The sequence below is a fragment of the Coptis chinensis genome, chromosome 1 (assembly GCF_015680905.1).
Source record: "Coptis chinensis isolate HL-2020 chromosome 1, ASM1568090v1, whole genome shotgun sequence".
Taxonomy (NCBI): domain Eukaryota; kingdom Viridiplantae; phylum Streptophyta; class Magnoliopsida; order Ranunculales; family Ranunculaceae; genus Coptis; species Coptis chinensis.
Window position 1 is genome coordinate 6,347,803 of NC_141456.1, and position 65,570 is coordinate 6,413,372.

At 36.2% G+C, this 65,570-nt stretch overlaps 7 protein-coding genes across 15 annotated transcripts; 3 read left to right on the plus strand and 4 right to left on the minus strand.

Annotated features, from left to right (window-relative positions):
- The first annotated feature begins 6,630 nt into the window (after positions 1-6,630).
- On the plus strand, positions 6,631-10,289 carry LOC147521695 (protein CLAVATA3 INSENSITIVE RECEPTOR KINASE 6-like). 4 transcript variants are annotated; one of them, XM_086581448.1, is made up of 11 exons: positions 6,631-6,982; positions 7,071-7,203; positions 7,345-7,416; positions 7,504-7,647; positions 7,790-7,861; positions 7,997-8,056; positions 8,160-8,257; positions 8,372-8,506; positions 8,596-8,936; positions 9,022-9,401; positions 9,644-10,289. In XM_086581448.1, the coding sequence occupies exons 1-9, from the start codon at positions 6,880-6,882 to the stop codon at positions 8,817-8,819; spliced, it is 1,041 nt and encodes a 346-aa protein (XP_086437574.1). In that variant the 5' UTR covers positions 6,631-6,879; the 3' UTR covers positions 8,820-8,936; positions 9,022-9,401; positions 9,644-10,289. The 4 variants fall into 4 exon arrangements, with proteins under 4 accessions (XP_086437574.1, XP_086437644.1, XP_086437475.1 ...); XM_086581518.1 differs by having other exon boundaries at positions 6,738-6,982; positions 7,938-8,056; XM_086581349.1 differs by having other exon boundaries at positions 6,738-6,982.
- A 253-nt stretch (positions 10,290-10,542) lies between these two features.
- LOC147521696 (F-box/FBD/LRR-repeat protein At1g13570-like) lies at positions 10,543-12,710 on the minus strand. Of its 2 annotated transcripts, XM_086581611.1 has the most exons (4): positions 12,601-12,710; positions 11,354-12,218; positions 11,115-11,273; positions 10,543-11,014 (listed from the first exon to the last, which is right to left on the minus strand). In XM_086581611.1, the coding sequence occupies exons 2-4, from the start codon at positions 12,173-12,175 to the stop codon at positions 10,709-10,711; spliced, it is 1,287 nt and encodes a 428-aa protein (XP_086437737.1). In that variant the 5' UTR covers positions 12,176-12,218; positions 12,601-12,710; the 3' UTR covers positions 10,543-10,708. The 2 variants fall into 2 exon arrangements, with proteins under 2 accessions (XP_086437737.1, XP_086437759.1); XM_086581633.1 differs by lacking the exon at positions 12,601-12,710 and having other exon boundaries at positions 11,354-12,317.
- A 3,245-nt stretch (positions 12,711-15,955) lies between these two features.
- LOC147521697 (inorganic pyrophosphatase TTM2-like) lies at positions 15,956-25,225 on the minus strand. 4 transcript variants are annotated; one of them, XM_086581813.1, is made up of 12 exons: positions 25,086-25,225; positions 23,909-24,252; positions 23,639-23,753; positions 22,715-22,910; positions 22,491-22,604; positions 22,230-22,403; positions 21,452-21,646; positions 20,648-20,770; positions 20,447-20,568; positions 16,918-17,038; positions 16,564-16,821; positions 15,956-16,386 (listed from the first exon to the last, which is right to left on the minus strand). In XM_086581813.1, exons 2-12 carry the CDS (start codon positions 24,243-24,245, stop codon positions 16,168-16,170), a joined length of 1,974 nt encoding a protein of 657 aa, XP_086437939.1. In that variant the 5' UTR covers positions 24,246-24,252; positions 25,086-25,225; the 3' UTR covers positions 15,956-16,167. The 4 variants fall into 4 exon arrangements, with proteins under 4 accessions (XP_086437939.1, XP_086437773.1, XP_086437830.1 ...); XM_086581647.1 differs by having other exon boundaries at positions 22,230-22,604; XM_086581704.1 differs by lacking the exon at positions 25,086-25,225 and adding an exon at positions 24,838-24,975 and having other exon boundaries at positions 22,230-22,604.
- A 5,042-nt stretch (positions 25,226-30,267) lies between these two features.
- Positions 30,268-32,791, minus strand: LOC147521698 (Peroxidase superfamily protein). Its single transcript, XM_086581905.1, has 4 exons — positions 32,475-32,791; positions 31,337-31,528; positions 31,048-31,213; positions 30,268-30,843 (listed from the first exon to the last, which is right to left on the minus strand). The coding sequence occupies exons 1-4, from the start codon at positions 32,715-32,717 to the stop codon at positions 30,419-30,421; spliced, it is 1,026 nt and encodes a 341-aa protein (XP_086438031.1). The 5' UTR covers positions 32,718-32,791; the 3' UTR covers positions 30,268-30,418.
- A 10,153-nt stretch (positions 32,792-42,944) lies between these two features.
- Positions 42,945-47,362, plus strand: LOC147521699 (uncharacterized). Its single transcript, XM_086582012.1, has 6 exons — positions 42,945-43,401; positions 43,900-44,042; positions 44,385-44,528; positions 44,905-45,090; positions 46,405-46,529; positions 46,862-47,362. The coding sequence occupies exons 1-6, from the start codon at positions 43,182-43,184 to the stop codon at positions 47,085-47,087; spliced, it is 1,044 nt and encodes a 347-aa protein (XP_086438138.1). The 5' UTR covers positions 42,945-43,181; the 3' UTR covers positions 47,088-47,362.
- Positions 47,363-53,380: 6,018 nt separating this feature from the next.
- On the plus strand, positions 53,381-55,616 carry LOC147521700 (zinc finger protein CONSTANS-LIKE 2-like). Its single transcript, XM_086582098.1, has 2 exons — positions 53,381-54,078; positions 54,984-55,616. Exons 1-2 carry the CDS (start codon positions 53,443-53,445, stop codon positions 55,341-55,343), a joined length of 996 nt encoding a protein of 331 aa, XP_086438224.1. The 5' UTR covers positions 53,381-53,442; the 3' UTR covers positions 55,344-55,616.
- A 3,290-nt stretch (positions 55,617-58,906) lies between these two features.
- Positions 58,907-64,759, minus strand: LOC147521701 (ceramide synthase 1 LOH3-like). 2 transcript variants are annotated; one of them, XM_086582598.1, is made up of 7 exons: positions 64,477-64,759; positions 63,169-63,392; positions 62,861-63,016; positions 62,162-62,347; positions 60,200-60,384; positions 59,471-59,544; positions 58,907-59,348 (listed from the first exon to the last, which is right to left on the minus strand). In XM_086582598.1, exons 1-6 carry the CDS (start codon positions 64,624-64,626, stop codon positions 59,513-59,515), a joined length of 933 nt encoding a protein of 310 aa, XP_086438724.1. In that variant the 5' UTR covers positions 64,627-64,759; the 3' UTR covers positions 58,907-59,348; positions 59,471-59,512. The 2 variants fall into 2 exon arrangements, with proteins under 2 accessions (XP_086438724.1, XP_086438800.1); XM_086582674.1 differs by having other exon boundaries at positions 59,476-59,544; positions 64,477-64,754.
- Positions 64,760-65,570: the final 811 nt, after the last annotated feature.

Below are 65,570 nucleotides of genomic sequence, written 5' to 3' on the forward strand. Positions count from 1 at the left end.
TAAAATTTATGTTCATCAGTCTGGAGTTGAAATTCTGCGTTCCCCTTGTCTTGTAAAGATGCTCTGATATTATTTTCCAAATTTTTGTAAACAGATGTCTGTTGGTTCAAGGAAAATGCCAAAAATAGCAAGAAACTGAAGGATGTAAACGTCTGGAATGAGTATCCCGTTAGATTATTACATTACATTTATTAAAGCAAGCAAAACACAGAATCATGTGTTTGGTACTATGCAAAGCCCATCGCCCCACTAAGCCACGTCGACGGATGTGGCAATATTGCTGCGTCCAGCACATGCTAGGCAGTCGTTGTACGCTCTCCATGGCCTCTTGCATCTGTTGCTGCCCACCCTGATAACCTCCCATATTTTGTAGAGCTTTTCTGACTGCATCACACCTTCATTTAGGATTAGCTTCTTCCAACTCTTCACAGCACTCTTGTGGTGTTCCTGTGTTTCCTACAAACAATTGCATAAATTGTTGTAAGTAGCTCCTGCATGCCTGCTGAGCTGCATACGGCACGTCTGGGATTCATCAGAATTTGGTTCACCAGCTTCAATACATTGAAGTCTGCTATAGATAATAAAAACATTAGAAGTGCCCTCATGATTGCAATACGAATCATCCTTCAATTAATATAGGGCTGTATGTGACGAAGGAAGTGAAATACTGTATTTTTAATTAGTAGAGAAAGGTGGTAAACGAAAGAGGGATTGTAGAAGTTCTCGACTCTTGAGAGTTGCATGGGGAGTACGAGGTGCGAGAAAGGTAGCACGTTGTAGTCGTAGTTGAGACAGCCAGGTTTGGTTAAAAAAGTGGATAATAGATGCAGGTGGTAGTTGCTGTCTTTGTCTGCATGATGAATCGTTACTACCACTTTAATTGAGAGAGAGGGAGTAGTTTTCACTTCATACTGTATGGCAGATGCCACTGCACCTTATTTGCAATTCTTCATTTACTGATTTACAGAAAGCCTTATTCCATGGCGAGTGTATATATGGACCCAGACTGAACTCGTCTGTTTTCATCTTAATTAGTTTTTGTATCTTTCTTTTGGTGGATTTATCATGAGCGCCTGCGCTGGTCCAAGTGCCCATGAGTGTATCTCTTTCCTGCACAAGATTGCCAGATTGGTATTGGATATTGTCATCAAAACACCGGCAATAGGCCGCTAGTCAATGGAAATGAATAGGACCTGTCAGTGGGGATGAAGACAGGCGTGACTTTGATAGTTCATAACAGTTCAATTTGCAAATCGAATATCTCCAGGGAAGATGAATTCTTTTCACATCATGACATCTCTAATGAGCGTTAAGTATCAGTGATTACAGTTCTGTTTGTAGGCACTAAAAATAGAGAATTGTGACGCACTATCATCACCTTATGTTTCTTATCTTCGCAACGATTAGTTAGGCCATCTTCTAAGAATATAGTGGTACGGGGGGACCAAGTATGTCATAAGGCCAAATAAGCACAGCTTAGACCCTCATGGATTCTTCTACCATGATCACCCCACACAAGTTCTGAAATGAACTATTATTGTTCTACTGTCTCTTTCTAGTATCCGCATTGGTCACAAATGTGCTCGACCATGATTTCCGCCTGTCTGGATAGTTCAGTTTAAGCGAATGCGTTCCAAGATTCCAATGCATTCCACTGTAATTTGCACCGTTGTCATTCTTCAGGTAGCCTAGAAAAAATATGTACTAATTTGCAAAGTGCTTACCGTACTGCCTTTAATTAGGTTTAACATTTTAGAAGCTAGCTTTAATGCGTGATAATCCTTATCAAATATTGAAGTACATATAATTTGGTGTTATAATGTATGCGTGTTGATGCCGTTATAGTCACATACATGTTGGTTAAACTTAAATAATGTCGACTATATATGATTGTTAATCAGTGTTTTGAAGAAATGCATATTAGTTAATTTGATGAACTTTGAAAGCGCAGAGAAGAAAAATAATTGGAAAGATCAAAGTTGATTTTATACGTAGTGCTCTTCTCAAGCAAAATGACAAATGAATAGAGAAACTGGGTATAGACATATATATGAACTGCAAAAAAGTAGTCACCGACCTAAAGGACCAAATTATTGAAATGTAGAGAGTGACTTGGTAGAATTCTGGGGGTCTGTTTTCAATTCATCTATGTGACAATGGAAAATGGCGCTTTCTGTTCCCTCAGATTGCCTTCTTTTATATCCACTAGCTAGTACAAATGATATGCATGATGTTTGTCTACATTTGGATCACGGAATCACCTTTAGCTTTGTGTTAAATCAATTTCTAGCTGTTGAGATATTTTCATATCACTTCAGTGACTCACTGATTCCACATCATTATAACTTATTTACGCCAATATGGTATGGGAGTTCGTCTACCCCGAGGATATCCTCATAGGGATGAGATTCAAGACCATTGAATGTGTGATCCAACCGTCCGAAAATAAAAAAACGTTGTTTTTTGTTTTTGATTTTCGGACCGTTGGACCACACATTCAACTGTCTCGGAACCCTCATCCATATGAGGATATTCTCGTGGTAGCCCAGGCCTATGGTATTACCAAAAATCCATATAAAATGGTCAGTGTAGTAGACCTTTTACAAGGCAATATGTCAGTGTGAACAAATCTATGACATAATTTATTTATATATAACAGCTGATATATTGGATTTAATGACAATCATTTAATTTGTTCCCAGTGAGGTTAAAATGCGAGAAATCTATGTGGATATCTTAGTTTAATCATTGTGGGATCAGATCCACTTAGTAATGATCTAATATTGCGAGATGGAGGTACAAAGGGGTCGAAGAGCCAATGCAATTTGTGTAGCCATGATGTTCATTATACATTAGGTGCAATGTCACAACATATGATGCAAATTTTAGTAATCCCCGAACAGAATAATCATCACAAACTCCTAAAAGAACGATAATTTCATTTAGTCCAAGTCATTTCATGATTTTCATCCCAGTTACCTCGACTCATTTCTTCTTTTGGCTCCTAGGCACTCAATTAACAGATAATCGTTCGTGTGCTATACTATATATATATACTGGAGATTCATGCAAACTGATTCTCCTTTGGGAGTTTTTATTATGTCATGTCAAAGGATGTTTCAAGATTTGTGTGATATGAGGGAACTTTCCGTATGGTTCTCTACACCACCAGACTGTATAAATGGTTCACTTTTTAGAGATGTAACTGCTACCTGTACTTATCGGCACTGTATAATAATAAAATTTCCAAATTACCGAAAAAAAACAAGTATGGACTTTTCAAACCTCCTCAAAAAATAACGAGCATAAATCTTACGTTGGAAAATGACATTTTTCAGTTTCAAGATCACAAAGTATTTTTCAACATGTGAAATTTGAAATATCATAGATCAAGTTACCAAACATATCAGAACATGTATAAAGACTTCAGCACTATAAAAAGCAGCATCCTATGGTACATTACTCAATTGCTTTGCTTTCTGACTTTCAGTTTCACAAAGCTTTTATTTGACTGAGAGTGAAAAGACAGGTTTCTGGTGGATGAAAAATCCCGTATCAAGATAAGTTCATTCTGGTCATTGTTTTATGAGAATGCTTGTACTCCTTGTAGTCATAGAACCAGTGCATGGTGATTCTCTTCATAATTGAGAAAGAGCCAGGGGAACCTTTGGCAGCTTTTGCATAGTCTTACTTTTGCTTTAATTTGTTTATTTGAAGGACTGTCTGCTGAGTGCTGACTGTGCAGGCCATGCAAGTGTCTGTATAATGGTGGCTGTGGAATAAAGATTAACAAACCAAACCCATGCTTAATCAATAACACAGCAACAAATATGAGGAGAGTTTGCGTACGATCATCCTCATGCTACATATCAATAATAGCCATAATAATATATATATATATATATATATATATATATATATATATATAGTTAAACTCAAAAGGGCCTTAAATAAGTCTAAAAAGTCTAAAACAGCCACAACTTACCTTTACTGAAATGATTTTAACCCTAATCTTTTTAAGATATGATCTACTAACTATAAAAACATCTCTAAAAAAATTCAACTCGTTTGATATCCTCTAACTTAGATAAAATTGTTTTCCACTTTTGAATATATATATAAAGGTCAGAAATGTGTTAGTTTTCAGATTCATCTTTTTTGGAGGTGTTAAAATTGTCAAACGAGTTGAATTTTTGTAGATGTTCTTTATAGTTAGCAGATCATATCTTACAAAAGATTAGGGTTTAAATCAAAAGTTAAGTTAATGGTGTTTTAGACTTGTGACTTATTTAAGGTCCTTTTGAGGTCGGGTCATATATATATATATATATATATATTACCTCTTTAATGACGTGTCTCCGTTAACAACAATTCGACTTTATTTTTTTTTTCATTAATTTCTAGACATGAAACTACCATTTTACCCCGCGAAAAGACAAAATAAAAAATAAACAAAAATGGCATGATTTTGTAATATTAGGTGTTTGGAAAAGGGCAAAATTGGAAAAAAAATTAATGGTGTGATGAATTCACTGTTGAAGCCCCTCGTTTTCTTTAAAGAAGTTAGATATATATATATATTTCGGCAAAAAGGACCTTAAATAAGTATTAAATCTAAAAACACGGCAATTTATTTTACAAAATGATTTAAATCTTAATCTTTTTGTAGATATGATCTACTAACTATAAAGAACATCTCTACAAAAATTCAACTCGTTTGATATTCTCTAACTTAGATAAAATTGTTTTCCACTTTTGAATATATATATAAAAGGTCGTAAATGTCTAGTTTTTGCATTCATCTTTTGCCAAATGTTAAAAATTGTCAAACGAGTTGAATTTTCGTAGAGATGTTCTTTTATAGTTAGCAGATCATATATGTACAAAAAGATAGGGTTTAAAATTTTTGTAGGAAAGTAATGGTGTGTTTTAGATTTGGTACTTATTAAAAGTCCTTTTTAAAAGCATTTGTATATATATATATATAATATGATTCAATTACTCAAGGTAAACGTTTATTTTTATCCCAGAGGATTAACAGAATATTACGCCAAGTGTTTATGACTTAGTTCTAATTTAGATAAAGAAAGAGTATGGTTTTGGTTGATGAGAATGGTTGCCCTTTATGAGTAAGAAAATGTCTAGGTATCTAGTACTTTGGGGTGAAACTGAAATCAAGTGTGCTGGAATCATAGTTCGAGATTTTGAAATTATCGAAATTCCGACAAATCTAAAAACTGAAATTCATAATATTTCGACCAATGTTATATTCGGAATTTCAACTAATTTTGGAATTATCAATATTTCGACTCTATACTGTTTTTTTCCGGTTTTTTGAAAAACCAAAATATTGAGCGGAATTTCGATATTCCATTCGGAATAATAAACATTGGCTGGAATCAAATCAACGTAGCTCTGGGGGTGACTTTTTTAGGGGTTGTGAGTAAGTAATTGGTGAGACAGATGTGGTGGTATGGACAGGTGTGCTACTTGGATGAGCGATACGTCCTCACAAGTTGCACGTGTGTGGTAGCTTAAGGTATTATGTTGTTTGAGCTGTCATAGAAAGAGTATGGTTAAAGATGTAATGATGATGATGAGAGTGTGGTTAAAGACTTGATGATGGTAATGCCTTGAGTGTTGTAGTGAATAAAGACTTGACGCTAATGATGGCAATGATGAGGGTGGCAGGCAATGACGTCACGAAATGAAGTCAAGTGGCGAGTCATTGATGTTGGACCGATCTTGACGAGTGAGCGAGTGCTTGTATTCTTAGATTCAACTCGAGGTGGCGGATTCGTTGTGTGTGGACTATTTTCACATTACGTGCCAAATGGGATGTCCCTTACACTCTACATACACAAATCTGGTCCCATATGGCTCAATCTATCATCTATGTAAAACTGGCATCTACCAACTAACTTTGAGCACGGAGTGTGTTTTGAAGGTCTTGGCTTTGGTCCTTCTAACTTATAAGAAAGTTCAAACTTCAAAATACTCTAGACCATCACGTACTATATCAGAGACTTAAGGGTTTTGATAAAAACAAACTTAAATGATAAATGATTATCTTGCAGTGGCTCAAGATATTTTTATTAATATTTGTTTTTGGCTGCAACCTGTGACTGTCCGGACAATGTCTGTGCCTCTGTGGTCAGGACTCAGGAGAGATAATGGAGGCACTCATGCTCAATAAACTACTTTAATAAATGGAACTTGGGGTTTTCAGGGAATTCCATTATGTTCTAGATTCTCACAACAATGCAAAGCAAAGCAGTTCCATTATATTCTCATCCTGCCTGCCAATTCTCTTCTAAAAGATCCAATAAATTCTTCTCAGAACAGCAATATATCTACAAATGGTTGACTTATATTCGACTAATTGCCTACCAAATGCCAACTGATACATACCCACTAAAGAAGAATTTTACTTTTTGATTTTTCAAATCTTTGTTTTTGTTGATCACTATCTCACTCTGCTTATAAACAAAAGAAAGAAGTGACTCACAAAAGAAATTTGACACTAAAACTTTATTTTTAAAAAATGATTGGGCCACTAAGGTTCCTTTGTTGTCTTGTGAATTAATAAATTCGATATCCTTTACATTTGTATAAGTTTGTACAGACAGTATATATTGTTTTCTTGAGCCAGTTAAACAAATGGCGGACATGTTAGTTCTACCTTTTGCTACCAAACTTCTGATTTTGGTCTGACATTTCATGTTAAGCATGAGGAGTTATACATACTGAAATTCTTTTCCACTTGACAAGTTGGTGAACTGAGTCTATACAAATCACTCCTTGTAGTCCCCCATATCACTAGAAAATATTTTTGACACCTGGGTATATCTGGTTTTTGAACTGAAACTGTCTGTAACCATGGAAGCAATGAGAGTTAAAGATGTTATCTGTTCATTGGTATTCTTTTGGTTTTGGACTTCTATAGAAGGTTTGCTTTCTCCCAAAGGTGTCAACTTCGAAGGTACTTCGAGAATTCTCTTTGTTGCAACATGATTTTTTTTTCTTGTGCTGAAGATAGATGGAAAATGAAGTCTTGCATTTTTTTTCAGTGCAAGCTTTAATGGGTGTGAAAGCTTCCTTAAAAGATCCTCATGGTGTTCTTGACAATTGGGATGGAGATTCTGTTGATCCATGTAGCTGGACTATGATCACTTGTTCTTCTGAGAGTCTAGTAATTGGCCTGTAAGTTAGAACTTTAAAAGAGAGATTCTGAATTTCTGCGTTATAATACTTAATTAAGAGTGACAGATGGTTTGCTTTTCAATATATCTGTTACTTACGAAAACTAAAACTGAAATGGTTTTGCTTATGGTGTTTTTGCAGAGGGTCACCAAGCCAGAGCTTATCTGGAACTCTTTCTCCAAGTATAGGCAGCTTAACATGTCTCCAAATTGTGTAAGAAGCCATAGGAAAATCTACTTTGTTTTTTTTTCCACAAAACAAGATTATGTTCATTGGTTTATTGATTTGGAGATTCTCCAGACTCTTGCAGAACAATAACATATCAGGAGCAATTCCACTAGAGATTGGAAATCTCTCAAAGCTTCAAACTCTTGATCTTTCTGATAACAAATTTACTGGTATAGTTCCTAGTACTCTAGGCAACCTCAAAAGCCTCCAATACCTGTGAGTACTGTTCTTAGTTAATTTGCACACACAGATTTTTTCCATATTGTTCATCATAACCCAAAGAGTTAAATATACACAATATTCTGAATTATATTCTTGCTTTAAACTTGATAATGTGTTCCTTCGGTATTTTGATCAGGCGGCTTAACAATAACAGTCTCTCTGGACCATTCCCTCTGTCTTTGGCTAATATGTCCCAGATTACATTGCTGTAAGCTCCTGTTTCCTACATTCTCATTTTCTGTAAACTCCTGCATGCGTATTTTCTTATTCATTACTCCATCAAGATTTCTTCCAATTCGCGATGTATCTCCAAACAAGATTGATGTCGGAATTCACACCCCAGGGACTTGTCATACAATAATTTGAGTGGTCCTGTACCGAAGTTTCCTGCAAAGACTTTCAGGTTAGTTTCTCATAAAAATTCTCTCCCTCTGCCTGACAATTCATTGAGTAGTCCTGTAGCGAGATAGCTGATTTTCATATTCTTCTCTTTGTACATAATTCAGCATCATAGGAAACCCTCTTATCTGCGCAACAGGGACGGAGGAGGGTTGCTATGGAACTGTCCCAATGCCAAACCCTTCCACCACGAATAACTCACAAGGTACAACAACTTAATAAATTTTCAGTTTTATTGCATTGAAAACTAAATTGAATAACACTTGATACATAAAGCAAATGATCTCTACTTATAATTGTTAATGCGGTCAATCTTCAGGAAGAGAAAAAAGTCACAAGTTGGCCCTCGTCTTAGGCTCAGTACTTGGGTGTACCTGTCTACTCATTCTTGGGTTTGGGATCCTTCTTTGGTGGAAGCACAAAAGAATGAAGCAGATATTCTTTGACGTCAGTAGTGAGTAATTTGGCCTATACTTTACATAAGCATGACAATTAGGATCATAAAACCAAATCATAATGTATGCTTTCACATTGGATTTCCAGACCATCATCAGGAGGAGGTATGTCTTGGCAACTTGAGGAAGTTCCACTTCAGGGAGCTCCAGATTGCAACAGACAACTTTAGCGGCAAGAACATGATTGGGAAGGGAGGTTTTGGGAACGTGTATAAGGGTTATCTCCAAGATGGTACTGTTGTGGCGGTGAAGAGGCTCAATGATTGCAATGCCATTGAGGGGAGAAACAATTTCAGACTGAAGTTGAGATGATCAGCCTTGCAGTGCACCGCAACCTCCTCAGGCTTTGGGGGTTTTGTACTACAGATGCCGAGAGACTTCTGGTTTACCCTTTCATGTCCAATGGAAGTGTTGCTTCCCGTCTTAAGGGTAATAATCCTTATCCCCATCTTGTTCATCAATTATTATGGGTACGCTGAAGATAACCATATATCATTATTTTTTTCTCTCTCAGGAGAGCCAGCATTGGAATGGAGTACTAGGAAGAGAATCGCCTTTGGGAGCTGGGAGGGATTGTTGTACCTCCATGAGCAATGCGACCCAAAGATTATTCACAGGGACGTCAAGGCAGCCAATATATTGCTCGATGACTACTGTGAAGCTGTTGTAGGAGACTTTGGTTTAGCAAGGCTCCTGGATCATCAGGACTCACACGTGACGACAGCAGTGTGGGGCACGGTGGGGCATATAGCACCTGAGTATCTCTCTACTGGCCAGTCATCAGAGAAGACTGATGTTTTTGGATTCGGGATCCTTCTCCTTGAATTGATCACAGGCCAGAAAGCCATAGAATTCGGAAAGGCAGCAAACCAGAAAGGAGCCATGCTTGATTGGGTAAGACAACTTTTTATATACTAGACTTCGTCTGAAGAGTTTTATGCATAAATAGTCTGTACAACTAAGTTCTTGAGAAGATCTTGGTCATGTCATGAGAAACTCAAACGTTGTCCATGACTTGTGCATCATAATGTGATGACTCACTGGCTAATCGCGAGTAAAGTCATTCTCATAAACTGATTCGACTGGAAAAAAGTTGCTCAGCTTAATTCTTTATCTGATGTAAGTCCCTGTCACAGGTGAAGAGAATTCAACAAGATAAAAACCTTGATACACTCGTTGATAAGGATCTCAAAAACAATTATGACAAGATTGAGCTTGAGGAAATGGTTCAAGTGGCACTGTTGTGCACCCAATATCTTCCAGGAAGACGACCAAAGATGTCCGAAGTTGTTAGGATGCTTGAAGGAGATGGCCTAGTTGAAAGGTGGGAAGCTTCTAAGAGAGATGAACCAACCAAGAGCACAGCTGCTCATGAATTCTCCTCGTCAGAGCGATTCTCAGATCTCACAGACGACTCTTCATTATTAGTCCAAGCAATGGAACTCTCTGGTCCAAGATGACATACTTCCACAAAAACAAAAGGAGTTGAAAATTTGAAATCAGTAAAAAGTAAATCCATGAATGAAGATGTTCCTAAGACACCCAAACTTCCAACATATAAGTTTGGAGACTTTGTGCCAAGTAAGAAATATCAAGCTCCAAATTGGTGGTCCATGGCGATGTCATATCAATGTACAGGAGGACCTAGCGAGAGTGGTCCATATTGTACTCTTTCTTCAGCGAGTAAAGAATGCTCTCGTATGTAATTTTCAAGAAACGATTTTGAGATGGATTTGGGTTGATTTAACCAACATGACCAATATAAAGGAGTTCAATAGAAAACTGTATGAACAGGAAAACTAGATAACCTCAACTTCACAAAATTGAAAAATATCGCAGGAAGGAAAACCCAATCCTGAAAAAAATTATGTCATTTCTTTCAAACCATCTACACGAAAATACTGCACGAGGAAAACTTCATATTAAGGAACCAAGATGTCTGACAGAGGGAGGAAAGTTTGGCACAGAGAAACGCTTTAGTAGAGGTCATATAGTTTGGCTAGAAGCAGAAGTGACTGACTATTGCATTGGTTAATTTGTGGGTTCTTAACAATCTTACTTTGAAACGTAACTTGTTTACAAATAGAAGACAGGAATCTGGAAAAATCAATGGGGTGGGGGTGGTAGTACTAGTTAACCCATAAAACAATAACAAACAGAGTTTAACAGAAGAACAAAAGAGTTCAGAAATAAGAATTCTATCAGGTCATTGTGTTATCTTGTATGTAAATGATTCGCGCCTGCGGAGAAGCTCTTGGAAATCCCAATAGCTCTATCAACATATCCCATGCTCCCTCAACTGTTAGATACGTGCTTGACTTTATACTCATCGTCTTCAGGACTGGTGACTTAGCAAGCAGAAACTTAGTGAATTCCATTTCATCTGGCACGCCTGACATATCTGTCATATTCACAATTTGCAGTCGCTTAAAGGAACAATCTATGGGGTGTTGTTTATCCCAGTAATCCATATCAGGTCCTATGCAAGCTTCATTGTCTGAGGAAGCCTAGACAAGCCAAGAAGATCCAAATATGGTTTACATTAGTGATAATATGAACTGTGCATACTCCTAAATTCAAAAGACAAACTAACAACCAATTTCATACCGAGAATAGGAGCTCTTCCAAATTAGGGGAGCATACAAGCAAGCAGATTGCAACAGAAATCTCATTTACATCTTCAAAACCTACTTGATATAATTCAAGCTTCTTCAAATGTTCATACTTGAGAGCAAGTTTGCTTGGTACACTTTTTACGCTCAAATACTGTACGGAGAAAAAGGAAGGATGACATAAGCATCTTCAAGGTAAAGAACCAAATATGCAATATTATTAGAATATGATACCTTTACAAAGTAACTCTCTGCAACAAGCCTTTCCAGAGCAGGTACATTACCAAGAGCTTTAATCAAATTACAAGTCGTAGTAGCCTCGAGGTGGTCTGCAATTTCCTCAGTCATGTATAAAGCAATGCATATAGTTTCTAGAAGTGGGGTATTTTCCAGACAAATATCTTTGAATTCACCTTCAAGACGCAAGTATTTGAGATTTGGAGCACATATATTCATACTCAAAGTGTCGAAATACGTTAACGTGAAGCTCTCTAGAATCGGGCAGCTGGACAAAATACTCTCAACCACACCATTTTCAAAGTAGGATTGTTGGAAACTGAGACTCTTCAAGTTACTAAAGCCTTTGAAAGTAGGAGGTGGATGCACTTCACACCGAAATAGCTCCAAGTGAGTCAAATATTGACATGAAAATAGACAAGAAGGGACCTTATACCACTCTTTCTCCTCTAATTCAAGGCTAATTTCCTTTACATTTCTCCATGATAGAAAAAGAATCCATTGATCTATGTCTGGACAACTTTGCAAGTATGAAATGGAAAGTTTAAATTTCTGAATGGGACCTCTATGAAGTAAAAGAGCTCGATCAACAAAGCTCACGAATTTAGTTTTAGTGACTGCAAGACTACTTGAAGTAACCGGGACGCATGTATCATCAAACACAAGTTGAGGAATAGTAGTCCACCTATACCTCCATTTTCTTGATAAAATGCTTGTTCTCACAGCATCCCTTAACGGCAAACACATAAGAATACCTTCTATGACATTCAAAGGAAGATTACTTATTATATCCGGAGCCCTATCACTACCCGTCTCCATTTCGACAATGCCAACAACAACTCACATAGAAATGACTTTCTTTCTGAAACCAAACAATACCCAAGTCACAAAAACCAATCATATTTCACATTTTCAAGGTGATTACTAACATAAAAAAAATCTGAAAAACCATTTATTTCTATTTCTTGACATATGCATTATACAGTACCCATCTGAATTTCACAATGATTACTAAAACCATCAAAAGATTGTAACTTTTCTTTACCAATTCAAAACACTCACTTGGGGAAAACATCACAGTATTCATTTTCACATAAATTATGAGAAACCCATTTGATAAAAGACAAAATGTAGATAAGATGATATTGGACACTGTTGAAAAGGAAAACGAAAATGAAATACAATAAATCATTTGCCTATTATTAATCATTAGTTAAATGAAGAAAATGAGGAATGAGACATACCCAAAGTTAAGAGAATGGGAAGATTTCAGGTTCAGTCTCGTTCTTGTGTCACCGTTCTTTCTGGTTTAAATGAGAAATGAGGAAACAGATGTAAGTACGTCAGGTGAAACTCGGGCGGGTTGAAGCATAACCCGAGCCCAATTCTAGTTTCATATGTTTCAACCCGAGTTCGGACCAAGTCCGGTCTTTAAATTTTCAGCCCAAGTCCTATCCGACAAATTCGGATTGGGTCGGGTTAGTTAAACTTCTCGGGTTTTTTTTGGAACTAGGGTTTGCCCGTGCCCTCCGGCACGCATGAACCGGCCACACCTGTGGCACATTCTTCGAGCTTCTGATAGAGGGCTAGTGTACCACAACGTATCAAGTATAAAAACTTTGTTGAAATCTTTTATCAATTTCCAGAATTTTGGAGACACCTAGAAATTTATAAACCTTTCAGAAGATATAAATTTGAAAGAAAATTTGTAAACAAAAAATTACTGATCAGTGCAATAAAAATGGGTCATACTTGATTCAAAACCTGACTAACCCACAATTAAAGTTTCACGAAAATGGGTCGTCCTTCAACTGAACCTAAGGTTGTGATTGTTAACTTTGTGAATTTATTTCAGCTAAAACAGGGGATAATGGAAGGGCTTGTAGGTGTTCTACAATCAAAACCTGTATCAAAGTATAAGTATATATATCCAGTGAAACTTTTGGTGTTTATCTGAATTTGCATCTTCTTTCTAGAGATCTCCTTGTGACCAGCAATCTACAAAGACAATCTGAAGAAGAAAGTAATGAGTTGAAGCTTGACTAAATGAGAACCTGTTATGATCGTAGTCATAAGAACGAAAATAGCAGTGTTTCATTTTACCTTCAGGAGGAGGCTCTTAGTTTCTTCATGATTGGTTCTCAACTTCTCTCCAAACGACCACAAATCCTCTGACACTAAAAGCTTGTCATATAAAGCAGCAATGCCTGGATCTCCTTAGCAAACACCATTTCAACTAAGTCAATCGTGACCCTGAAGAATGGCCATTCAATGATATGGAAATTCCTGATATCTCTTGCAATGATATGGAAATTCCTGATGTCTCTTTCAATGATAATTTTAAAAGCAACCCCAAAACCAAGCCAGACAGGGAGATGAAACCTCGATGCGAGTCCATGCAAAAATCCACGGGATAGCGAAGTGATTCAATTCCACCAATTGGCTTTCTCTTTGATGGGCGATTCCCAATGTTCATCCGACCATATTCCAACCGGGCGTGTTTCGAAATAGGAAAATAAATAAATACTCTTGGTTATCAAAAGCAATATTGGCATCATTAAAAATATGAATAGATAGTTTGGTCCGTCCTTGCAATGCAATACTTACACGGGCGAAAGTATTGACGAATCTTGGTTCTTGGAAGAATGAACTCTAGAGTGACGGCGGAAGGAAGAATGAATGCTAGGATAGGGCATACATAGTTTGTTTGAAGAATAAGATCCAATAGATCCCAAATAGTTAGGGCATAAGGGAGCATACTCTTTGGGATTGGCTTATTTTGCCATGTCACAACTTTAAAAAGAAAACAATGGTAACCCATTTGGATGGAGGCCTTGCGGGCCCCACACCATTGTGTTTTATTAGATAGATTATGAGATAAAAAACACTAAAATTGAAATCAAAGAGATTTGATTGTTTGAAAAGGAAACTAATTTTGTTGATTACATTATTCTCTCTAAAATAGAGATTCTCAATCTTATTTTTTATAAAAATAGAATGATTGAAAGATATACGCATATATATATGTACGGGAGGGCTTGGTTTTTCGGTTTTTAATATTATAATTAACTTAATCCAAAATCCAAAACTGAGTCGGGTTTTGATTTTACAAAACCAAACCCAGACCACGGATCTAACATGTTAGTTAGGGGCCATTTGTTTTTGCCTCTTATAAGACCTCGAGGTCTTATAACCTCTTATAAGATGTGGCAGAGTTGATTTTGGACATTTATTTGGTTTGTTTTTGCCTCTTATAAAGAGGCATTCTAGAAATGTCTTATAAGAGCTCCATTATAAGCATACCAAAATTAGATCTAGTTCAATTTAAAGTCTTATAACTTGAAAAATGACTCAAACACCCCGTCATATACCCCAAAAGCCTTCATTTATCTCTTCTTCCATTTTTATTATCTTATTTTCCAAATAACTCCATTACCCTAACCACCACCGACTACCACCACTACCACCACCTACCACCACTACCACCACCACCCACTACCACCACTACCACCACCACCACCCATTGCCACCACCACCACCACCACCATCACCACCACCACCACTACCACCACCATCATTGAACTACCTCCACTACCACCACCACCATTGAACTATTAAGACTATCACCATTCCACACCACCAGCTATTATTAAACCACCACCACCACCACCACCACTACCACCGCATTACTATTAAGACCAATATCATCACCTCCACTACCACCACCACCGCATTTATTAAAACTATCACCTCCACTACCACCACCACCGGGCCGTCTTTATTAAGACATCCACCACTTCTACTACCATCACCATCACCATGCTATTAAAACCAATATCATCACCTCCACTACCACCACCACCGCTATTAAGACCACTACCACTACCACCGCCAATTAAAGTAGTTTCATAAAATTGATATTCTAATTATCAAAATTGATTTGAAACCGAAAATCAAACTATACGTTTATTTCAAATTAATATATTCAAGTTAAATGTGATGTAAAGTAGGGTTATATTTGTCAAATAACCATCTATAAGATGTCATGTATTTGTTTTTTCTATTTTTACAAGTGCTTATAAGAGGAACTTAAAATTAAAAACAAACCACTTTATAAGACCATCTTATAAAACCTTCTTATAACACATGGTCTTATAAAACCCTCTTATAACTTAACCCAAAAAAACAAATAGCCCCTTAGTCAAGGACCAATAAAAATTGGGTTTTAGTCCATCGGACTTGAGCTACCCCGACCCAAATTCCACCCCTAGGTACGTGTCTGCGATTTGGAATTCTGGTAGTACCGAAATACGATATTTCGGATAATTTCAAACCGGGAAGTGCATATGGAGTATGGCAGGCCCATTTGACCAGCAAAATTTGGCTAAGTCACTACATACATTCAGCAATATTTTTGTTGGATTGGAATTCTCAATTCTGCTCCACAAATTCATGACAATCAGCTGAATCCTAGTAGTTTGTGCGAGTACCTAGTGGCTAGTAGTTTATATTGTTAGCAAAGCCACAAAAAAGAAATAGGAATTCGAATGGTAGGATGTTGCCCAGAGCACTAGAATAATGCCAGTCATCAAGAAAAGATGGTCTGTAACTTGCTTTCTTTAATGGATGAATTTACAGGGTTGCAAGAGATGTGATTTGCCTTCCAAAATCACAAACAATCGATATAGTTCCCAAGCAGAATTTGACTTGGGAAAAAAATATCTAAAATGAAATACAAAAACTACAAAAATGCAATTGAATACATTCTTCATTACAAGCGAAGAGATATTCAACTGCTATTGCAAGAGAGCTCAACTACGGGATGATAAACCCTTATATAGTAACATTCCCACCCCACCAAATGCTAATGTTAGAATAAAAGGAATTCCAATGAATTCAAAATCAGCTATTCTGCTTCTCCTGTCTGTTCTTACTTCCTGGTTTATTTCACCCCAGCTCTCGTGAACAAAATTGCTGAGATTATCTAACTGGTGCATAAGTTGACGTTGTCCTCGTGCAAGGACCATGATCTGTTTATGGCAGCAAAACACAGAACCAGTCATTAATTTTGGGCACCACACAATACATATCAGTGTCTAAGCTCACAGAACCAATTTAAACGAATGGAATGATATCACCTTTACGGACTTTAAATTACTTAACAAGTCAACAACAAGGGAAAAAAAAATAGGAATACTTCAATGTACCTCTTCAATTAATGGAGATTCCTTTGTCAACTGAGACGAAGAGGAGGAACTGGGTAGAAGGGAACCATTGCCCAAACCTGCAATGAATAGGGATGTGGGCGCAGATCCATTGCACGCTTCAGCTTGCGGAGCCAAATTTTGATGGCTAGTGGGTGTTTTTCTCACAAACTTGGAATTCAGTTCTTCGATCCAAGATGTAAACTCATCCATTCGCTCATTCAAAGTTGAAATTTGTTCAGAAAGTTGAGTAATGACTCCCTATAATAGATCAAGTAAGATGATAAGCAAAAGAGTAATTCTAGCAAAGCCTTCAACACAAACAAATCAGTTTCAAGAGAGACCAACAATACTCACCTGGTTTGCAAGAACAGCAGCTGATTCTATGTTTCTCTCGAATCTTCTATCATTGACAGCAAGTGCAGTCAGCTTGGATAAAGTCTTGTCACCCTGTGCTGCATAAGAGTGTGACAAACCGCTGCACCAAGAAACACCACAACCAACTCAAACATAAGAGAGCCGGTCATTACGGAACAATTATTTTAATTGTAGATGGTTTAGAAAAGAAAATGTGATTATAAAAGGTTGAAAATTTTATAATACTAAGGGAGCATTAATAAAATACACACCTCATAAGAATTTTTTTTTTTGCTGGAAAGAAGAATTTTGGAAGTTAAATTTTTAAAAATCATAAATCATACTAAGAAGACACCAATACAATTCATCTCTCCAACCATTATTTTCTGACGTATTACAAAGGTGGAAGCAACTTTAAATCAATAACACCAATGAATAAAATTGATAAACACCCAAAAACTAGGGTTTCAAAGGGAAAACAAATTTTCTTAATTCAATCTCTTAATTAAACAATCCAAAAACAACTGACCTCACAACGAAGGCCTAGATGCCTTCATATAATAAAATCCTACTTTTAATTCTAATTATAGTCTTAATAGGAAACTACTACTAACATAACAAATAAAAATAGAAACTAACAAAACCAAATACTATTAATTCCATGCCCATGCATCAAACTCTCCGGCTTAAAGTCCTCGAGTTTAAGAAGAAGAAAAGACAAAACTTTGTGGCAGTCCTTGAACGATGGGATATAGGAGGAAGTGGAGTCAATACAACTGTTGGCCACGAAAAATGAAAAGAATAGAGTCTTCGGCAACGCCATCGGAAGCATAAATTGTGTCTCGGTCATATTGCCATGGCCCCAATAATAGATGGCAAGCAGGTTAGTCATAGGAATCCAAGATTGCACCAAATTGCATCTTTGTACATGGAGTCAATGGAGAAAGAAACCAAGCATCGACGAGTAACCTCAATTTCACTACCCTTGCTTAAGCCTTGTATTTTGTATGGTTCTCGAAGGCGGTTCGGTCTTCAATTAGAGCTTATCAACCATTTTTTTGAGACAAGATTATCACTAGAACCACTATCAATAATGACATTACAAAGTTTGCCTCCTACAATACAATGAGTTTCAAAAATGGCAAAAGCGACACCAAGAAGGTTTTTCAGTAGAAGATGTAACCAAGGATCGACGGATCATCAAAGCAAGAACACCAGAATCAGGAGGTGTAACAATAACAGGCTGAGTCACACTATGATCATCATGGACTAACACCACTTTCTTTAACTGTGGACAATCACTTTTCTTATGTCCAACTTTGCCGCACTCAAAACGTGTAGCATCATAAGCCCTTTTAGAAACAATATCTGGAGGTGGTATAGCAGTAGATAAGAGATGTTTTATGCAGTTCTTCAGCCTTAAGAGCATATTTGATAGCATCAGACATATCAAAAATATCTTTAAATGCCAAATCTTTCTGTATTGATTGGTTCAAACCATTCAAATATCTTCCTACCTTCTGTTCCATAGTCTCAAATAAATCAGTCCTGATGGCCAATAAAAGAAATACCTCGGTATACTCGGTCACACTCTTAAGTTTTTGTTTTAAATTTTGGAGGTGCATAAATAAATCTCTCACATAATCATGAGGTATAAATTCTCTTTTCAGCTCTCGGCGCATCTTATCCCGTGGTAATTTTTCTGTAACCCAATTTTGCACGAATCAACTGCAACTCATCCCACCAAACAAGTGCATAGCCCGTTAATTTAGTCGCAACTAATTTAACACACTTAGGATCCTCCAAATTTTTATAATAAAAAACCTTTTCAATCTTATTTAACCAGTCAACAAAAACATCATGCTGTAATTTTCCATCAAATTTAGGCACATCCAATTTAACATCACCCATTTGATTTTTCTCAAGAATACGCAAAAATCAATTATAATATCAACGTTACTTGCAATGTGCTGAAAATTTGGATGCCTTGGATATCTCCGATGTCTTCCATTGCGACGAGGTGGTGATGGACTAGAGGAGTAGTCTGATGGATCAGGTGGATTAAAATTAGGAGCAATGCGTCGTGGTTGTCGTCGATTTCGTCGTGGAGAATTAAGTGGTGAAGCTCGTAGGGCACGGGCTATGGGAACACCCTGGTGGCATCTGAAATTCTGGTGGGCGTGACCATTAGGATTGGGCCTGAAAACATATTGTTCTTGGCCTTGGGCTGCATAAGCCCACGGTTGGAAATTTGGTGCAACACGATTATGACCCGGTCCGGTGCTAGTAGCATATTGGGCTTGGTCAGTAGAAGCCCAATGTGGGGTGTCAATTTCACGATCAAATATAGAAGGAAGAGGTCTTCTTCCCCGACGAACTTCTTGAAGACGATCTGCCAGGGGAGCCAAAACTCGAACTATGTGGTAATCATGCTAATTTCCTTGTCGACCTCTTTGATTTTCTCGATGGTGGGTTGCCAACTTGATTTGGAGGAACCAAATTCTGAACTTCGGCAGTGGAGAGTTCTTTTGTCTTCCAAAATCACTAGGGTCCGGAGTTCGCAATGTATGAACCGGACGTGATGTGAGTTTGATAAACTGCGATTGTGGGGGTCTGCGACAGCCACCCATTGTGCAATACGCTTCTTTGTATTGCGAGAGTTTGTTGGTGAATGTGGTCTAGAAGGTGCGTGGCTACGGCGGTGAGGTGCTGGAGGGTCGTGTACTTCGACATCGGAACTGGAACTATGCAAACTGTGATCACTAGGGACATTGTCTTCTTCCCTTCGCACGAGTTGCTCTTCAACAGTTGCGGTGCGTCGATAATTTGGTACGAATTTCGACAACATCTCCTTAATCTCTTGCAATTCCATCTTGCTACCTTGTAGTTCTTCTACACGGTGTAGTCGTGTATTTACTGCTGGTGGTTGTCCACGTCCTCTTCGTTGAGTGTCCATGACGAGCAAACCAGGAAAAAACCTAAAAATCTAATACCAATTTGATGTATTACGAAGGCGGAAGCAACTTCGAATCAATGACACCAATGAATAAAATTGATAAACACCCAAAAAGTAGGGTTTTAAAGGAGAAACGAATTTTCTTAATTCAATCTCTTAATTAAACAATCCAAAAACAACCGACCTCACAATGAAAGCCTAGATGCCTTCATATAATAAAATCCTACTTCTAATTCTAATTATAATCCTAATAGGAAACTACTACTAACATAACAAATAAAAATAGAAACTAACTAAACCAAATACTATTAATTCCATGCCCATGCATCATTTTCCTATAATTATCAATTTCTAAGATGTCTTTTCTAGGACATTTAAATGTCATACAAGGATTCACAAATATGCTTAAATTTATATTTACAACACCTGATCTTACCAAAATAGTTGGGATCAGTACCCCTTTCCTTGGTAGGATCCAATCATCCAAACTTGGAACGCACATTTCTTACAGAAATTTAGCAGACAAAAATTCTATAGCAAAAAAAAAAGACAAAAGGGCACACAAGATATTACCTCTTAAGCTTATTTCTCACTGCAACTTTATCTGCTGAAGCTCGAGATAGTGCTTCCCTTGGGCTTGATGAAACCAGATCCTCATCTATGCTGAGCTTTGTCTTCAAATCATCTGGTAAAGCCTATGAAAATTATAGATCAGTAATACTTGGAAACATGGCACATTACTAAAACTCAACTATATTCAGATTTATGTCATACCATGACTTCATCTACGAGCTTTTCCAGCTGAATTTGTTCAATGTAAGTGCGAGGAACATATGACCCTTCCAAACCCAATTGTTCCGCCACCGAATTTACATATAAACGATCTCTACCTTGCACCTTTACCAATATCAAAATACAACTTATTGTTAGGGCTTCACTTGGCAGATTTAAAATAAATATGACTAATAAAAGTAATTCTACCAAAGTACTTTAATAAAAGTAACTATTTCTAGCTGGAGCCAATTGATAGAGAAGAATAAAAAAGGAGGATCCCTTTGCATGCAAACATTGATATAAATAAGGCAACATATCACATCCTTTCGTTAGCACGGAACTTATTCCTGTTTGGCTTCCATTTCATTTTCCATTTTTCCAAAAATGCTTCCCTAGTTTGTGCAGACTACCTGACTTAAAACCTTAAATGATCTATCTCACCCCCTCTTTATGCATGTGATCTTCATTATTTGTTTCTTCCCAAAGCATTATGACCCAAACACACTTTCAAATTGAGGTCTGTTTGTTCTTGCTCCTAATAGCAACTAATTTAACATGTTTAAATGACAGTTGAACTGTTTGTTCATTTTAGCATTCAAAACAAGTGCTCCTTTCTTAACAAATTCACTTCTGTTTGACATGAATTTGTATTGTCTTCTTGAAAAACACAATTCCACTTAGCGCCACAAAACACCACATATTTGGCTGTATGAGAATCAACTCATACATATCCTTTCTGTATCACACATTTCTTCAAGGGTATAGACTCAAAAATCTAAATTACTTCATGAATGATATTGATACCTGAACATAGTGACGATTTAGCTGTTCTAACCAATCAATTTTTACAGAGACTTTCTCTTCAGAAAAGACATGGCTGCTTCGTTTCAGTATAGCAGCAATGGTGTAACCCAAAGCCATCAAGCCACCAAGAAGGCGCACACTGACTTCAAAGGTGATTCTTGGTGATATTATGAAGGGACTGTCTGTAACCCATTCCTGTAGGAGAAAAAAAATACACCGAGATGAGGACTAATAAAAGCTATTGACAAATAATAATCAAACAGACAAGTGAAAACAAATAGAATACTCCCAGACATACAGAAGACACCTAATTTAAAAAGAATATGATTAATTTCGAAAACACTACATTTAGGAAAGTCAAAACAACGAGAAATAATTAATAGAACTAACATTTAGTAGTTTCCAGTCTTTCCACCAAAAATTGATTAATATCATTTCCACCAAAAGAACTAGATAGACCATATTTACAACAAATAATAGTATCGGACCATTCTTTCTTAAGCATCAACTACTAACTATGCAGACGGTAAATTTCTACCCTAGGTGCTTCGTACAAGAGGTTTTGCCCACTTAGATCTCACAACCTATCTTATTCTAAATGATGCACTGATGAGTAGGTATAATGATCCAACCCATGCTGCCATGTACATACTGTCCCCTTTTTAGTCACCCTGGCTCAAGACCATGTCCTGCCGTCATTCATTGGTGCGGGTCTTTCTCACAAGAACTTGACTATGATATCAGTACTGAAATTTGCCAAAGTTACTAAAGGACAAACCTCAAACATAAGATTGTATTTTCCATCCCTGTTCCGCATCCGCAAATATGATTGGCAAGCTTCAGGATCTTCACCTGGCGGTAGTAGATATATATCATAAGTCTCCTCCATAGTTTCTTTATGTTCTTTTGATAAAACAGCTCTTATTTGATCCATTGTCAACGTCCTTGGAGACTGCAAAAGGAGAGACCCAGTGAAGATGTAAATAATAAAAAAAGTCGCTCGTAAATGCAGATAAGATAAAAAGAAACCAAGGTCAACCTTTAAAATGTAAGTGGGATTCTGAAATCCCGTGAATGGATTGAACTTGTTGATGATTTTAATATGTGCAGTTCGTAGATCTGGCTCAATAAAAGCCTTATACATTGGATAAACCTGCACAGAAAAAAGTGTCTTATAGAAGCTAGAGATGCTTTAATAAACCTATACAAGCCATTCAAACTATTTTTAAAGAGCAAAATCTAACATGGGAAAAGTGAAAGAACCGTTTCAGAAATCTGATGAATAATTTCTTCAGGTTCTTGGCCAGCACGCTGTATATCCCGTAAAACCCTTTTTACGAGATCAAAGTGAACACCACCTGTGACAGATACACGGAGATCTAGTAATGGTCGCAATCTCTCACTCAAAGCGTAGATACCTTCAATGATCACAATCCGGGAGCTTGGGACTTCAACTGTCCTGATGGGATGATTGAGTTATGTAAGAAGTGCTGAATTAGAAATAGAATAAATTTTGTTTGAACTAGAATGCAGAAAGGGAATCATATATTGGAGAGATACTTTATCAACCCACTTGTAAGAAAACAAAGAGCAGAGCATGAGGCAGTAACCCGAACAATACAATCCTATCATTAGAAAGCATGTACAGCTAAGATTTCTGAACTATTGGAACTCAAAAATATGATGAAAAACAAAACTATGACAAATGGAAACAACAGAATACAATAGAAAACATTAGGGACTGGTTTTAGTTCCTCCCCCCTTCTTAAAGAACCAAAATTAAGTATCTTCAATGTTGTAATGTGAAACCCCTAGGATATGTTTCCCGATGTGGAGGACGAGACATGACTTTAGTACACATCAGGCGGATTCATCCAAAACGTAGGGTTCTTAAGACAATTTATCTCTACGTAGTGCTTAATCCCTTTCAAAAGGATCTTCAATCTCCATGAAGGGTTCTTATGTGGGTACCACGTGAAAGAATTAAGCCAGCTTGGCACAGAGTGGTATGCCGCCAAGGAAGTTCCTCCTAAAGGTGATACCTCTCCCCCCGAGGGTATGGGAAGGTACCTAGAATCATTCAAGGATAGATCGGTGTGTTCCCATGAATCTGAAGACATTTATAAATCCCGTGTTTCCTACTGAAATCACTCACTCTATGGTGTAGAAATTATAAAGATTTCTCACCTGTATCCTGTTCGACTGCTCGACTTGAAGTCATAAATTGGCACCTGCACTGATTTTCCCTCTTTGAGGCCATGAATATTATTGAGCAATGTATCATAGTCCGTCACGCGAGGATCTGTTTCCAAATAAACACATGTACCAGAATATAAGAAGCTTCACAAGTAATGTTTATAAAAACTAAGTAAAAGCAAATTTCTACTCAACATAAACAACTCAAGAAACCCAGACATCGCGAAAAGGAAGAAAAGAGAGATAAGATGTAAAGAGTACCATCAAAGTTTCCGTCAATTATACGACTGGAATCGTTATAGTTGTCCATTGATAAGAAAGCAATGCTGGGCATGAAATTAAGCACCTTCTCCGTAAACACAGACTTCCCAGCTCCAGAGGGGCCTGCTATTCCTACCAATAGTATCCCATCGGTTTTTTGGGCTAGTAATTGGCATGCACGGATTACAATAAAGAAACCCTTCTCAAAGGACAATGGGTCTTGGATTGGGACAATCTCATAGCGACTAGAGTCTTTTCTCTTTATCAATTGAACCTGATCTCTTAAGAGGCCTGACTTTCGCTGTGGTGATTCAGAGCCAGAAGTTGCAGGAGCCATTTAAGACCTGAAAAAAATTCAAAAATTCATTGTTCTCTAAATGATGCGTGGAAAAAATAGTAGTAGTTCATTTCAATTTTAGATAAAAGGACAAATAAGAAGTGTAACAACATTGTACAGGTCAAAAAAATGTTTTAGACATTGCTTTTTGAAGTGCACAACTAGGATCATACACTTAGTTAGTGGAATCAAAATGTTTATAACGCTATTGAGTAAAACCTTTTTAGAACATATTGGGATTATAGAGATGAAAGATAAGTTGCTTAAACTGATCATCTTCTTCATGCTTGGTTTCACCTTTGTTAAAGCAATATCCAATCTTGCATGGAAGGAAAAACCTACTCTTATCAAGTTATACTAAATATTCGATAAGACAGTAGTATCAGTAGAGCCCATAAGTGACTTATGGAGAGCATATCATTTTCTTTTACTTCAAGTCAAAGTACCAAACCAATCAAAATCCAATTTTTGGCATAGAGAAAAAAAAAAAAGACAATGAATTCACTGTAACATTGTTGCTAGGTGTCAAATATATATAAATGGTAGAGCATGATCAGTATAAGAAATCAAACAAGTATAAAAATTTAGTTACCAAAAGAATCCAAATAATAACAGCATTTGAAACTGAAAACAACACAAGTATTTCATGCACTGAGAACAAACACAAACACAAACACACACCACAACTCCAAACCAATCTGTTGGATCTAATACTAAGTTAAAAACAAAAACAACAAATGCCCATTACATATAAATGGGATGTAGTACAACCCCTTAAAAAGAAATAAAGAAAGAATGAATCTTGACAATGGGCTTTGTTGATAATATCATAATGCTAACCTGCCTAACAGAGTAAACAGTAAGCTTTTTGCTGCAGGAAGAGAAGCAGAAACTCGAGTTTCTTTTGTGGGGTCACTTTTTTTTAGGAAATCTGGGTGTGGGTCAAAAGAGTGATTCTTTTCTACTATAAGTTTTGGACTTTAAGGTGCTACAAGAACATTGAAGATAGTTTTATATTTATATATATATATATATTTTATAGACCTCACAAGGCTACATGGGCTTTAATGCTTTTTTTTCGTTATCTTTATTTGCGCACAAGATCTAAATAGGTATTTTAAGTGGGGTAGTCAGAAGGGGCTTTTGGGTTGAAAGGTATGGTTTGCTTTTGAGATTTTGAGATGAGGAGGAATATATATATAACATAGAGAGCAGGTTTGTGTACCTCACGTCCTCACACACCTTTTTATTTGGTTTTGCATTCTTTTATAATAATAACATAGATTTGGCAAGGGGCATGCGTTTTCTATGTGCTTATTGACAGGTAAGGTGACCGCACCCGTTGCCAAATGCCACTATGACAGGCGAGATTGATAATGCCAAATGTTAGTAACTTAGGAACACGTCGAGAGTCAGTTAGCTGTCGAATTGGGGAGAATGCTTTTGATCAGATGATAATGATCAGACATTTTTTAGTGATCTGTTCTGTGTGTAATGTCTTTCAATCATCTCAGCATCTCAGGAGATATTTTTGACATTTAATTTGCTATGATTTCCAAAAATGTTGATATTTTCACCGCGATATATCCTTAGAGCATATTTAGGAGTGATATTAACCTAGCATCAAACACCAAATTTCCAATAATTTAGTGTTTTTTCAACTTCAGGCCTGTCAGTTAGGCTTTAGTGGCGCCGGTTGCTATATGGCGCGGTTTATCTAAAACCGCCTAGTTTAATGTCGAAAATTTGATGTTGCTCCTAAAGTTGTTTTGTATTTTTTTGGTTCAAAATTTTAGTGTTTTTTTAGTAGCTGTCCTAAAGATGCTCTTAATTGATTAGTTGAGTAGGGAAAAGATAGTATAGTAGGTGTGATAGGAGCAAGTGCAAAGCTATAAATCCAAAATTCTAAACTAAAGAATAGGAGTAAAGGCAAGAAAACATTGAAGTCAAATAGCTAGATGTTATTGAAAGATCTGTATATATATCTTTAGAATGATTTTGACATTAAATAGAACATAGGGCATCTTATTATGGATATAAAGCGTGTTAATCTGGGATATCTTCGTGCCACCCATTGTTTCCTCTCTCTTTTTTGTTTTTTCTTCGATAAGAACCATCCATTGTTTGCCAAGATATGCTTGTGGGTCGGTTGAGCATGTCCCTTGCTTTTATAGTGGATAGTAGATACCATGCATCATTTTGATGGATGACATCCACATTGCCGGCCCTGAGGCAAAGCGACCCAAGCAGTTGCTTTGGGCCACCAAATCAAAACAAAAAATAAGGGTCATACTATTATCGACACAAAACAATAAACTTTCTAATTAAGAGTTCAGTTAGTTGCCACTTATTTTGGACAAAAAATAAACCAATCATATTTAAGAAAAAAAATAAACACGTGATTTCAATTAATCCCTCAATACCTGAGAACCCAACTCTTTATATTAAACTATTTGGCAATACTTACCCCACTCGTTACAAACAATTAAAAAAAAACAAAAAACATTAAACCAACTCACAATTAAAAAACCTAAACTTTTATCTATATCTAAAAAAACAAATAAAACTCTTATGTTAAATAACAAAATCACTTACAATCTCCGAGAACCCAACTCCTTATTAAACTCTTTGACAATACTTACCCCACTCGTTACAAACAATACAAAAAAAAATAAAAATAAAAAAAAAATAAAAAAAATAACAACAATAAACCAACTCACAATTAAAAAACCCATCCAAACTATTATCTATATCTAAAAAGACAAATAAAACTAATCTGCCAAATAACAAAATCACTCACAATCCTCAAGAACCCAACTCCTTATTAAACTCTTTGACAATATTTACCCCACTCCCACTCGTAACAAACAATAAAAAAAAACAAAAAACAAAAAACACTAAACACTAAACCAACTCACAATTAAAAAATCATAACTTTTTTCTATATCTAAAAAACAAATAAAACTCCTCTGCCAAATAACAAAATCACTCACACTTCCCGAAAACCCAACTCCTTATTAAACTCTTTGGCAATACTTATCCCACTCGTTACAAACAAAAAAAAAAACACTAAACCAACTCATAATTAAAAAAACCAAACTTTTATCTATATCTTAAAAAACAAATAAAACTCTTCTGTCAAATAACAAAATCACTCACAATTCCCGAGAACCCAACTCCTTATTAAACTCTTTTACAATACTTACCTCACTCGTTACAAACAAAAAAAAAAAACACTAAACCAACTCACAATTAAAAAACCCAAACTTTTATCTATATCTAAAAAAACAAATAAAACTCTTTTGCCAAATAACAAAATTACTTCACTCACTCTCTCTTGGATTATATTGAATAACACAAATTTAAAAAATAAATAAAAAATAAAAAATAAAAAATAAAAAATAAAAAATCGATAACATTAACGCATATAGGGCCATATTCTATTGCCTTGCTTTAGGCCACCAAAATGTCAGGGCCGTCACTGCTATTACCATATATCAAATAAACATAATAAACAAGCTAGGATTCAGAGTTGATCCCCTAACTCTTCTGTTACAAAAGGAAAACAATAAAACAAAACACCTCCACTCCCCCAACTCTATTATTACAAAAAAATCAGATTTACTCTTCTTTCTTGTTCTTGTGAGCATAGTCGTTAAGACGATGCATATCCAACTCCTTCTTAGTATGAAATAGAGATCCGCACGCCCGTTTTGTTCCGTCATCCCAATTCTTAAGTCTTCTGCAAGCATACATCATAGTATTATGTATTGATTTCCTGTGGGCTTGTAGCCCTTTGTAGCTACCAACGGCCTTGTCATTTTTGCACACATTGCAGATAATACTATGATGTATGCTTGCACAAGAATTAATGTTTTTTTAATTTTTTTTACCCAATTTGCCATTTTTCTAAACTAAGCAAAGCGTCAGTGCCGGCCCTGAGGCAAAGCGACCCAAGCAATTGCTTTGGGCCACCAAACCAAAACAAAAAATAGGGGCCACACTATTATCGGCACAAAACAATAAACTTTCTAATAAAGAGTTTAGTTAGTTGCCATTTATTTTGGACAAAAAATAAACCAACCATATTTAAGAAAAAAAATAAACACATGATTTCAATTAATCCCTCAATACCTGAGAACCCAACTCTTTATATTAAACTATTTGGCAATACTTACCCTACTCGTTACAAACAATTAAAAAAAACAAAAACATTAAACCAACTCACAATTAAAAAACCTAAACTTTTATCTATATCTAAAAAAACAAATAAAACTCTTCTGTTAAATAACAAAATCACTTACAATCTCCGAGAACCCAACTTCTTATTAAACTCTTTGACAATACTTACCCCACTCGTTACAAACAATACAAAAAAAAAAAAATAAAATAACAACAATAAACCAACTCACAATTAAAAAACTCATCCAAACTATTATCTATATCTAAAAAAACAAATAAAACTAATCTGCCAAATAACAAAATCACTCACAATCCTCAATAACCCAACTCCTTATTAAACTCTTTGACAATATTTACCCCACTCCCACTCGTTACAAACAATAAAAAAAAAAAAAAAACAAAAAACACTAAACCAACTCACAATTAAAAAATCCTAACTTTTTTCTATATCTAAAAAACAAATAAAACCCCTATGCCAAATAACAAAATCACTCACAATCCCCGAAAACCCAACTCCTTATTAAACTCTTTGGCAATACTTACCCCACTCCTTACAAACAATTAAAAAAAAACACTAAACCAACTCATAATTAAAAAACCAAACTTTTATCTATATCTTAAAAAACAAATAAAACTCTTATGTCAAATAACAAAATCACTCACAATTCCCGAGAACCCAACTCCTTATTAAACTCTTTTACAATACTTATCCCACTCGTTACAAACAATAAAAAAAAAACACTAAACCAACTCACAATTAAAAAACCCAAACTTTTATATATATCTAAAAAAACAAATAAAACTCATCTACCAAATAACAAAATCACTCACAATCCCTGAGAACCCGACTCCTTATTAAACTCTTTGGCAATACTTACCCCACTCCCACTCGTTACAAACAATAAAAAAAAACAAAAAACACTAAACCAACTCATAATTAAAATATCCAAACTTTTATTTATATTTAAAAAAACAAAAAAAATCTTCTGCCAAATAACAAAATCATTCACAATCTCCGAGAACCTAACTCCTTATTAAACTCTTTGTCAATACTTACCCCCACTCATTACAAACAATTAAAAAAAACAAAAAATATTAAACCAACTCACAATTAAAAAACCCAAACTTTTATCTATATCTAAAAAAACAAATAAAACTCTTTTGTCAAATAACAAAATCACTTCACTCACTCTCTCTTGGATTATATTGAATAACACAAAAAAAAAAAAAAAAAAAAAAAAAAAAAAAATCGATAACATTAACGCATATAGGGCCACATTCTATTGCCTTGCTTTAGGCCACCAAAATGTCAGGGCCGGCACTAGACATCCAACACCCTAAGTTCTGTTAGCGGACGAAACAGAGCTAATGCATGTATCATGGTTGGAGTTTGCATTCGGAGTGACATCTTCACAGGATCAATTGTGCGTGCCCCTTGCGACCTTTTGTATGTTAGTTATCGCCATTTATGGGAAATAAAAAAGGACTCAAAAAACAAAACAGAAAACCTTCTTCCTTCCATGTTTTGATGATATGTCCCAAGTCTAAAAGAATAACCACTTACCATATATTTGTTTTCCTTCCTTGTATTGAGTTGTCCAACACGCGCCAATTGCTAAGAGAAGCATGAATACACTTCTTTTTACAGGACATATATAATGTGTTCCGATGAGGTTGGGTGGCCAGTATGAATTAAATTCAGCTTTCTTCATACGTAAGAGAAGATCGCTTATATTTGTATTTGTCCATTGTCATGCATATTTTAGCCACACAACAGCTTTTTTGAGGATCTCTCCTTCTTACATTAACCTGCAATTAGGATTCTTTGTATAACTAAAAATGTCTAAATAAGGGTCGATTTACTATTTAAATAATGATAAACAGAAAATTGTTCAGAATAAATCATTGGAAATGGAATACAAGTCACATAAAATGTGTCTACAAAGCTCAATAATGCATATTTAAAGTTGAGTATTATAATCAAAGCCGCCTCAGGTGTTCACAAATCTGCAGTTCTTTCTTACTTCCCCAGTAACAAAGCTGTCACTGTTTGTAATATTTCCCATCTTCACCATCGAATCTGAGAACTGTTGGAAGAAAGCAATTGAGTCTTCTGCATACTTCTGAACAAGCTTCTTTGTCTCAATCCCAAGTAGACTAGAGTACAGTTCCTGGTCAGAGTTCAGTACTCCTTCCCCTCTCAGAAGCATGTGATAGAAAGAATTGTCGAATAGGTTAGGCGTGACATAGTCCAGTGCAGTTATATTATTGTCTCCACCTCCAGTAGCTGGACATATGGACTTCAAGTTGTTTAGTTGTGTCTCACTGATGGGATTCTTATCACTAGTTTGCTCATAGTCCCCATAAATCCTCGCTCGAAAGTTTGCACATCGAGCCATGCCTATGGTGTGCGCCCCTGTACATTACAAGATTTTATAGTTTTCTTCACAAAAATCACATGGCACTTTAATTATTGGATTACATTATTTTGCATATAACCCTTGCATGATGCAAGACTTCAAGAAGTCGATCAACTAGAATTGATTTTATAATTTTAAATTGGTTAAAACATTAAGCCATATGGCATATACTTCTTTTATGTCATTTGAAAGGAGGCTACCTGATAGAGCGACCATATCTGTGACTGTCAGCCCTTGATAAACGAAACTCGAAATGAGACTTAAAAGGCCTTGATTGGCAGTAGGAAGATTTTCACTTGCTAGGGTAGAGCTTGCAGTGGTGGAATCTTTTCTCCCCAGTGGAACATCCCAGTATGGTCCACCAACCTAAACCAATTGAAAAGCCTCATATATTATGTAATGAACAGATCGATCAAACATACATTTAGGTGAATTTACTGATTTTCGATATGGTAGTGCTTAGTGATGTACTGATGTTACTTATTATACCAGTATTACTGCGTCTCTTGCTGCAACTGTGAGTAAATCGGCACAAGAAACAATTCCAGGGCAATCAGACTCGAGCTTGTTCTTAATCCTATCAATCACCCTGTAGCCTCTCAGGGAATGAAAATTAGTTGATGCCTTCTTCTCTCCTTGGAGTGTGATTGTGTCGTCAAGTAAAATTGACCCGTCGCAGCCCTGTGAGCATTCAGAAAAGAGACTCGGATATTCAAAGCAGATATTCAGATTTATGAAACAATAGATGGTATGTGAAATATACAAATTGTAACAAAATGTATAGAACATTGGGCAATCTCTCTTATCAAGTTTTGGAATCAAGTAGTCGAAAGAAGAAGACATGCTTATGATTAGATGCAGTTAAGCATAGTAATGGTGTAATTGCTTCAACAGTTCAGTATCTGCAAATGCTTTAATCAACAACCAGTGTTGAGTGGTGGGAAAATTCTATCAGTAACTCTTTTCGGGGTATAGAGCATTCATGCATGCATCATTCGTATTATAGATTTATAGCCTTCTAGGAGCAACTTGTACAGAAAATCTTATTCAAATTACTAATTTTGCATCTAATGCATATGAATACCATTGTTTTAAAAGGCATTTGAGGTGTACGCCTCGCGTACCTAAAGGCGTTTACGGGTGCGCTTCACTGTGTGAGGCGTTATTGAAGGGTATGCCTCTGAGGCGTAAGCCTCCATCGCAAAAAATTTATACCATAACTTTTTTTTTTTGTTTTTTCTTATGTTTGATTTTTTTGGGTTAACTGGTATTACCCCCACTAGATGAGCTAATTAGGATTCCTCTCCCCCCACTAGATGGGGAGACCCTAGTTGGGGGAAATCCTAATTGACTCATCTAGTGGGGATAATAATACTAGTTAACCTTTTTTTTTTTGGGTTAACTAGTATTACCGTGTTTTTTTTTTTTTTGCGTGTATTTGGGGAGAGACCTAATTGCCCATCTAGTAGGGGAGAAATCCTAATTGGCTCATCTAGGGGTTAACACTAACTAAGTAGACATCAACTTTAAAAGTATTAATAATAGACATCAACCTACTTCTTAAATGATTGATACGCACTACCAATCTACCATGCTTAATCACAATTTATGCAACTACAAAACGAACCTGAACAAAACAGTCGTGAAAATGCAAGCGAAGTAAAGAGGCGGCCATGCGTGGTTCAGATAGCACAGCACACTCCATCTCTTTCCTAATAACTTCTAGTGCAGTTGGACATGACGACGAGTAGTAATCCAAAGTTAAAGGAGGGTCTGTTGCATGGGAAATGAAGTTCATTAGGCTAAATATTGAGAAGATTAAGGCAAGAGATTGGACATAAGATGGGTTTGAATACTGGGAATGTGCCATGTTGTTGATATTGCTCTGTGAAGGAGTGAAATGGGTTAATATGAAATTGAGTGTTATATAATGTTATTAATGTAGAAGCTTGTAATGCTATGACATTGTTTATATGTAGGTTCAGTCTTATATTTTTATGAATTTTCCATGAACAGAAGGCTTTTGTGTGAAGGTGGCATTAGTCAAGAGAGGATGCAACTACTATTGGTTTTGGTTGGTAGGTGTTCTAAGCTAAATTACCAAACGTGTAATACATCTAATTATCTAAACATCCAAATGTGTGTGGGTGTATATGTGAGTCTGTTTGAGAGAGAAGGCTATTCCCTCCTTGATGATTAACGTTTGAACTCGCCATTAGTGGGACCAAATTGGTGTCATTGTTGAGTGCCCATTTAACCGGCCTTGCGTTGGAACCAGAACTCAAAGTCTCAATTATATGTCCACTGTTGTGGAGGCCATAACATAAGATTGGAAAATGAAATGAATAATTATTGGTTGTAGTATAAACCAATTTCACCAACTGGCACTGGAATTGACAATAACCGACAACAGTTCCAGTTCATGGTGTATTTGGAACTGGACCACAACATCCCTGTTGACACCCCCGGCACTGTGTTTAAAACCTTAAAAACACCAGAATTGAAAACTATGGGTTTGAATGAGTAAAAGTAAAATACTCATTACTTGTTTAACAGGAAGTTGAGGTTGATTTGGTTTGGTGACTTCCCTAAATCTTTTAAGAAAACTAATTCTAATTAACTACAACTGGGACATGTTCTCTGAAAATGCTATGTCTCTAACTCTCTATATGGTTTTAAAATAACAAAATACTCGAGTCTTGTTTTGTTAAGGTTTGCTCACCTTTTGAAGTAAGTTTCCTTGTAACTATGTCATCAGTGATTACATTACATTGAAAATCATGGCAACATTTCTGAAGAACTCGACCATTCTATATTGACAATACTGTCATTTGAGATTCAAAAGGTGCTCCCAGGATGCATTCAAGATCCAGACCCTAGGCACCGTTTAACCCTTCCAACAGAGGATGCGGCCCTTCTCTTGTGCACCACATCATATTGTGCTCAGCTTAGCCTAACACACAATTCAAAGTGTATTTCAAGGCACGCACGTGTTTTAGGATGACCGCTATCTGCTGGTAAAGAACACTACACTTGATGCAGATGGGAAAGGGCTTCATGGCTCCCATAAATGGGATGGCCAGTTTAAGGTGCTGAATAGAAACGCTTATTTTACATATATGAATATCACATCAGAAAAAAGGCATTCAGTTGACTTTTTGACCAATTGTTAATCATTTCCATTTCCGATATATCCGAGATATATGAGATATCCAATATTTTAGAAACTTTATCCCAAAAAAACAAGGAAATTTTCCATTGGTTTAAGGTGCTGAATAGGTTCGTGAGGCTATGACCCAGCCCAAGGAAATCCACAAGGTTCGTGAGGCCCAGCCCATTGTGGCCACATTTTTTATTCGGTCTTAGGGTACAAGTAAACATAAACATACTATTTTGTAAAACCTTGAACAGAAGTTAGAGGCATACATTGCGTATATGATATTTTTCAGGGAGTTTCAATTTTCCTTTCTACCACCATGAATCTAGATGCAAAAACACTCAACATGGCTCTCATGGAATTGGTCGTAATAGTGCAGAAATAAAAGTTGTATTGTTTTTTCTTTGTAATCCAGCTTTTGCTTGTGCAGTCATTGGTTGTAATACACTCTGTAGTGTATTTCTTTTTGTCGATTATTGAAAACTTATTTTAAAGGAAATAGTACATAAGAGAATTACAAGATTCAAGAGAGAAGACATACCTATTAGGTTGACACATACATTGCCGATAGGGATATAGCTTAGTAGTAATGTAGTATCTCTCTAATCCATGTTCTGTGCACAGCAGCAACCTCTATAGCTCCTGGCCAGGTTGTGAGGTTGGTCATGGCTAGGCGCAAAAAAAATGTTAGATTGGGCAACGTGTCAGTTCAAAACTTGAAACTTTTGTGACTTTAACCCAGTGGGCTTGAGGCTTCTAGCTTTGAGGATATGATTATTTTACATTATTACGGGCTCAGCTTATGCGGGCTTTCCAAAATTAAACGCGTCAAATTCGTCCTATGATCCCCATTCCCCAGTATCGGAATACACATATGAAATGAAAGTATGAAACTGCATGGTGTAATATTCGTTGAACGTATACCATATGCTATTGCTCGACTTTCAGGTTTCAATCCCACTTTTATGGGCTTTTCACAATTTAACTTCATGGACGTTGGGATTTGGGATTAGAGGTTCATTGACCATTTTAGCCAAAAGCTAATGTTTCCTGAATTTTCACTCAATGCAAAAAAAAAATAATAATAATAATATATATATATATATATATATATATATATATATATATATATATATATATATATATATATATATATATATCACGAAGGTCAACTGTTTAAGTAATGGATGTCAAAACAATTAAGAACCTAACACAAAGAACCACAGGATCAGAAAACTACTTGACATGTAGGGCTGTTAATGGGCGGGCTATGTCTTTGATTGAATTTGAACCGATAAGATATGTTAATGGCCGAACTTTGAGGGGCCCAAAGGCAGTTTTTAAAATGGGCCTACATTATTGAGAAAAAAAAACAAGTCTTTTATATAGTGTTTTAAAAGCCTATATATATATCATAACGGTGCCTAGATGGTCAACTGTTTTTTCCCTAATATATATAGTAATATACTCCAAGAAATGAAAAAAATTATTTACCATAACTCAAAAATAAACACATACAAAAAATACTTATTACAAAATGCATAATAGTTGAGAAATATTGACTTCATATAAAAACATACTCTTTGTTATAGTGGCATATAATTTACATTATATTTAAGTCTCTTTTAAAATTCAAATTAAGAACCTTTAACACATTTAATCATTCAAAAAAAAAAAAAAATTGACCGCCTAAATCTAGCCCGCCTAATCGATCTGTCTAGACCTACTTGGTATGATTTTTAAACGACTGGCCTAATGGGCGGCTAGGCTAGAAGCCCGAATTTTGAACAAATCGAACCGATAAGATAGTGGATTTGGGGAGTTGAAGAACTTAAATGTTGGGTCCCAAAATTTAAAACTATTGGGGGGGCTAGTTATGGCCGGCCCTGGTTAGAACTTAAATGTTGTCCCATAAGACTATTGGGCTAGTTATGGACATACTCCTGTCCGACCTGATAATAGCCCAACCCGAAAACTAAAGTTAGTTTTTTAGTTTTTCAAATAAATACTATTAAATTTGTAACTTTAGTATACATAAAATGTTAAGAGGCTTGATGGATTAGTGTTGTAGTACCACATATAAAGCTTGGGTTCGAGTTTTGCTACATTCTATTTCAGTTTTTTTTAAAGAAATAATAAAAAATACACTATTTCTAGGGTAAATTAGCGATTGCCCCCAGTTTTGAAGATTGGTTTTGCGATACCCCCCACATAATAATTTAATTCGGATTACCCCCCACATTCTAACTTCCCGTAAGTCAAACAGTTAGTTGACTTCGTTGACCGTGGTCAAAATTTCTGTTCAAACTATATGACGAAAATGCCCTTGATTAAATGTGACCGTAGATGATATAGATGGGAAAATAAAAGAAAAATAAAAACCACGTATTCATCCCTTTCTCTCTCTTTTTTTCAGCGGGAAGAACTACACACGTCTCTTTCTGCCAACTAACATGAAGAGAAAACGGGAAATCAACATTAAGGATGGAAATAGCGAAGAAATACCAAGGTTAGTGATCTATTAGAAAAAAAAATGTTTTGTGATTTGGAAATTAACAAGTCCACCTTTTTTTTCCAGTGACAAATTGAAGTTCAAGAACATTAGGGTGCACTATGGTGGTAGTTGGAGTGAGAGTCCCGAAGTTTATGGTAAATTTTCAGCTTATGATTACACATGAGGTAGAAGTATAGTGTTTGATGATGTTAGCGAGGGCATTTTCTTAGATGGTTGGTTATTATCAATATTGGAGTCCATTCCAAATCTTTTTGGGTATACCATGAACTTGGTTCCTGATCCACTTTTCCTTAGAAATGGAGTAAGGATCCCTGTGGAAAATGATTCAGATTGCTTGATGATGATGAGAGAAGGTGATATTGATGATACTGGGTTCCTAAATGTTTTTATTAATTTTGAGGTTCTTGTTCCACCCCCTAATGAAGATATAGATGAACTAGACCATATATTCCTTACTCCACATATTAGTGAAGTTAAGCATAAGAAAAAAAAAAAAGGTACATTTGTGTATGATATTAATGACTTGTCAGAGGAGGAGTTGGACCCAATTCCACCTATGGTTGAAGATGAAGATGCACTTATTAAAGAAGAATATGATGTTTTGAACCCAAACAATATCAACATTGATGAAATTACACCTGAAGAAGGCTATCGGAGTGATGAATCGGAGAGTGAAGGATCTGAGGGTTATGAACCACATCATGAGGAGTTTGAAAAATTGACTCATGAAATTATTGATGAAGGAGATGGTAAGCTGCCACCTGTGCAAATTGAAATTGAAGAGCCATATGTAGGCATGGAGTGGTCTACTATACAAAAATGTGGGACTTATTTGAGGACATATGCCATTGCAAACAGGTTTGAGTTTAGGGGTAAAAAGAATGATGGTGACAGAGTGAGACTTAACTGCAAGAGAGAATAATGCACATGGATGTTCTATGCAAGGGCTAACAAATCCAAGAAGAAGGATGGTATACACTATCAAGAGGTGTAACAAGATAGCAAGTTTGGGATCATGATAAGAAGTGTAGGGGTGATAGCAAGTTTGAAGAAACAAATTAAAGCTAACATGATCAAAGTATGGGTGGTGTTAAGATGGAGGATTTGGCATGTGTTTAGAAATACATCAAAACAAGACTTTTAAAGCTAACTAAGAACGAGAAAAAATTAGAAAAAAGTCCGGGGACAAATTAGGTGTTAAGATTTCATATTATCAAGTCTCAAGAACGAAGTTTGGCATGCTAGGCAAAAGATAATGGAGTTGGTAAATGGTAATAATTATCTTTTTATGAGGAAAACTACATAAAAAGCTCTAGAGTTATGTGTCCAAATATTGAAACGAAATCCTAGTTTCGCGAATTGGCTTTAGCCTTGCTCGATTAAAGAGAAGATGGTACTCTTGAGTTTAATCATGGTGTATTGCATTTTCAAAAGCTAGTATTAGAGGATTTGTCGAGAAGATGAGACCAATTATAGGCCTTGATGGTTGTTTTTTAAAAGACAAATATGGTGATGTTTGTCTAAGCATGGTAGCTTTAGATGGGAACAATGGGCTATTTCCACTGCCCGTCTTCATATGCGCAGGAGAGAACAAGGCTACATGGGGATCTTTCTTGGAAGCTATGCACTCACACTTGTCAAACCATGAACAAAACCTTACCTTCCTGTCAGATATGTAAAAAGGACTTAAGGAAGTGCTTCATGTTATCTTTCCACGTGCAGCTCATAGATTTTGCTTTAGGCACATGTACAAAAATTTCAAGAAAGATTACAAGGGAGGTAAACTATTTGAGGAGTTGTGTTGGGGGGCAACTAGGGCATTTAGGCTTAGTAACTGCAATAGATTTCTTGATGATTTGGAGAAGGTTGACAAGAAGGCAGTCGATTGGTTGAAAAAGAGGGATGTTACCACATGGTGTAGATCACATTTTTGAACTCATACAAAATCAGAGCATATCACTAACAACTTTAGTGAAAGTTTTAATCAATGGATAATGGATTTGAGGGACAAGCCAGTATGCACTTTTGTAGATGAATTGAATTTGATGTTGATGACTCTTATGAGAAAAAGAAGAATCAAGGCAATGGAGATGGACATTAATGATGTTGTTCCTAGGGTGAAGGCAATACATGAGAAACAAATTTTTTTTATTAAGGAGTATACTTACATATCTGCTGCAGACCACATGTTTACTGTGCTTGGATCACATGGAAGCAGATGGTTAGTGAACCTAGATGCACACGAATGTGAGTGTAAGGTGTGGCAACTCACTAGAATACCTTGTATGCATGTTGTTTGTATCATTGAACAGAGGAGGTTGAACTATGCTAAGTTAGTTTTTCCTGCATCTTCTTACATATTTTTATTATTATATGGTCTTCGATTGTCTTATTAATCAATATTTTAATTTTTGATGTGTAGTTATTGTAATGAATACTTAGCAGTGAGGGCATATGTGAAGATATATAGCAAGGTTGTTCTTCCTATACCTAATGACAAAGACCGGGGAAACCAATTACTCAAGTTCTCCCACCATCATTGAAAAGACAACCAGGAAGGCCAAAGAAAAATAGAAGAAAGGATGCAGACGAACAAACACAAGCATGTGATGGACATAATGCTTCACAAGCTGGTGCAAGACAAAATGCTTCACAAGCAGGTGAGGGACAAAATGATTCTGAACCAGCAGCAAAACCCAAGCAAATAAGAAGATGTAGCAAATGCCACTCCTCAAGCCACAACATCAGGACTTGCCCAGAACAAGCAAAACTTAATGCCGAAACAACACAAGGTCAATCAGCAACAGAGGCCCCACAAGCACATGAAGGAGCTCAAGCTAGTGCATCAAATAAGAATAGGCCAAGGAATAAGAAACAACCTAGTACACCAGTTGCAGCTAAAGTTGAAGTGCTCCATACTGCAGTACCAAAAACACAAACACATGAATGTGCAGCTAAACCAGAGAGAAGTTCAGAAAAAATACTTTATTTGAAGCCACCACCAACAAGCAATAGAGGAGGGTGGGACCATTTGAACATGTAACTTCATGCGTTTTTTTAGTGGGTTTGTTATAATAACCATGACTTGAGCAGTTGAATATCTATCATCTTTTTTTGTGTTTTGGGAACATGTGACATGTGTTTTATGTGGTTTCAATTGAAATTCTATCTTAATTTCTCAGAGGGCAAGAATGTTGTGTATCTATGCAAGTTCAAGAATAGGGTGTTAGTTCTGTGAAAAAAAGGGGTTCAGTTTTGGTGTTAGTTCTATGTTTGGGCTGTCAGAAGTTTCGGTGACAGTTTTGGTGATGTGTCAAAGTAGGGTGTTAGTTCTAAACCACTTTTTTTTTGGGGTTGTTAGAGTTTTGGTGATGTGTTTGGTGCTTGAAAAAATGGGTCAGTCTCTTGAAGTTTCAGTGAGAACAAGGGCTGTCATAACAAGTTTTGGTGAGAACTTTGGGTCAGAAGCTAAAACTCTGACAGAACCAAAACAAAAAAACACTTTGACAGCCCAAAAAAAAAAATCTCGAGGCATCATTCCTTAGATTTAGTTTATGGATTCAATTTGGATTCAGTTTTGAAGTTTTTAGATTCACTTTTTAGATTCACTTGGATTTAGTTTATGTACGCACCAAAAAACTATGTGAACTCTAACAGAACCAAACAAAAAAAACACTTTGACAGCCTTAAAAAAAAACTCTGGGGCATCATTCTTTGGATTTAGTTTATGGATTCAGTTTTGAAGTTTTTAGATTCACTTGGATTTAGTTTATGTATGCACCAAAAAACTCTGTGAATCAAAACAACAAAACCAAACAAAAAACACTCGTTTCGAAAAAAAAAAAAAAAAACTCTTTTAATATAGAAGCTACACAAACTCACAATATATGGAAGTCACAAACTCACAGTACAACAAAGTTGGTTCAATCACGAGCCTGACACTTAATTAGGTGGCACTATGACCTTAGATCCTTGCTCATACCATTGGAGTTACCTTACACATAGTTATGTTGCCATCATAGTAGGAATGCTTGAAAGAACTTATGTAGACTGATTATAATTTCCCTGCTGGGAACGAGGTTGCATTTTGGGAACAATTTATCCAAATAAAGAGAGAAACATTGAGGATACAGTGTCAATACAATTGTTGCACATATGTGAACCCTGACAGAACCAAATACTCTCTATGAACTCTGACAGAACCAAATACTCACCAAATACTCTCTGTGAACTCTGACAGAACCAAATACGCTAAGTTAAACTCTCTGTGAATGTAAAAGCTATGAACTCTGACAGCCAAATACTCACCATAACCAAATACTCTGACAACCAAATACTTAAACTCTAACAACCATAACCAAATACTTGAACTCTGACAACCATAACCAAATACTCACAGCCAAATACTTGAACTAAAATTGGAAGCTAAAACTTACCATAACCAAATACTTGAACTAAAAACTAAAACTAGAAGCTAACTTAATAGCCAAATACTCGCAGTACTAAAAGCTATGAACTCTGACAACCAAATACTAAAATTGGAAGCTAAAACTCAGACAACCAAATACTTGAATTCAATTCATTGTCTCGCATCAATATAGACATAAACAATTAAATCAAAATATTTCCATTACAAAGTTTATGTCACATCAATCTAGAAGAAGTAGATTACATGCCTTACAAACCACAAAGTTCTGTTAGATTACATGCCTAACAAACTCCCTAACAAACAACAAAACTCTAACAGATTACATGTCCATTACAAAGCGAGTCTTACAAAGCTAAAAATCCGACAAGTTACAGACTAAGTTGACAGAGTTTTGCATTCCAAATTCCATGTTCATCCATTGATATTTAGTTTAGAAAATTTTGACAGGGTCATTTTTAGGGTAACAGTGGGTTCTGTAGCCAAAGTGGTTGTCTTCTTTCTTGCCTCCGCCAATATTTTATCACGAAGCCATCAAATCCCCCACAACTTTTGCATTTCAAGTATTTTTTTCCAACATTTAATCCATACTTCGTAATCTTAACAGTCCTCCTTCCCCTACAGTCATTTCTATTGCATTCGCAGTCTACCCAAGGGCAATCGGCCATCCAATGGCCTGCCTAACCACACTTAAAGTATTCGTTTGTTGACGTGCTTGATCCAATCTCAGAAAGTTTTTCATAAACAACTTCATCAAACCATTGCAAATAACTTCGACATGTAACATGCTGACACTTCAAGTATTTCCTTCCTAGATTGTGAGCTGTTTGCGATATGCCCAACACTCCTGCATAAGCTGCTCCTCCTCAATTTCTTTTGGATATGCAGTAGGAAGTCCCCTAGCCACCAAAGAAGCATCTCTTGCATCTCTCCACTTCATCACATGAGTAATTACTTCATCATGTGAAACTTCATCACCATGCTCATCAACATAGGCTCTAGCAACCATCACTTCTTCTCGAGCCATATTGTTATATCCAAATCTCACACAAGACATTAGATGACCTGGATATTCCTCACCCCTTCTAGAATTCTCACCCTTGTTCTATAATCCTCAACCCAAAAAATAAAAATAAAAAATAACATAAGAGAATTGACACATAAAAATAGATAAAATTCATCAAGAAGCATAGGTAGTACAAACAACCATACTCAACAATAGAATCTCGCATTAGGGTATCTTCAAATTAACTCTTGTGTCCATCACTCTTTGCATATTTTGTCCCTAGTTATTTCTCAAAAGCTTCTACATAAAACTTGACATCTACAACCTTAAGAATGACATTACTGTTTGTTTTTGCAGTGAATTTATAAGAAGATGCTTTGTAAATGAGGAAAGGAAGAAAAACAAAGATAAAAGGGAGCTCCCTAACAATGCTGTGGAAAGGGGACTCCCCTAACACTGAAATCGTGAGTGATTCAATGGACGCCCCAACAATTACCTTCATATATTCAAGCCTTATATTCAACAAAAGTGATAAATTTAATCAAAGTGACAAACTTTATCTAAATTATCTTCATTTTTGGTAAAAACAACTCTTGATTAGCTTTGTCCTTCCTTGTTTTGCAATGTATCTTTTACTCTCTTTACTCTATTTATTTTTTCGATTTTTTTGGGTAATTTTTTTTTTTTGGTTTGTTCGTAAGTAATTAGGTTGTTTAGGCACTAATCAGAGAAACCCAACCACGTGAGGTCTCCGTGGTTTTTCTCTTTCTTGGTCACATTTAATCAAGGGCATTTTCGTCATGTAGTTTGAACAGAAATTTTGACCACGGTCAACGAAGTCAACTAAATGTTTGATTGACGGGAAGTTAGAATGTGGGGGGTAATCCGAATTAAATTATTATGTGGGGGGTATCACAAAACCAATCTTCAAAACTAGGGGAATCGCTAATTTATCCCCTTTTTCTATGTAATTTTATTGGACCTAGCCTAGGTTCATGTCGAATAATTTGGACAGGACTTGAGACATAGGTGAGTCCTGTTCAAGTCCGGCCCCGGCCCGTTGACAGCCCTACTTGGCATGTCAAACATTATAAAATCAGCAAACAAAAGAACCAAAGTGAGATCTCTCCTCTCTCAGATCAAACAGAGAAGAAGAAAAATCTGAGAGAGAGAGTGTGCATGTTATGAGAAGCTAAAACAGAGAGAGCACAAAGGAATAAGAAGAAGAAGATGGGTTGCTCTTTTTCAGGATTAAATGCATTATATGATGCAGTAAATGGAGGAGGAGATGTTTGGATCAATGAGAATCGTTTCAGAATCATAAGACAACTCGGGGAAGGTGGTTTTGCTTTTGTTTTTCTTGTTAAAGATATTGGCATCATTGAATCTTCTGCTGTTAATGCTGCCACCAGTGTCGGCAAGAAATTTAAAGACCCTTCTCATGTTTCAGGTATAAGATCTCTTTCTCTCAATAACTTTTTATATTTCATTATTTCATTAATGAATCTTACTTTGGGTATTGTATGTTTTTTTTTTTGTAAAATTTTGCTAGTTTTTTAACACTGGTGTTGGTTTTTTTAGTTGGAATTTTATGTTAATAGTGTTTGTTTTGATTCATTAGTCTTACAAGGTTGTTACTTTATGTGTTTGGACAAATGGGCATCTCTCGTTTTCTCAAAACTTGGATAGGTTTTTGACTTTTACTAGTTTTTATTGATTTTAATGCTTGTTCTGACACTTAGAAGCAGGGAGAAAACACACTGGAATTAACAACTACACCTAGAGTGGGCATTTTCAGAAACTATTGATTCGGAATATTATTTTATTCTGTTTACATTCGTCATCTGGATCTATGGCTTTGATTTTGAAAATGATACCAAATTTTTTGACTTGGGTGTTTTGAAATCTCAAATAATACTGTTAATGACTTAAGTCTGCGTTGGCGCAGATGATGGCACATATGCAATGAAGAAAGTTCTCATTCAAAACAATGAACAGTTAGAGTTGGTAAGGGAGGAGATCCGTGTTTCGTCTCTGTTTAGCCATCCCAATCTACTTCCACTTCTTGATCACGCTATCATCGCGGTTAAGGTAAAATGTTTAGATATAGCTTATTCACATCTAAGTTGTACATTGGAAATGATCACTGTCGGGAATTTGTTTATTTATTGACTAAACTTGATAGAGTGCTTTTATTGTTTTCGTACTCAAGAACCAAGACAAAACTGTAGAATGAGCACTATAGCGGAACATGTGGCATTGTTTTGAATTCTAAAGCAAATGTCATTGTTAAAATTATAACGCTGCCACTAAAGAAATCCTGTAAAAAATGACATTAATTCCTTTCTTGGGTTTCTTCTGGTTCTTTGATGTTTTAATTGATTAAGGAACTTCTTTTCGGTTGAATTAACCTTACATTCTTCATTTTTCCAGCCTACACAACAAAGTTCCTGGAATCATGAAGCATACTTGTTATTTCCAGTTCATTTGGATGGAACCTTGTTGGATAATGCCAAAACTATGAAAGCAAAAAAGGAGTTCTTTTCTACAATAGATGTTCTCCAAATATTTCGCCAGGTAATTAAGGATCTTATTTACATAGGCAACACCTTGTACTTGTAATTATCTGATGGAGAAGTTGTATTCAATATTCTTCCTCTTGCACCAGTTTTTCAGTCATGTGAAAAGTTAGTACACTAATCGTGATGTTTCACATCTTGTTTATGCTTACAAATAGTACTCTAATGGAAGTACTGCAATTACGTTTTGCACTTATTGTTGGCTTATATATGGGAAAAGTTGTGTACTACACATACAGAGAAGTGATCATTTGAACTAAAATCATTTTGTTATTACTGGTGCCCTTTTGTAGTACGACACGCACCGCTTGATTCACTTATTTAGCATGATGTGTTATGTTAGTGTTCTGTTTTAACAAAGGACCATTCCGCAGCTTTGTGCAGGACTGAAGCATATGCACAATTTTAGCCCACCATATGCACACAATGATGTCAAACCAGGAAATGTCCTCATCACCCACAGGAAAGGGCAAACACCACTTGCTGTGTTGATGGATTTTGGAAGCACTCAGCCTGCACGGAGAGAAATTCAATCGCGTTCTGAGGCACTACAGTTGCAGGTATAAACTTTTTCTTTTCCTCATTGGATAGTTCCAATTCCTTTTTACTGTTTACCAACTTTTCTTCATGCTGGTATCTGCCATGTTCCACTCGTAGAACTAGGGGATTCTGTGGTGCTGCTGTTCCTAGGCCCCATAATTGAATTATCCACTTTTCATGTCTCCTTGCATAATATTTTCAGTTCTAATTTTCTGATCAGGTTTCTAGAAAGTGTTCTTCAATAGTTATATAATTTCAAAATAAGTGAAGCAAATCCTCCAAAAAATTTCCTCTCAGCAAATAATAGTGTAATACATATCTAAAAAAAAAACCAGAAAATGGGAATTGTTCTGTAGTAGTGACTCTAGGACAATGTGGGATGAGTATGTAGTAAAGTTGCCATTTGGTGATAGATGGACATGTTGATTGGTTTTTAATACTAAGCCTGAGCCGATTTTATTAATATGGTGGTTGGCTTGAGGGAGTACATTGGATTAATCACCTTTCGTCTTTAATGAAATAAGCAAATAAAAAATAAAGTCTATCAACTCTTCTGTCAACTTGACTTCGCTTGAATTATTAAATATTCATTGACCCCCAAAAGTCTTGTTGAGTCTTGACTGTTTCTTGATTGCTCTTAAACAATTGCTTGCTGAACCAGCCAGATTACTTACTTTCAGGCTCTTTAAAACAATACCAATTTCACCTAGTTAAGCACCGAAGCTATTTTTGGTTAAAACTATTCATACCTGCACATGCTATTCTTGGTGCTTGGTTTTTACATCAGTTAGTAATTTCCAAAATAGTGTTTATAAACTGTCATTTCACAATTGAAGGCAAAAACTCCTGAAGTAATTTGTGATACTTTGGTCACACCATCACCCGTTACCAAGCAAGAATTGTCTTTCTTTCTCTCTATTTCTTCCATCCCCAACCGTCTTCGAGTTCTGTATTGATTTAGGTCGAGAGATACCAGCTGTTGCATGATTGTCTGTAATTCAATCAGTCAGCTTCTCATTGACATCCTGAACCGGGTGTTTTAGTGTCTGATGTGATAATAGCATGATGATTGTTCTGCATTCACCATCATGTCATCTGATCAACATTCATGTATATTGCTATTGTATTATTGTTCTTTTCATCCTTGATTTCCCACCGTCAGAGTTAGTTTTCTGCATCCTTGATTGCATCTAGGAACTCAAGTAGTCAAGTTCATGTGAAATCACTGTTACTCTTGTGTGTACTTTCTCACTGCGAAAAGCCTAATACAAGATTGAATGTATTTTCAGTTTTATCAGTTTGCCTACTATAAATGCTTCATGATTGGTGTGTAGGAATGGGCAGCTGAGCATTGTTCTGCACCCATCCGAGCTCCTGAGTTGTGGGACTGTCCGAGCCATGCAGATATTGATGAGAGAACAGATGTTTGGTCTCTTGGTTGCACTTTGTACGCAATTATGTAAGGACTACTTTTCTTGGTTAATTTTAGTATACTGGTTATTCTAGCAAGGATATATTTCTTGATTATGTCATTGAGCTTTATCGAAAGTGTTATGGTAGGTTTTTTTCTTTTCGTGTGAATTGCTGATTTTAAAGGTATTGTTGGTTCAAATTGTTAAAAATCTGCTATTTGCCTATTTCAGTCTCTATGGTAGTGATACTTGCTTGTTCATTTGAAATATGTCTAGTTCATGCCTTTCCTCTTCAAATATGAAAACTAATCCAATCTTTCTAGACCAACACACTTAAAGGATCCAGTACTACAATTTCATTTGTTTCTGATTGTCACAGGTATGGTGTAACTCCTTTCGAATACGTTCTCGATGAATCAGGAGGAAGTCTGCAGTTGGCTGTGGTAAATGCACAGATAAAATGGCCAAGTGGACCTAATCCCCAATATCCCGAACCTCTCCATCAGTTTGTAAAATGGATGCTCCAGCCTCAGGCTTCGATTCGTCCTCGCATTGACGATATCATTATTCATGTTGATAAGTTGATCACAAAATTTTCTGCTTGATGTACAACTAAGAACAATGTTCTGCTTGAAGTAAAGCTGGAAGAGCGCATTAAGTTATTGGAAGGCCAGTTGAAATACAAACCTAGAACCCTTATCCACAAGTGAAATCATGAATGCAACTTATTGGGCATCTCGTCATCGATAAGTTTTGTTTGGGCCGAGGCCCGGGACAGTTATATCAGTTTCTCAATTATTTGATTGAACAGAATGTTTCATTTGTAGTTGTATTAGTGCATCAATTCAATAAAATCTCACTCTCACGAGTAACTTATGTACATCCAGCGATATACAAGTCCTTGCCATGGATATTAGTGTTGAATAAGCTAATGAATGTAGAGTGGAATTTTATTGGTGCTTATATAGTTATATGTACTTGCGGAGTGTCCCATATTTATGCTGTCGCTATCAAAGTTGGGGTCGTGGATAACTGAAGATGGATTCTGGTTTACAAGCGTGTAAAACTGTAATCTGTGACGTGCATCAGTGCATGAGTACAGCAGGATCCCGAACTCAATGTTGGGCTCTCAAAGGTGGCCTGCCGTAGTGCAGTACAACTGAGTAACTGACTGTGCATGCGTGAACTGTGGGAGGTTTTCGAGTTACCCCAAGTATTTCCATCAAGAATACCGTGGAGAATTCCAAATCAAACAAAACTATAATTACGTTACGCCGGAAAACATTACGACTAAGCGATTTACCACTATTTTCCACAATCAATCATTTCTCTCATAAATCATAATAAGATGCAGAAGTTTATTGGATGTCACCATCGCCTCCTTTTCACATCCCTAGCTTCTTCTCATCTCGTAGGCAATACTCATCTTATCATGGGTGTCAAGGTGTCCACCGTCCACCGTCCACGCTTATCCTATATCTACCAACTTGGCTACTTTTTCACACTGGCCGGTTCTCTGACCAAGTGAATCATGATTTAGATGGTTTTCGTTTAATGAGACAACAAAAATTTAGAGCAATGGTTTTTGACTTTTGATATTGAGAAATGCGTAGGAGCTACTCGTTATAGAGTTGCACTATAGCAACTCCTGAAAAGACCAGATTTTAAGGCATAGAAACTTGCTAATTTTTGGGTTTCTTCAAACTTTTGCATATTAAAGATAATTTTAAATTTTAAATTTCTACTGCATTTTCTGCATGTGGTATTCCCTCATTATTTATGACTTTATGTATTTACTAGTCTGATGCAGGTGCGTAGCACCCTACGTACCTCGGGCCCATTTTTTCTATAAAATAATCACTAAAAATTGAATTACTCATTTAATCTTATTGTATTTAGTATTTACTTATTTGATTTTGGTTTGGGTATAAGAATAAATTTGTAGTTATAACAAAATTACAGAGGCAAAATAGTCAAGAAAAAAGTGAGCAAGAGTCATATTTTTTTTTAATATAAATCACTATTGTAGTATTGTAGGCCGTCGCGGAGCCTGGGGGCAGAGTACATCCTGACGTACTCTCACTTTTTAGAAGAAAAAATATATATTTCCCTCAATGCCCAAAACGCTTATGCAAAGTTGTAAGTTTCAACTTAAATTTTCTTTTGTACAACATTCCATCAGTCTGTATGCAGAAATATATTACGAAATGTTAGAAAATCTAGATAAACATTTATATCTGTTCCATAACCCATTTCAATGTAGATTACCTCATAAATTCATGTAGGTTTATCCCCATAATCAACTCTCAAAACTTTCAAAAACAATATACTAAAAAAAATCACAACTAAACCTGACGCAGTCCCTCTCTCTCTCTCTCAAACCTACAGTCTCATTGATGCCCACATCTTAAAGACCATTGGCAATCGCCTCTCAGTACTCTTTTCTAATCCTAATAAAATTCTAGAACCCAGGCTGAAGTTTTTCAGCGACCTCGGCATTACTGGATTCAATCTTGAAAATTTATCTCATCCAACGAAATGTCTTGTCAAGGAGTTTAGAGGAACAAATTATTCCTTCGGTCAATTTTCATTAGGAGTCGACTTCACACAAATGAAAGCATTGCCTACATGCTCAAGAAGGGGAGTTGGATGCTCCACGAGGCAGAAGCAAAAATGGGACAGAACATATCAAGCCTAAGACACTATGGTGTACTGGCCATAATCAAATATATTAGAGTTCATAATGATTAGATTCTTTCTTTCTTTTTTAATACACTTATTATTATTACATTTTTATATGATTTTTGATGTTCATTTTATACTTGTTTTGTGATCGGGTTTGAAATATTAGTTAAAAAATGATTTTTTTTTTTTTTTTTTTTTTTTTTTTATGCTTGGCTGTCGGGGTTGGCCTCACTCAATTTCCTGGCTCCGCCACTGACTGTAGGTCAGGGTCAGATTTATTAAATTAGTAAAAGATTTCTCATGTAGTCATGCTTAACGCCATGCTTATGTTTTCCATGCCTATGAACTTGTTGACTCTATTGTTCATCTCGTCTAAAGCCATGGAGCTTAAATTCTTATTCGAGTCTATCATTATTTTGTTCCCTTGTAACACTATTTTTAATTAATACAAAATCACCTTTATAAAGAAAAAAAAAAAAAAAACATATATTCTTATTCCTGTAAGCTATTCAGATACGCTGATCAGAGTCGTATGGAACGCATACATTTTGGTATTTCTCAAACTTGTGATCAGAGTCGTAGTGGAACGCATACCTTTTGGTATTTCTCAAACTTGTTCTTAATAGTGTGTTCGCACTAGGTAGTTCCTCGTTCAACCTCTTGTAGAAATAATCATTATTAATATTATAGGGAGAAATTCTCCATGACAGATCGGGGGAGAAAGTAATTCGTAAAGACATTTTTTTTAATCACTCACAAGAACCGGGGTAGATAAAAGGTCAAGTATACTCTTGACGCAAAATTAAAAACGGCTCGGGTAGATGAAATATCAAGTATACTCCTGGTACGAAATAATAAACGGCCCGGCCCAACCAAAACGACCCAGTGTATATAGTATGAATAATGATTGTTCATACCTATTTGGTGTATGAACAATCACTGTTTATATCTCAACATAATGTATGATCAGTAAAAATATCTATTGGAGTATGAATAATCATTGTTTATACCTCAACATGAGCTATGAACAATGCATAACAATCAATAAGAATATTTATTGGAGTATGAACAATGATTGTTCATATATTAACATGAGCTATGAACATTCATTATTCATACCGGCCTATTTGGGGTATAAACAATCAATGTGAATGTGATTTTTTTTTTGTTCATACCTATTTGGGGTATGAACAATCAATGTTCATACCTCTACATAATGCATATGATCAATAAGAACACTTATTGGAATATGAATAATCATTGTTCATACCTTTGGGGTATGAACAATCAATGTTCATACATCAATATAATGTATGATCGATAAAGCTAACATCTTTATTAGCATATTAACAATCGTTGTTTATACCGATATATGCTCTATAAACAATCATTGTTAAATACATCAATATATTGTATAAGATGCGCTTTTTATTTGGGTATGAACAATCATTGTTCATACATCAAAGATAAAGCATATTAACATTCATTGTTCATAAAGAAACGATGAGAAAAAAGTAAAATCGGAAAATATTTATTTTAAATCCGGGATATTTGTCCTTGAGAATTATTTTCACTCGAAAATTGGGTTTTCGAGTTATTTTCACCCGAAATTTGTCTTTGTGAGTGATGATAAAAAACCTCTGTCCTCTAGAATTGTTTTGAATGGAAATTGAACCTTAGGACCAATTTCTTGTTAATATTACCAATTGATCATCATAATAATCTGGTAAACGCGTTTATCAACCTTAGAGAACGCATGAAAATCGTGTATACATATAGGTTCAAGTAGCTACATGTGTCTCAAATCTCAATAACGCGATAAGCCGATAATCTAGTGCTATTTAGTGTATATAAAAGCATTGCACTACATACAATCATGACCATATATGGTGTTGCAAACAAAATAGATGCCCTAAAAGGTAATGCACATGGGTTAACTTTTTGCAGGGCGCGCGACCCACCAACAATCCTAATCGATCAAGTCTTGTTCTCGCCCTCGTGGGTCGGAAGTCGAAACTTGTGGTGGGAGTGAATCCCACTGTTTATCTTACATGGGATCGTTCTGTTGGCTGTTAAATTCATAGGTTGGGAATTCATACACGTCCTCAGTACCCACTATTCACTAGCCAGGACTTAGTTTTGCTTTTAAGTTGGAAATCATGTGGGTACGTACTTCTTTTGAGCTCTTTGATAAACTTCATGTGGGTGCTAGAGCTTTGTTTTCTTCCCTGAGGTTTAAACACTTCATCGTGAAGTGAAATTTGGAAATTCAATTCCAGAAAAAATGTACTGTCTCAATATTCATCAGCATGGGAAAGTCGAATGATTTTAATTTGACAAGAACAAGCTTGATTTTGTTTTCAACACAAATGTTGCAACTTTTAACTTCATAAGAAACCGTGATAATACTTTCATCTCTGAGCCCAAACCATTATTAAGAGGTGATTTTTTTGGCTCAAGACAAGATCTAATTGTGGGATAGATGTGTCCTGTGAATACGTACATTTTCACAATCGACTTCAACCCCAGCCCTCTTTCTTGACACAGACCTAATAAGTAGTCCTGTTCAGTACCTACCAATATTCATTGACTCGACACCATGCCCCATTACAGTCTATTCTTATCAATTCCATAGGCCACCCCACCCACAACAGCACAGCTCAAACCTTGGACATGAGACTGGCTCTGATATACTAAATATATAAAGTAACCAACTAATACTCCTCAAAACCCCGAGTTGTCAATGAGCGAAAACCTAATTATTCATAACTTGGTCTCAATAATTGTATAGTCCACTTAGATAAATGCATATCTGATGGTATAGATAAACCCTCACGTGTGTATTTTGAGAGGATGCCTACTTTATAATACCTACGTACTGTTCCATAAATCCGCTAACTGATTTGAATGCAATACTGCTAGTACAGTTGCCGACTAGGTTCAGTCATGTACCCTTAAATGCAGAAGAAATATTCACAAGATTTTCTTAAACTTTACTTATATAAACATCACATAAATGCATGTAAAGTTGAGGTTACCTTTTTTTTTTTTTGATAATTAAAGTTGAGGTTACCAATCATTACGTACTAAGTTGTTCCAAAACTAATATTAGGATATGGCCTGGAAAAGGTTGTGCTTGGATTAAGTAAAAGTTGTGTTCCGCAAATTGAGGTATTGTGTATGAGTAATGAGACTATTAGCTTTTTAGTAGTAGTCTAGCTAGCACTCTAGTCCCACACTCGCACTGCTAAGTTCACTAACAAAGATGAAAACAAAAGTCAGCGTAAACTTGTTGCCAGATTGCTGACTGCCCACTGCCAAGCTCAAAGTGCGTGTTCATCAAATTATTGCTTCCAGTCCATGACTTATTGACGTACTACTGATGAAGACTTACACCAAAAGTCAGGAATCAGGACCACACCAAACCCCCCCTCAGCTCCATGACACTTTCTTGCATTATCCAATCTCCCCTTCTAAGTTTTCCCCTAAGTAGGTTCAACTGTTCAAGTGTTCACTGACGGTTCTCTGTAGAGTCTAGACTTTGATCTGAAATAATATTCAGATTCAAATTGAACTTGTATAAAAATTTAGTTAAAAGGGGAGACGTTTTAAGCATAGACATGGATAATGAAAAGAGTTCACTGAGGGATGCGTGGAATATGCACTGAAAGAGTATAGTAGAACACGAAAAAACAAATGTTCTTCAATTTTAAAAAAGGAAAAAAAAAAAGTTGGGGACCATCGCCACATGATTGTGTTACATTGCCAATAATGGTGAAATTGTAGCCATTGTGTGCGTATAGTTTTGACATAATAATGGAAGTATATGTTGAATTTGATCATTTGCATAACTTTTTGTTATTATCTGTATCAATGGTTAGTTCTTACTAATAGAGCTTATTAGTTTTGTAGTTGAAAGTTGAGACTACGAAAATAAACTTTGCTTTTTCATAATGAAGTGAGGACTGAGGAGAGCATCCTCGACCTTCACACAGGAACTTTCAATCTTTCTTTCATCCGCTTTAATGATTCCAAAAGCAAAAGAAAGTAGCACAAATGGACCCATGCATGGAACCTGTTACTCAAACAAGGACCCACCATAAAAAATAGCCAACCACAAGATAATAGACCAATTATCCTGTCCACTGATATATTGCCATGTGTCCCCTAGTGGATTCTCCCAACCCCGATCCTACTTCTTCTCCCATGCTCTTCAAAGACTTAACTCAGGACTTGAAAGTGAGAGAGAGAGAAAAAAAATCATTGAGTTTAAAAATGTTGAAGAAAGAAATGAGTTCATGCAGTGGTGGTGGTGGTGGTGGTGGGTGGCCACGAGCTTGTGACTCGTGCCACTCGGCAGCCTGTGCAGTCTACTGCCGGGCTGATTCAGCTTACTTATGCACTGGTTGTGATGCTGACATACATTCAGCTAACCCACTGTCACGACGCCACCAACGAGTTCCCCTTTATGGTCCTTCTGCTAACTACCGCAGTAGACCATTAGGGTCTATAGTTGATATGGAGAGTGAGTTCTTGGGTACAGAAGAAGCCAATGAGGAGTTGGAAGAACGAGAAGATGATGAAACATCGTCTTGGTTGTTACTTAATCCTGGTAAGAACAACAACCAGAATAATGGTTTGCTGTTTAGTGGAGGAGACGAGTATTTGGATCTTGAGGAGTACAATTCATGTACTGAGAATCAATACCACCAGGAGCAGTACAATCAGCAGCAGCAGCAACAGCAGAACAGCTTCTTTGTTCAGCAGAAGCAAATTAAAAATGATGGAAGTGACAGTGTTGTGCCAGTTCAGTATGGGACAATGGAGCAGCAGCAGCAGCATCAACAGAATTTTCAGCTGGGGATGGACTATGACTCCTCAAAAACTGGGCTTACCTCATTGAGTCACAGTGTAAGTATTTTATTCAGTTTCTTATGTATGTGGTCTTTAAATCCTGGTTTTTAGCTGAATTTTGTTTCAGTTTTTTGTGCTTGAATTGATAAGTTCAGACTAATAAGTTTCTATTCAAGTCATAAATTTTTCTAGAAAGCTATGATAGATAGACAAACACTTGTTCTGAATCTAATTCTATTCAGTGCCACAGCTTTAAACAAATCCATATTTACTGATATTCACATAGGTACTCGTATATTAATGGAGTATTTCCAAATCCCGGCACCCCCTTGCACTCTGCTGATTCCATTCTTCCCTGCTAACTTGTTAGTAAGCTCGGAACTTAAAAATTCTCTGAATAAGACACTTCTAAGTTAAAACAGTGGAACTCAATAACAACTTCTTTTGTAAAAAGAGGGGAATTAGTCCTTGACAGTTTGACATTTTCCTTCAGATAGTTTTATACATCACAAGGTGTATCTTCAATAAATTTCCGAACTTCAGATCCATTTGTTGTTGGATATATTTTCCTGATACCTTCATACTCGTATACAATTATTATTATTAATAAGGTGTGCTTCAATTTTATAGCTTCTCAATGGGAGAGAAGTCCTTCCCCTACTGTGACTTGTTTATCATTTAATGTTTCAAATTTAAATTCCTCTAATCTTGAGATTTTACACTGTTCTTCATCATAGAACGGCGAAGGTCATTTAGGGTTACTGAAGGGCTGAAACACTAATGGGACGTGTTCAGTGAAATATCCTGTTCTTTCTGTTTTAGTTATAACTCTGCAACAGTCATGTACAAACGCTAGCATTCCTGTTGCTGTATATAATGTTCTCCCTTACTTTCTACAATTTTGTTCCTTTTCTATGTCATCTTGATAAACACACTGACATTTCGGATAATATTACAATCAGGTATCAATGTCATCTATGGACGCTAGCATTGTACCAGATTCGACAATGAGTGACACTTCAAACATGCACTCTAGAACTCCTAAAGGAACAATTGATCTCTTTTCAAGCCCTCCCATTCAAATGCCAGCCCAGTTCAGTCCTATGGATAGGGAAGCCAGAGTACTTAGATATAGGGAGAAGAGGAAAACACGAAAGTTTGAGAAGACAATCAGGTATGCTTCAAGGAAGGCTTACGCAGAAACCAGGCCTCGAATAAAGGGACGGTTTGCAAAGAGAACAGATTTAGAAGCCGAAGTGGATCAGATGTTTGCCACAAGTGTAATGGCTGAAAGCGGGTATGGCATTGTCCCTTCGTTCTAACTCTTAAGAAGAGAGCCAAGAAACCTCTACCCATGGGAACTGGGAGCATGACTTGCTCTACTTGTGCCAACTGCCAAGCTGTCTAAAGGTAAGTCAGGGTTATTGAGAGTTATGTGTCGTAATTTTGTAATTTCATCTCCCTCATCTCTTGTAAATACACAATAATTCACAACTTACTGTAATTCCTTTTCCTTTTGAGTACGTTGTGATATTTTGCGTTTCTGAGAGGATAAATAAGAAAACTAAGTGGCCAGTATAGCCTTTCTAGAGGCACCTTAAAGCTATATACATGGATGGTTTAAAAAAATAAAATAAATAAAAAATAAAATAAAATAAAAAATAATAATAATGATGTTTAGGACCTATTTTTTAGACCTACTATTGAAACTCACTGTTTGGATAATGTTGGTTTGCATTGCAATAAATACGGACATATATATATCAAAATCAATGATTAAGACTTTTGACACATAAGTATGTTCAAATAAGTGGGTCGGTGTAGCATTATTGTATGTTTAGACTAATACAGGACCCTATCACATCTCTCAAAAAGCAATTTAAACCTTGATCCTCAGTTAAAAATTCTATCTACATTTGAAATGGTAATTAGGTATCGAGAACGCTTTGAAGTAGCATTTATCTCAGAGATCTAGTTGGATTTAGTATTCTGACCGCCGAACCCCTTGAACTGTAACCTCTTGGTTCTCCTACACAAACTAGCTCCTTTTGGTATCATCATTTTTCCGAGTCTTTGGGGATTATTACAACGTCCGTGACATGTATATTCACTTTTAGGTTTCGGTTATGGCGTTACCTTTGGTATCTCAGTATTATAATCAAATAGTGTCTAGTGAGAAAGGAAAAGCGTAGACCTTATAAGCACACCTTTGCAATTGCAGTTCCACCCCTTCTTTTAGATACAGAATAATCCCTTGACCATACTGTTTAGATATCTCACCTTATTAGGTTGGATAAAGAGAAAAGCTCACAGAAATCAGCAAAGAGGATTCATCTTTAACAAAAGTGCAATAAACTTTCTAACTTTTCTGGTTGAAAAGATATCCAAAAGGGAGAAAAGAACCAAGCAACAAATAGAAAAGAACAGAAAACTCTCACTGGATATGCTTATAGGCTTATAGCATCGGCACTCCATCCACATCAACCCTTCTAATGACTCTGTCCAAGCTGAAAAGGATTGTGACTCCACATATTTATGTGATATATGCCCCTTTCGACTTTTGAGGCGTTTCTCCAGCAACATATATTCTGCATGCTTCATAAAGAATTAAAGAAAAAAAAATTACTATCACCTAATGAAACGCCATAACTGATGTGATATTCCCTCACTGATGGCTCGCGCCAACATACATCTTAGAAGAAAAAGGTAAACTACAGTGAACATTGGTGGTGGAGAATCCTTTAACGGCTCTCCTATTCCTACTTGTCTTTGGGTTATAAAGATAACATTCGCGCTTTTCCATGATTTTTCCCCCTTTTTTTGGGGTCCTTTCAAATCAACCAGCCTTGCTCTTTTTCTCTTGAGATACATTTCTGCACTCTGATTGGTTAGCGTTGCGCTTTTGTCCACTCGGGCACTTGGGGGTTGGGATGAGATTCTTAGTTCGTGGATGTCAATGTTATAACACTAACGAAAGGATCAGAAAGCGAGCCTGAGATATTCTTTATTAAAGTCAAGATTTCATTATGAAGTGAGTATACTTGTAAAATCACGTGTGTGGTCTCGGCCCTTTCGTTTAAACAGGATGAGGACCTTGATCTCCTATAACTAGTCTCAACTCTCAACTCTCCAATGAACGATCTGTGTCATTCAGAGCTTGGCTCTAGGAATTAAGGGGATTCCTTTGCTTACTACTGGAGCATCATAAGTCATGAGATTTATAGAAATCATGTTTCTCCTAAACAAGGCACTTTGTGAATTCCCAAATCAAGTTTGAATCTGTTCAATGAAGGTGTCCTACAACAACACCAAAAAAAAAAAAAAAAAAAAAATCACGCAGAACCCATAAACATATAATATACAAGAAATAAGTGTAAAAGATAGAAAAAGAAAAATTATCAAAAGAACTCTCCACAAAGTTGTATACTTATGTTGGGTGGTGATATGACATATAAAGTACCCCAAGATATCCAAATGTACAAGGTCCCCATGTCCCAGAACTTTACACTTTTCCACCCTCCAAGAACAAGTTTATGGCTACACCTCCACCCCAAGGTCCCCATATCCCGTAAACTTGCGCTCGTGGTGCACTTCCAAGTTTTAGGAATGTTTTGCTTTTGGTATTTTTTGCTTCTGTACTCTCAATGATATCACATATTAAATATGACTTGCGAGCTATGACTTAAGAGTGGTCAGAGTCCCATTCCTTAGAGAACAGCGTACAGACCTTTAACGCTAGAAACACAGACGGATACAAAGTGAGTACTTCACCCGTTTTACATTCCTTCGACCTCACTGGCTTGGTCAAATAAACTTACTGAGGTTCGAGTCGAAATCCAGTAAATTTCGACCCTATAGAATTCGGAATTTCAAATTCTTTTGGAATTTTAATTATTTCAACACTATATTTGGAATTTCATTTTTTGAAAAACCGAAATTCTGAGCAGAATTCCAGAGTTTCGTTCGGAATCACGAACTATGGGTTCGAAAGATCACTGGATTTGTTCCCGAATCCTAAAGATAATTATCTCTACGTTGCTACGTTGCAATTTTGCTTAATATGTCTCACCAACATCACAAAATGTCGGGAGGGCACTGTCCGTGAGGGTACTAGCCAATCTCACTTATCATGTTTGCGGATGATCTATTACTTTTGGAAATTTGAGAGCATAATATTACATACGAATTTCCTCACTGTCAAATATTAATTGGGAGAGTTAAAAATTCTACTGCAGCCACAGAATTTTGTGGGAAAAAAATTCTGGATTAGGTTTCCTTACCTTGATGGGAAGTTCTACAAGAAATTCTCAACAGAATCGTACAATTTTTTTTTTTTTTGCAGCTCCAAAGTTTGTGAGAAAATATATGTTCCAAGCTGTGGGCATAAGCGGTTACCAAATCAGTATGGCTCATTAATTTCTTTCTTCTAATCATGGTGTCACACCGTCACCTTACTTCCATATATTCTATATCTCAGAGACTGCAAAATATGATCTCTAACCATAGCAAATCCACCACTGCCACAACTGCGACTATCTAGTTAGGCTATTATAGCATCTAAACTAAAGCGACTTCTGACCTGTTCCCAGTATTTTCCGCACTCTGTGAGGGATAGAACAGAAAATGAGAAAAAACAGCTAGCAAAGTTTGGTAAAACCTTTGGGTGATGATACCAGAGGTCTGGGGCTCGAACCACGCCAGTATCAAGGAGTTACTTTAAAACAAGTTTGCCAATCAAAAAAAGAAATGAGAAAAACCAGGTTTCAGCTGCACCAGCAGAGAACTGAACCCAACTCTCAATAAGGAAGGGTGCACGAACATGCCTGCTCTTATGGGCACTACGCTGGTCTGATAATGGTTACACTAAGAAAATCATTCCTGAGAGTTTATGCAATAAATAACTTTTAATACAACAAATTTCAGCACATATTAGAATGCAAAAAACAAAATGTAGGAGCTCCCAATTCAAATTACATTGAAAAATACAAGGGAGGACCCAAATAGCTAAAATGTGGACTAAATTAATGAATTCTACCGTGTGTGTACAAATTTGGGCACAGGGCTTGAATCTAATGACAAAGATGTTACAATTTTATCTTTATTAATTAAAAAAAAAACTTGTGACCCAGAATAGGGGTAAAAAATGAGACCCTAAATATTTCTCCATCTTCACTATCCATTCTAAGATGTTTGGGTCCATTTTCTCAAACAGATACACAGAACCCTTCAATTATACGGATTTCAATCACAAATATTTCTGACGAAACTTACATGCCGAAGACGAAATTGTGACGAGACAAGATGTAAGCAATTCCTCTAAGGTTAATCTGCAAGAAGAATCACAGGCAGGATGTCAGAAACCAATATGCAAATCCAAGTAAACTAGGAAGGAACACAGAATCTGCAATGAGATGAAAACTTAAATATAAAAACACAGTTTTCCAAGCACCTTACACGTGTGCATCCAACATTTACAATCTTTTACTGAAGATCAATCATTGTGTTCGTTTTCATCTTCAGAATCTGCATTAGAAAGAATCATTTTACGGGCATCTTTAGATAAATTAAAGCAGGTCACAATCAAATGCAGCACACACTTAAAAATGTGAATTACATGAACGTTCACAGCATTTTGTCCACAATACCAGTGTGAACTAGTGAATGAGGCTAGTCTTTTCACTGATGTACTTTCAATTTTCCTCTGAATGTTTCCTCACATACTGTGATTGCATTTAAACTCTGAGACAAATATAGTGAACACTTGCATTTGGTATTTTTCTCTATTTTTTTTCTGGGTGGGGTGAGGGTGGGGGAGTTGAATGCAAGTTGAATAATCTAATATGTTAAGCAGCCTATATGCCTTGGTAAGCTATATTGCTTGTGCCCACACATGCATGAAACATACAAACAGTAAATGGATAGTGACAGGCTGACAGCAGAAATAGGAGTAAGTGATTATTCAGTTTTGATTCGTGAAACCACGTCACTACACTTTCAAAGCATGTCAATTGTTATTTTTTGAGTAATAAGTTTCCAGGTGGAGTTCAGTCATCTTGGAAAAAGGTCAGCTGTTGTGATTTCAGGTTTTCGTTTTCTCTTTTGCTATTTACTATTTTTAGGTAAGTTTCTCTCAGTCTGCAATTGGTTTCTTCTTTACACATATAAAAAACAGCAATACCTGATCGAACATCTTCACTGAGCTGACCTCTAGCCTGGACTTGTTTCACGAGCATTCGGAAAATCAGCACCCACCAATAAATGTGAAGTACAAGTAAGCAGAACAGAAGAGTATTGAATATATAGTAGTAGATGGGACCATCTACTTGATGCTTCTCTGTATCCAAGGTAAGTAGAACTTCATAGCTGCAAGAACATAGAGAAAAGGTACAGTCTTAAAATGCAGACCTTCATAGCTTTCTTTCATACCATATAAAATTTGGAGTAGGGGTGGCAATGGGTCGTGTTGGGTCTGGTTCGTGTTGTGTTATATTCGGGTCACATGTTAGGAGAGCAAACCCAAACCCGACCCAATTACTGATTGTGTTGAGTTTATCAAATCCAAACCCAACCCGCATATATAATGGGTTACCCAATGGGTGACCCGCTAAGCTAGCGGGTCAATTTCAGATCAGTTTCGGATAGGGTTCACAGATAACCTATATACAAAATATTTAGTATTTTACAATTTTATTTACCAAAAATATATATTTAAAAAAAATATGTATTAATTCTCAAAAACCATCCGTAATTCAATTACATATCTATGAAAATATAGTAACGAAACATATTTTTATCGAATGAATCAATATGGCGGTTGATTTTTCTCATTTTAGTCGTTTATTTTAGGTTGTTGGGAAGATGAGATCTAAAAAAATAAGAAAACATATCTTAAAACAGGTCACGGGTTGATGACCCGACCCATTAGACCCGAGAACTAATTGGGTCTACTAACAGGTTACTCGGGTTAACATATGTGACCCTAACCCAACCCATTTATTTGACAGGTTCGGCGGGTCAACCCTTAAATGACCCAAAAGCCTTTTTTTCCCAACCCAAACCCGCTAATTTCGTGTCGGGTTAGCGGGTCGTGTACAAAACTACCACCCCTAATTTGGAGCATCCACCTCGAAACAAATTGGCAATGAGTGCTGCAGCCCCAAGAACTTATATACATCATGAAATAAGGCTTTAACTTCCCTATGTGGGACTGTTATCTGATGTGCATACTGCCTTTCAATTTTATTACTGAATATTTTTTGCCCTTCACGTACTTGCTAAATCATAAAATATGTCATTGCTTACTCTGTCACACACACACACACGACAAAAAATTTATTTTCAATCATGCGACTCCAACCACTCTACGTGAGGTAAAAATCTAGGCCCTGCCATCCATTTTTTTAAGAGTTAAACCATTCTTTCAGATTAACCGATTACCTGGATTAAATAAATGGCAATGGGGGTAGAGAATCTTGCTTTGATCAGAGTTCTTGGATAGAATTTTTACCCATAATTTTCTAACATTTCTTGTCGAATGTGATTCCTCGAATTCCAGTGATAGGAAAGGGGGAATTGGTTGAAAAAGAATATACAAAATCTAAGTTACATTGACACGGACACGTGTGTCCGTATCCGACACGACGAAATATAAAAAACTATGGTATATCACATACAATATGCATCCGTGTCGTGTCTGATACGTGTCAAATCGTAAACTTGATAATGGAAATTGTGGAAAATATGGCAATTTTAACGATTTTGGTTCGTTGCTTGCCCAGATCACAGAAGGTGGTTTGTCAGGTTGAGAACCAAGGTAGAAGTATTAAATCCCATAACATGGTTTTCTTTGTATTTACTGGTTTGACTGTTCAAAAGGCTGGTACTGTGGTCATAAAGTAATAGACCATGAATTTATAAGCTCAACACCATAACTCTTCTACAGGTAAATATTTCTATCTTCCTGTTAAATTATTAGGATCTAGAATGGGCATAAAACACAAACGCAAGTACCGGTTCTGCACTCTCCTAAATTCATTTTATTAATTGAACCATTTATTTCTTGGTTAAAAAGTTGTGCATGTACTTAGGCTAGTCTGTTCAACAGGGTAAAAAGAGGAGAAAAGTAAAAACCTATCCTCACCTTGTACTCCAAAGGATCCAAAAAGGGTAGTAAATGAGTCGAAGTATGACCCATGACAAAGCAAAGAGGACGAATGAAAAGCTAGCAAGTCTTTCCCAGCCACTGTATTTGGACATCTTTCCAACTTCTAAAAATACATCACTTGCATCATGAATAGCTAAAACGACTGAACCAACACGAGCGAACCTGACAAAAGAGATGGTTAACTTGAGGATGCATGAAAAGACAGATAACAATTTAAACAGAAGATAATTGCTAGTAGAATTAAACTGCATTTCTTACAAACTACGGGTATTAATTTATTTTATTGACTTATTTATTTAATTGACCTTTTAACCAAAATAGATAAATGAAGTTTTTAGCAAATAACTACATTTTGTTTTTTTTCAATCTACACCTTTTCAATATTGGATATTGTTCTCATAGCTTCTTGTCTTTCCTTTCTAATTCTTTCTCTTCTACTCCCGAACCCTTCATTTTTTTTCCCTTTACGCTAACTCAGCACATTGAAGTGTAACTTGAACATTAGACAGAATCTCACCCGAAACAATTAGTCAACTTAGGCATGAAAATTATCATCCATGCCTATAAATTATCATATACTGCATGCATTATCTTTTCTCTCTGCCATATGCAATTTCCTTATTGTTGAAATGTAGGAAGCCAACTGAGGTATAGTTCAACACTTTAACAAAGTACCTGAATATGTAAGACAACACAATGAGGGTGAATGTTGCTACATGATGAGACATTGAAACCCCAAAGTCCGAACGCCTTGTTTCCCAGAAAACCAAAGCAAACATTGAATACGTGTAGAAGCCAGCAACGTACATGTACACTCCCTTCAATTTCAATCTATGCATTATGAGAGAGTGGTCAGTCAACTAGTTTAACATGGATGGGAAGTTCATATTTACCAATCAAATGGTCAATTATACTGAAACATAAACTAAAAAACCGATTCTAATTATATGATCGTGAACCATATTACTGAAAAGCTATCTTACTTCATCTTTTGATCTGGCCAGATCTGATCTCCAGGTCCAATCCAAAAATATTTAGTATTAGTGAACCAGGGCTCATCATATGTAACATACAGAGCCAGAACCTCGGCTGAAAGGTAATAAACGCATTTCCAGGCCGACTCCTTAAATTTATTGAGTTTCTTCCTCTTTTCGCTTCCAACATCCTTTTGATGCGTGTTTCTAAGAAACAGAAGCCTTCCAATTTTCTGAGAAAGGCACAGAGATCCAGTAAAGTAGAGCCAGTTATCCCAAATAAAGAAATGGATACAGATCAACCAAGCATCATAGGTCATATATAACAGGAGACACAAAGTATATAGCGAATGCCTAATTAGATGGTAAACATCAAAAGGAAAAACATTAGTACTCAATCAACCAAAACATAAGTAATGATTCAACGAAGAATGCCAGAAACTATAACGATTTGCACCACCCAAATTACTTTTCAAAAATTTAACTAACACACCCTACACTCAGATCCTGGTTGCCTTCATGAATATGTTTCTTAAGGAGAGGATATGACAAAACTCATTAAATATATATGGCTAAGTAAAAATTTCGTTTTGGTATGACATGGTTCTTTTTATAAGATAGAACTGCTTACTGCGTGGAAAAATCCATCTACTAGTTGTAAGTGTAAGAGCTATTCTGGAAGTTTAGTGGTATTGCTGCTTGTTGGAAGATGAGAATATCTAGAAGGAACTAAAAGAAGGTTCAGTATAGTAAAGGATAAGAAGATTGCAACCGAATTGACCAAAATCATACTTGTGAAGCTTCCCCTAATTTTTACAATAGGGATTTTGATTCAATAGCCTATTTAATGCCGCACACAAAGTACATCTGTTTACCATATCTCAATAGCACGAGGCTTTCCCACCTTCGTCATCCCAAAATCTTCCCTGGTAAGATTGTACTGCCTAATTATCTCCATAACAGACTAATGTAAATTCACAGTTCCTTCCCACCCAATACATTGCCCCTCCTCGCTATGAGTTCATACTCTTTATTCACTTCTCCAAGTAAAGCGTATTTCACCAAACTTCCAATCAAACACAATGCAGCTCAAAGTACAGTCATTATAGCTGAAATTCACCATACCATAAAGTACCCAAAGTTTCTACTAAACTAGGAGAGACAAAATCATGATGTAAATACCTAAACATTACTATAGCTACACAATCAAAAAGTAGCATAGCATTCATAAAACCCTACACCCACATCAATTAACAAGATAAAACAACCAAATAAACACTAAATCCAACATAAAATAAAAAAAGAAAGAAAATTTACCTCGAGAATGAATCTGTCAAGAAAGTAGCGAATAGTTGGAAAGAGGAGAGCAAAAAATGGAAGAAGAATAAAATCTTGATAACAAGGATAAAATTCATCAACTTGCCAGTTGTTGTTAATTGAAGTGAAAGATTCAAACAACAAATCCATTTGTATTGTCTTTAGAAAGATAAACAAATACAAAAAGAGGATCTACCAAACAGAGATCCACAGTCTATGAACAAGAGAAGACATTTTGTTTTTTTTTTGACTTTGTAATAATAATTTTATTATCGAGGCTTGAATAATAATAAGGGTAAAAAACGAGGTGGTTATTTGTTTAATAATGTCGTAATCATTAAAAAGACCACGTGAAAAGGATTATCCCTTTTGTTTTTTAGTTGTTTCGATATTCCAAAGTACCAAGATATCATTTTATATTTATCGAAATTAAGAAATCGGACCACATACATTTACGTGAAAATCAGCGTGCATGAAGACGTAAGTAAAACAACAAAAATGACGTTAGTTACCAAGTCACAAAGGTGGTGACTCTTATTCTTGAAGCCAAACAGGCACCAGATCCTTTGCTCACATCGAATTATATCCAGAAAAGAGCTGGGAGCAACTGGATTCTAGAATATAATCCACCGTTTTTTCTTTAATCATATATTCTATTTGGAAAGTTCTACATATGTTGGCATGGTGATGGGAACCTGGGACTCCTGGGAGGCCCAGTTCAAAGATGCATATATTCTCTTTCCAATCTTAAGGATCCTTCCTTTCACCCACCACCATTACCACTAGCAAAACACACCTTTCACATTCATCTTAATCTGCCGAGTAAGCATTTTAAACACGACATAATCGGAATTCTTGGGACCCTTGTGTTCCCTTCTGTTCAGAACCATATAAGCAGCAGTCACATGACTTCTACAGAACTATGCAATGTCATGAGATGTTGGCAACACTGGAGCCAACAATAGCATACCACTTGATCTCTATTCACATCTAAAATTTAATTGTCATTAATGTTACACCAAATGAAGCTTTTCCAGTGACTACAAGAGTTTGCACTAGGAAAGTATCTCTTTGTCATAGTATAGAAGAGTTTT

What these genes read in the sequence shown, in the direction of transcription:
- LOC147521701 (XM_086582598.1), bottom strand. Translation starts at nt 64,626, where the DNA reads ATGGATTTGTTGTTTGAATCTTTCACTTCAATTAACAACAACTGGCAA. An exon ending in TTGACAGATTCATTCTCGAG is followed by an intron (nt 63,393 to 64,476) that starts GTAAATTTTCTT and finishes TGCCTTTCTCAG; the next exon opens with AAAATTGGAAGGCTTCTGTT. An exon ending in GTGTTGTCTTACATATTCAG is followed by an intron (nt 62,348 to 62,860) that starts GTACTTTGTTAA and finishes CTCTTTTGTCAG; the next exon opens with GTTCGCTCGTGTTGGTTCAG.
- LOC147521695 (XM_086581448.1), top strand. Translation starts at nt 6,880, where the DNA reads ATGGAAGCAATGAGAGTTAAAGATGTTATCTGTTCATTGGTATTCTTT. An exon ending in ATGTCCCAGATTACATTGCT is followed by an intron (nt 7,862 to 7,996) that starts GTAAGCTCCTGT and finishes TTCACACCCCAG; the next exon opens with GGACTTGTCATACAATAATT. An exon ending in TTTCCTGCAAAGACTTTCAG is followed by an intron (nt 8,057 to 8,159) that starts GTTAGTTTCTCA and finishes TACATAATTCAG; the next exon opens with CATCATAGGAAACCCTCTTA.
- LOC147521698 (XM_086581905.1), bottom strand. Translation starts at nt 32,717, where the DNA reads ATGGCACATTCCCAGTATTCAAACCCATCTTATGTCCAATCTCTTGCC. An exon ending in CAAGAGACGCAGTAATACTG is followed by an intron (nt 31,214 to 31,336) that starts GTATAATAAGTA and finishes CAATTGGTTTAG; the next exon opens with GTTGGTGGACCATACTGGGA. An exon ending in AGATATGGTCGCTCTATCAG is followed by an intron (nt 30,844 to 31,047) that starts GTAGCCTCCTTT and finishes TGTAATGTACAG; the next exon opens with GGGCGCACACCATAGGCATG.
- LOC147521697 (XM_086581647.1), bottom strand. Translation starts at nt 24,245, where the DNA reads ATGGCTCCTGCAACTTCTGGCTCTGAATCACCACAGCGAAAGTCAGGC. An exon ending in AGCAGTCGAACAGGATACAG is followed by an intron (nt 22,911 to 23,638) that starts GTGAGAAATCTT and finishes TCATCCCATCAG; the next exon opens with GACAGTTGAAGTCCCAAGCT. An exon ending in TAAATCGTCACTATGTTCAG is followed by an intron (nt 20,771 to 21,451) that starts GTATCAATATCA and finishes ATATTGGTAAAG; the next exon opens with GTGCAAGGTAGAGATCGTTT.
- LOC147521696 (XM_086581611.1), bottom strand. Translation starts at nt 12,175, where the DNA reads ATGGAGACGGGTAGTGATAGGGCTCCGGATATAATAAGTAATCTTCCT. An exon ending in CAGAGAGTTACTTTGTAAAG is followed by an intron (nt 11,274 to 11,353) that starts GTATCATATTCT and finishes TTCTCCGTACAG; the next exon opens with TATTTGAGCGTAAAAAGTGT. An exon ending in TGGAAGAGCTCCTATTCTCG is followed by an intron (nt 11,015 to 11,114) that starts GTATGAAATTGG and finishes TGGCTTGTCTAG; the next exon opens with GCTTCCTCAGACAATGAAGC.
- LOC147521700 (XM_086582098.1), top strand. Translation starts at nt 53,443, where the DNA reads ATGTTGAAGAAAGAAATGAGTTCATGCAGTGGTGGTGGTGGTGGTGGT. An exon ending in TTACCTCATTGAGTCACAGT is followed by an intron (nt 54,079 to 54,983) that starts GTAAGTATTTTA and finishes TATTACAATCAG; the next exon opens with GTATCAATGTCATCTATGGA.
- LOC147521699 (XM_086582012.1), top strand. Translation starts at nt 43,182, where the DNA reads ATGGGTTGCTCTTTTTCAGGATTAAATGCATTATATGATGCAGTAAAT. An exon ending in AGACCCTTCTCATGTTTCAG is followed by an intron (nt 43,402 to 43,899) that starts GTATAAGATCTC and finishes GCGTTGGCGCAG; the next exon opens with ATGATGGCACATATGCAATG. An exon ending in TGCACTTTGTACGCAATTAT is followed by an intron (nt 46,530 to 46,861) that starts GTAAGGACTACT and finishes TGATTGTCACAG; the next exon opens with GTATGGTGTAACTCCTTTCG.